This window comes from Eriocheir sinensis, unplaced genomic scaffold (assembly GCF_024679095.1).
Source record: "Eriocheir sinensis breed Jianghai 21 unplaced genomic scaffold, ASM2467909v1 Scaffold919, whole genome shotgun sequence".
Lineage (NCBI taxonomy): Eukaryota > Metazoa > Arthropoda > Malacostraca > Decapoda > Varunidae > Eriocheir > Eriocheir sinensis.
This window is the reverse complement of record NW_026112296.1, coordinates 1-67500: the sequence shown is the minus strand read 5'-3', so window position 1 is coordinate 67500 and position 67500 is coordinate 1. Positions and strand designations below refer to the sequence as shown.

The 67500-nt window shown below is 44.8% G+C and overlaps 1 protein-coding gene across 1 annotated transcript; it reads left to right on the top strand.

Moving 5' to 3' along the window:
• The first annotated feature begins 10248 nt into the window (after nucleotides 1–10248).
• Nucleotides 10249–52498, top strand: LOC126994913 (protocadherin Fat 1-like). Its single transcript, XM_050854184.1, has 9 exons — nucleotides 10249–10276; nucleotides 11389–11552; nucleotides 13189–13393; nucleotides 32751–32962; nucleotides 41078–41158; nucleotides 44282–44437; nucleotides 45628–45838; nucleotides 47814–47957; nucleotides 52425–52498. The coding sequence occupies exons 1-9, from the start codon at nucleotides 10249–10251 to the stop codon at nucleotides 52496–52498; spliced, it is 1275 nt and encodes a 424-aa protein (XP_050710141.1).
• Nucleotides 52499–67500: the final 15002 nt, after the last annotated feature.

Genomic DNA, 67500 nt, shown 5'->3' with positions numbered 1-67500 from the left:
TTTCCCTTTCATTTTTCTACCTTCCCCATTTTTTCCCCTTATTTTCCTCTCGCATTTTTTCCCTCCCTCACTTTCTTGCCCTCTCATTTTTCCCTCCCTCACTTTTTTCCCCTTATCTTCCCTCTCATTATTCCCTTCCTCATTTTTTACCCTTATATTTCCTCTCATTTTTTTCTCTTCCTCATATTTTTATTTATTTCCTCCCCTCATTTATTTTTCCTTTCTGACTTTTTTTACATTCTTTTACTAATCGTGTTTTGCTTTTTATTTGATTTTCATGCCCGAGAGAAATGATTTGGTGTTTTTTTTTCTATATTCTCACAAAAATCAATAAAAAGAAGAAAACGACAACAACAACAATGGCAGTGCGAAAATATCATGATAGAAAGAGAAGGAACTACGATAATGAGAACAGTAAAAAACGTAACAGGAAATAACAGCCTCGCATCGTTGCAAAACAAAAATCCACCGCCATCACTATAATAAAAAAAAAATAAAGGACTCCATAAAAGTTCAGTGTTGGTGGCTAATAATTATTCATTCAACTCTATTTTGATCACCTGCCTGGCTGCCTCCCATTGTTCACCTTCTGTTGCTTTCCTTTTACTGTTTTTTTTTTGTTGTTTGTTTTGAAAGAGCGACGAAGTGAAAAAAAGTTGTTATTTTCAAAACAAATTCCTACTCGTGTTTGTGAAATATTATGGTCTTGCAGCTGTGTATGTTAAAGGTGTGTGTGTGTTGGGGGGGGGTTGTGTGTGTGGGGGGGGGAGGGTGATTTTGTGTGTGTGTGTGTGTGTGTGTGTGTGCGGTCGGTTGGGTGTGTATAACTATATATTTGGGTGTGTATATATTTATCTATCTATCTATCTATCTGTGCGTATGTATGCTAAGTGTGTGTGTGTGTGTGTGTGTGTGTGTGTGTGTGTGTGTGTGTGTGTGTGTGTGTGTTATGCAGGCGGTGTGTCAGGCCGTAATGGCATACATTATAAACACATTGTCAGGCCTCGCCCTCGCCTCAGCCAGATTAGTCAGCCCTTTGTGGAGTGACAGGCAGCCCGCCCGATGTCGCCTGGCTCCTTCCCGCCTGCCGCTCTATGCGTTTCCTGTCGGGTGTCATTGTGTGTGTGTGTTTACAGTAAAGGAAGCAGCTCAAGGGCAAAATAAAAATAATGATAAAAAAAATCCTGCTCGTCACTGTCCCTATAAAAAATAGTTCAGAAGAGTTGCCAAAAGAGGTCAGTTTCGGGAGGAGAGGTGTCTCGGTACTCTCCTCTTGCTTGAACTATTTCGCTTTGCATGCATAAACTATACCTGTGTCAAGTTTACGAGCTGTCGACTTTACGCCATTAAGATATTCCTTTGTACAGTATTGGCGGAGAACGACTCGAGGGGGATAACTGTGCGGCCTTTCTTGCTTGAACTTAAAAATGTAACAGTCGTGCGTATGAAGTATAAAGTCAGCCTCAGAAGTCTTGCAGGCCAGAAGTTGTCTCAAGGTAATTTGTACGGAGCTGCTGATTGTACTGTGAAGGAGCTTATGTTCATTAGCAAGAGAGAGAGAGAGAGAGAGAGAGAGAGAGAGAGAGAGAGAGAGAGAGAGAGAGAGAGAGAGAGAGAGAGAGAGAGAGAGAGAGAGAGAGAGAGAGAGAGAGAGAGAGAGAGAGACTGGCAGACACACACACAAAGAGAGAGAGAGAGAGAGAGAGAGAGAGAGAGAGAGAGAGAGAGAGAGAGAGAGAGAGAGAGAGAGAGAGAGAGAGAGAGAGAGAGAGAGAGAGAGAGAGAGAGAGAGAGAGAGAGAGAGAGAGAGAGAGAGAGAGAGAGAGAGAGAGAGAGAGAGAGAGAGAGAGAGAGAGAGAGAGAGAGTGTGTGTGCTCGTGCGTGTGTGCGTGCGTGGGTGGCTTCTGTGTGCTTGGCTACTGCTTTTTGGGGGCAGGTGTTGTGGTGTGTTCGGGGCAGTGTCGCCTCAAGGTCTAGTGTTGAGAGTGTACAGCCAGCACGTGGGAACTTTCCGAACATTTTGGTTACAATGTTCATGTTTTTTTTTTCTTCAGAATTTAAAATTATTAGTATTAAAAAAAATAGTTGGTCCATGGTAAATTACATCATCTTATCTTTTCATTATCCTAAAACCACTTTCCTGGCCCCGTGTTATCAGCGAGGGCAAAATGCCGCGATGCCCCGAAATCCGAACATAAATTTCTGATTCCGCGGAACTGCCGACGGTCACTGCCATTACGACTTGTCTGGCGCGTGTATATAATGCAACACACACACACACACACACACACACACACACACACACACACACACACACACACACACACACACACACACACACACACACACACACACACACACACTTGGCATTCATACGCACAAATAGATAGATAGATAGATAGATAGATTAGATACCCTCAGATAGATAGCTACACACACACACACACACACACACACACACACACACACACACACACACACGTTCAGAAAATGATATGTTTTTGATATCTAACAAAGTAACTGAAGTGAAGAACATATCATTAAATAAGTACCGTAAGCCGGAAAAGATTAGTGACGTTATAAAAATTGAATTTGTTTTTCAGTTGTGTCGAAAGCGAGGATTTTTCTTTTCTTCTTCTCTTGTTGAAATTAATTAAGATAATGGCAAACACACACGTCTCATATTTAATCATTTCCCTAGTATGAATCTGATTAATTAGTACGTACAAAGTATGTATCCCTAATTAGATGAGTTGAGTAGAGTCTTCCCCGAGCGGTAAATATCCGAGCAGCGTCCGTCCTGGTTGAGTTGTAAATATAGTTGAGTTGTAAATTGATTTGAGTTGTAAATCGAATTGGGTTGTAAATTGAGTTGAGTTGTAAATTGAGTTCAGTGGTAAATACCAGCGCAGCGTCCGTCCTGGTTGAGTTGAGTGGAATCTTCCCCGAGCGGTAAATACCAGAGCAGCGTCCGTCCTGGTTGAGTTGAGTGGAATCTTCCCCGAGCGATAAATACCAGAGCAGCGTCCGTCCTGGTTGAGTTGAGTGGAATCTTCCTCGAGCGGTAAATACCAGAGCAGCGTCCGTCCTGGTTGAGTTGAGTGGAATCTTCCTCGAGCGGTAAATGCCAGAGCAGCGTCCGTCCTGGTTGAGTTGAGTGGAATCTTCCCCGAGCGATAAATACCAGAGCAGCGTCCGTCCTGGTGCTCAGTGCTCGAGAGGTTTGATCAGACTCGCGGCACTACTCGCCTGCACGGGAGGGTTGATTGTGGTCCCGAGGAGACGTGCCGCAGGACCAAGCTCTGTAGCAAGGTGTGAGCGCCGATACACAGTGTACCCGCGCCATCATCCTCAAGCCCATCCATCTGAATTACACCTCATATTAAAACTGAATAAAAAATAGATATTACTTATGAAGTTCCCATAGTTAGTCGCCGCTCCACCTCTTTACTACAATTGGCACCAACCTTTTTCCAAATATTATCGTTGCCACATGACATCTTAAACAACGCCTCATATCAAAAGCGAATAAAAGATTGATTTTCCTTTTCAAGTTATCAAATTGGTCGCCCTTCCTCCTCTTTACTACGATAGACACTAACTTTTAAGCTAGTATTAACTATACCAGATGACAAAAGTATAAATTTAATATCTTCCTTTGCCTAACCTGACAATCCTAATACCTCTGACATGTGTTTTTATTCTTCCGTTTTGTCTTGCCTTATTTGACAATCCCAGTACCTTTAACATGCTATTTTATTATCCTGTCTTGCCTTATCCGACAGTCCCATTACCTTTAGCATCCTCTTTTAATTTCCTGTCCTGCCTTGTCTCACCTGACAGTCCCAATACCTCTCTAACATGCTTTTTAATTATCCTCTTCCCTTGCCTAACCTGACAGGCCCATTACCTCTAACATGCTGTCTTATTATCCTGTCTTGCCTTGCCTAACCTGACAGTCCCATTACCTCTAACATGCTTTTCTCCTTCTTCTTCAGGTACGTCTCACGGGATGAACACCAAACCCCCAAACTCAGCGTACTGTAAGTTTGGAATTTTATCTCACAAACTTTTTTTCATTAAGTTTCGAAGCCAGATACTTTTATTTAGCAGTGAATTGTTTTTCATTCATCTTCAACATTTCGGCGCCCAAGCAAACATTTGACAAGGCTTCGTAGGGGTGGGGTGTGGGTGTTTCCAAGGCTAGTTTGATGAGGCTAGTAATAGTTTGACAAGGCTTCTTCCTAGGGGTTGTGGTGTGGGTATCTCCATGGGTAGTTTCATAATGCTTTTGTAGAGGTTGTGTTAGTATTTCCATGGGTAGTTTTTATAAGGCTTTGATAGAGGTTGTGTTAGTATTTTCATGGGTAGTTTTTATAAGGCTTTGATAGAGGTTGTGTTAGTATTTCCATGGGTAGTTTTTATAAGGCTTTGGTAAAGCTTGTGTAAGTATTTCCATGGGTAGTTTTATTAGGCTTTGGTAGAGGTTGTGTTAGTATTTCCATGGCTAGTTGTATAAGGCTTTCGTAGATGTTGTGTTAGTATTTCCATTGGTAGTTTCATAAGACTTTCGGAGAGGTTGTGTTAGTATCTCCATTTGGTAGTTTTATAAGGCTTTGGTTGAGGTTGTGTTAGTATTTCCGTGGGTAGTTTTATAAAGCTTTGGTAGAGGTTGTGTTAGTATTTCCATGGGTAGTTTTATAGGGCTTTGGTTGACGTTGTGTAGGTATCACCATGGGTTGTTTTATAAGGCTTTCATAGAGGTTGTGTTAGTATTTCCATGGGTAGTTTTATAAGGCTTTGGTAGAGGTTGCGTTAGTATTCCATGGGTAGTTTTATAAGGCTTTGGTAGAGGTTGCGTTAGTATTCCATGGGTAGTTTTATAAGGCTTTGGTAGAGTTTGTTAGTTTTTCCATGGGTAGTTTTATAAGGTTTTCGTAAAGGTTGTGTTAGTATCTCCATTGGTAGTTTTATAAGGCTTTCGTAGAGGTTGTGTTAGTATCTCCATGGGTAGTTTTATAAGGCTTTCGTAGAGGTTGTGTTAGTATTTCCATGGGTAGTTTTATTAGGCTTTGGTAGAGGTTGTGTTAGTATTTCCATGGGTAGTTTTATAAGGCTTTCGTAGAGGTTGTGTTAGTATTTCCATGGGTAGTTTTATAAGGCTTTGGTAGAGGTTGTGTTAGTATTTCCATGGGTAGTTTTATAAGGCTTTGGTAGAGGTTGTGTTAGTATTTCCATGGGTAGTTTTATAAGGCTTTCGTAGAGGTTGTGTTAGTATTTCCATGGGTAGTTTTATAAGGCTTTGGTAGAGGTTGTGTTAGTATTTCCATGGGTAGTTTTATAAGGCTTTCGTAGAGGTTGTGTTAGTATTTCCATGGGTAGTTTTATAAGGCTTTCGTAGAGGTTGTGTTAGTATTTCCATGGGTAGTTTTATAAGGCTTTGGTAGAGGTTGTGTTAGTATTTCCATGGGTAGTTTTATAAGGCTTTGGTAGAGGTTGTGTTAGTATTTCCATGGGTAGTTTTATAAGGCTTTCGTAGAGGTTGTGTTTGTATTTCCATGGGTACTTTTATAAGGCTTTCGTAGAAGTTGTGTTAGTATTTTCATGGGTAGTTTTATAAGGCTTTGCTTGAAGTTGTGTTAGTATTTCCATGGGTAGTTTTATAAGGCTTTGGTAGAGGTTGTGTTAGTATTTCCATGGGTAGTTTTATAAGGCTTTGGTTGAAGTTGTGTTAGTAATTCCATGGGTAGTTTTATAAGGCTTTGGTAGAGGTTGTGTTAGTATTTCCATGGGTAGTTTTATAAGGCTTTGGTTGAAGTTGTGTTAGTAATTCCACGGGTAGTTTTATAAGGCTTTGGTAGAGGTTGTGTGGGCATTTCCATGGGTAGTTTCATGAGCCTGGTGATAGTTTTACAAGGCTTCTGCACCATGAACGTGAAAAAAAACACCGACTCATATCCTTTGTGGCCTTGGGAAATAATTGTTGTGAGAGCCGAAAGTGTCTGAGAATAAAGGAGCTAAAATGTGTGTGTGTGTGTGTGTGTGTGTGTGTGTGTGTGTGTGTGTGTGTGTGTGTGTGTGTGTGTGTGTGTGTGTGCGCGCGCGTGTGAGAGAGAGAGGAGGAGTTCAAAGTTTCTAAGTGCATTGACCTTCCATCACTATTTCACAAAACAATAACAACATAAATCACGTTCAAAACTAAGTCTGTCCATCGCTTAATTAATTGTACGACACCTGCAAAAATAATTAACAGCGTTTTCATTGGAAATAAATTAATACAGAGAAAAAATATGACCTCCCGACTCGTGGGCTTAATATAGTTATTTTTTTTTCTTGATGTTTAATGATTAATTGTTCCTCTTATTCACCAGCTACAGTATTTACTCCGAGGTTTATCACCCGCATTATTGAACGTTTGCGGCTTTTGTTACGAACGTTTTTCAAGGCCAGAGAGGAGCTTAGTCTGGTTGCCATGAGTGTTTTCTTGTTCACGGAGCGGAAGCCTTGCACAACTACCGTCAGGCTCAGGAAACCACCCATGGAAACTCCTACGGCATATGCGAGAGCCTTTGTAAATAGATGGACTAAGGCTTCGAAGAGTTTGATAATATGGACCTAAGTATTAAACATCGGGTTTTCAAGAGTGTTTTCATTGCGCGGAAGCCTTGCAAAACTACCGCCAGGTCTTGGAAACCACCCATGGAAACTCCTACAACCCCTGCGACTTTTTACACTAGAGGTGCTAAGCCTTCCAAGAGTGTGATAATAGGGATATAAGTATTAAACGTTGGGTTGTCAAGAGTGTTTTGATGGCGCAGAAGCCTTGCCAAACTACCGCCAAGCCTTGGAAACTACCAACCTACAACCTCTGCGAGTTTTTACAATAGAGGGATTATGGCTTCGAAGAGTTTGATAACAGCGACCTAAGTATTAAACGTCGGGTTGTCAAGAGTATTTTGATGGCGCAGAAGCCTTGCAAAACTGGCGCCCAGCCTTGGAAACCACCCATGGAAACTCCTACAACCTCTGCGACTTTTTACAATAGAGGTACTATGCCTTCCAAGAGTGTGATAATAGGGATATAAGTATTAAACGTCGGGTTGTCAAGAGTGTTTTGATGGCCCAGAAGCCTTACAAAATTACCGACAGGCTCAGGAAAACACCCATGGAAACCCCGACAACCTCTGCTTCGAAGAGTTTGATAATATAGACTTCAGAATTAATCCACATGCCTTCCCGCCTCGCCCCGACCTACCTCTCAACCCCGCCCCGACCCCCTCTTGGCCCAACTCCCTCTCTACCCCTCTTGCCCCAACTCCCTCTCTACCCCTCCCCAACCCCCTCTCGCCCAACCCCCTTCGCCCCGACGTACCTCTCTACCCCATCCCAACACCCCCTCGCCCCAACTCCCTTTCTACCCCTCCCTAACCCCCTCTCGCCCCAACTCCCCTCACCCCGACACCCTCACGCCTCGACGCATTCCCTCGCCCTCGACACAACCCCCCTTTCGCTCCAACATCCCTTACCTCAGCCCCCTCTCCGCCCCCTGGTCCATTGAGCAAATAATAACTATCCCTCATTGACCAACACAGTAGTAAGCGCGTGAGTCATTATGTACTTGTTGTGGGCGTTCCTCTCCCCCTTGTTCCCACCAGTCCGAGAGGCATAATCAGGACAGCGAACTCATTATTGCGACGACGTGGCCCAAAATTAAAACATGTCAGCTGGATTCAATTAACGACCGCTCTGTTGTTTTTTATCATGCTTTTTTTTTGCGGTGTTTTGTGATGTAATTTTTTGTGGTGGATGTGATTTTTTGTATATTTCTTGAGGTTGAATTTTCGTTTTGGCGTTCTTTGTGTGTGTCGGGAGGGTGGGGGGTGGAGGGGTTGCGTGTGTGTGTGTGTGTGTGTGTGTGTGTGTGTGTGTGTGTGTGTGTGTGTGTGTGTCTGTCTGTCTGTCTGTCTGTCTGTCTGTCTGTCTGTCTGTCTGTCTCTCTCTCTCTCTCTCTCTCTCTCTCTCTCTCTCTCTCTCTCTCAGCGCACACACACACACACACACACACACACACACACACACACACACACACACACCGGCAGAAATTTATGAGAATATTGGATAAAAAAGAAAGAATAAAGAGTGTAAAATACGTTGTAGGAATTTTGACGTTTTCTTACTATTGCCTCACATAAGTTCCCCGGCCTGTCAATACCAGAGAGAGAGAGAGAGAGAGAGAGAGAGAGAGAGAGAGAGAGAGAGAGAGAGAGAGAGAGAAAATCAACATACTTAGGTGGAAAAGAAATGCAAATACCCACAAATCTCATCATCAAGTTATGCTATAAAGTTAGTAGTAGTTTTCATATCATTCGTAACCAATAAAAAAAATAACATCCGATAGATAAATGAAATTCGTTCCAATATCAATGTTAAGCTGAACAGGAGAATACGATTACGTGATAGCACGCGGCGCCGGAAATGAACGGAACGGGGAATACAGATTGTTGGTGGAGGGGGAAAAATACACCACACGAACGATACTTGTTTAACTCTCTCTATCTATCGATATATCTGTCTGTGTATCTATCTCTTTCTCTTTCTCTCTATCTATATCTATCTCTCTCTCTCTCTCTCTCTCTCACACACACACACACACACACACACACACACACACACACACACACACACACACACACACACACACACACACACACACACATTATATTCCAATGAATCTTGTATTTTTTCGGCGTTGATGGGTCCGCCTATCAGTGGTTGAATTAAACATGCCACCCGCTCTGATAATGTACAATGAAACAAAAATTAAATATATATAATGTGTGTTGGGAGGGAAGGGGGCAGAGTGTGTGTGTGTGTGTGTGTGTGTGTGTGTGTGTGTGTGTGAGAGAGAGAGAGAGAGAGAGAGAGAGAGAGAGAGAGAGAGAGAGAGAGAGAGAGAGAGAGAGAGAGAGAGAGAGAGAGAGAGAGAGAGAGAGAGAGATTTACATAGATTTACATAGAGAATCAGACCACACAGACCCCTTGGTCCACACTAGGTGATATGTCCTTAAACCTAAGTGATTTTACATTAATCAGATGTCTCCGTAACTTTGCATTTCTACTCGTTAATATTAAGTTGAAGGAAGTGACGGTCGAGCTTGTTTTTAAAGGAGTCAATCGTGTTACACTGGACCACTGATGGTGGGAGCCTATTCCATTCTCGCACTACAACGTTGTTGAAGAAAAATTTGGTGCCGTCTGAATTTACTTGTCTACATTTGAGTTTTACGCCATTGTTCCTCGTTCGCAAAGTGTCATCGATCATAAACTATTTTGATCTGTCCACATTCGTAAATCCATTAAGTATTTTAAAACGTTTGATCAGTTTTCCTCGGAGGCGACGTTTCTCAAGAGAGAACATGTTAAGGGTGGAAAGCCTTTCTTCGTAGGATTTGTAGCACAAGGAAGGGATCATTTTTGTTGCCCGACGCTGAACACCTTCTAATTTAGCAATGTCCTTTGCATGGTGGGGAGACCAAAACTGTACCGCATATTGCAAGTGGGGTCTGACTAAACAATTGTAGAGCGGAAGTATTACTTCTCTATTTTTTTAATAAAAAGTTGTTGTTTTTATGAAGCCCAACATTCTGTTCGCTTTATTTACTGCATCGATGCATTGCTGTGAAAATTTGAGGTCTGACGTGATTTTGACCCCCAAGTCCTTAACGCACTGAACGCTTTTGAGTTTGACGCCGCGCATTTCGTAATCGAACTTCTTATTTCTTCTTCCGACTTGAAGGACCTGGCACTTGTCTACATTATAGAGCATCTCCCATCTATCAGACCAAGCTGAAATTTTATACAAATCCTCTTGGAGTCTTTATCTGTTTTCGTCAGTGAGAACCGAGTTATCAATCTTTGTGTCGTCTGCAAATTTACTAATGAGATTATTGATTCCAACATCCACATCGTTGATGTAAATAATGAAGAGCACTGGGCCAAGAACCGAGCCCTGAGGAACGCCACTAGAGAGAGAGAGAGACAGACAGACAGACAGACACAGGGTGGCTGGCAGACAGACAGAGAGAGAGAGAGAGAGAGAGAGAGAGAGAGAGAGAGAGAGAGAGAGAGAGAGAGAGAGAGAGAGAGAGAGAGAGAGAGAGAGAGAGAGAGAGAGAGAGAGAGGGGGGGGGAGCTTACGTTCGACTCATTTCCTAATTATAAGTTTTGGTAAAGAGCTAATTTCCAAACATGTCTTCAGCGTGTTTTCGTTTCGCCGGTGACTTCCTTACAATTTCATTTCCTTCATCCCCGCAGCTTAAAGTTTGCATCAAGCTCGTGTCGTCTATCTGTGAATTAATATGGTGGTAGTATTATCCCAGGGTCGACAGATTTCTACGCTCGTATTCCTAAACGTCTGGGCGCCTCAGTTCGTCTGTTCGAAAAGCCTCTCGTAGAAGTTTTTTTTTTTTATGTCTCCGCCTATTGCGCCGGTAGGCTTGCTTGAGGGGCCTGAATGGTATTCGGCCCCAGCCCGTCATGGCGCAGGCAAGTGTTTATAGTGGCGCCATCTTCTCTTGGCTGGTTGCTGGGCCTTCCATGGACTGTTTTTGATGCCAGAGATAGTTTTACACGACTTCAGCTTCGTGAACGGTTAATCGTCTCTGTGGCCTTAGGAATTAGTCGTAGTTGCTGGGATTTTCATGGCTGTTTTGTGATGCCAGTGATAGTTGTACGTCCTCTGCACCTTGAACGGGAAAGTCACCCATGAAAACCCGGTTAATATTCTCTGTGGTCTTGGGAAATGGTCGTAATGGGAGCCCGATACGTTTAAGAAGTTGCTGGGCCTTTCATGGACTGTTTTGTGATCCCAGTGATAGTTTTACACGACTTATGCTTCTTGAACGGATAACGTCACTCATGAAAACCTGGTTAACCTTCTCTGTGGCCTCTGTGGCCTTAGGGATTAGTCGTAGTTGTTGATTTTCATGAGCTGTTTTGTGATGCTTGAAATAGTTTTACACGTCCTCTGCACCTTGAACGGGAAAGTCACTCATGAAAACCCGGTTAACCTTCTCTGTGTCCTTAGGAAACAGTCGTAATGGGAGCCCGACATGTTTAAAAATATGGAGCTTAATGCTTGAAGTGGTGGGGAGGGGAGGAGCGAGAGGAAGATAGAAGATCAAGTGGAGAGAAAGAATTGAGTGTATATCTCGTACAGGTCTGGTTTTGGTTCTTTCTTCTTCTCTGCCTTAATCCCTACTGGTGTCGGCCATCCTTGTATGTTGTCGCCAGTATCTTCTGTCCTCTGCATCCACTTCGTCCAGACCCAGCTGCCTCATATCTCTCCCAATCCCGTCCCTCCATCTAAATCTCTGTCCTCCTCTTGAGCTTCTCCCCTCCACCTGTTGTGTCTGTTCTGGTCCCTAACATACAGTCTTGTTCCAGGCGTGGTGCGGACGGTGGTGGCGCTGGACAGGGAGACGGCGCGCGGCTACTGGCTGTCCATCGTGGTGTCCGACGGGGGAGCGGCGCCCCTCACCGACACCTGCCACGTGAGTGACGCCTCCCGCTGTGTGTGTGTGTGTGTGTGTGTGTGTTTGAGAGAGAGAGAGAGAGAGAGAGAGAGAGAGAGAGAGAGAGAGAGAGAGAGAGAGAGAGAGAGAGAGAGAGAGAGAGAGAGAGAGAGAGAGAGAGAGAGAGAGAGAGAGAGAGAGAGAGAGAGAGAGAGAGAGAGAGAGAATGTCTGTGCGTGAGAATCCTTCATATTCTTGGTGTTCCTCATCATCAAAATTATTACAAATTACATTAAATATTTACATTTTTTTAGCATCTCATTACGCTAAGATTGCTTACTATAATGTGCATGTCAATATTAACTGTGACATTCAGCTGTCTGTTCATAATCAGTCAACCAAACCCTTGTCTGGTTAATAGAGCTGGAAATCCTGTAAACCACAAAACCACAACCAGTACGAAAAAATATCTAGCGGCTCTGACTGAAAAGAGAGACTCGGGACGGAAATACCTGTGCCGCTGTGTGTGTGTGTGTGTGTGTGTGTGTGTGTGTGTGTGTGTGTGTGTGTGTGTGTGTGTGTGTGTGTGTGTGTGTGTGTGTGTGTGTGTGTGTGTGTGTGTGTGTGTGTGTGTGCGCGCGCGCGTTCCAACCTTCACTTATGCCAACCTCTTGTCCAAGTCAAACATCTCTCATTTTAAACATTTCGTGGACTCAACTTCTAATGAGTTACCCAGTTTCTGAGTCCATGAATAATCTTTGCCATTCTAACCTGATATGTAGGAAAAATTTCTGCCCACTGTGCTTACGTGAAAATATAACCCGACCCTGCCTTGTGGAGAGCGTCGGGTCTGTCTGGGCGTTGTGTGATGCACCGCGGCAGAATGGTGGAAATGATATTCGCGCCCCAGAACCCTTTTGAGCCTGGACCTGATAAAAGCGACCCATTCAACCGGCTCCCATAGTTGAATCAAAAGGAGGGCGGAGGAGAGGAGTCAGCTGGATTTGTGGCTTTCATCGCCCCTCTGCCCACAACATTCTTTGCCTCTTGGGGACATGGAGCCTTAAGTAGACTGGCCTGGGGTTATCCTGTGTAGCATCCTGATTCTCAGCCTCTAAGGGACAGGAAACTTTAAAAAGACTCCCCTTGGGTTATCCTATGTATAAGTAGTCATACCCCATCTTGATCCTCAGCCCTAGGAGACGGGAGGCTTTAAGAAGACTGCCCTGGGGTTATCCTCTGTAGAGTTAGTCAGGCACTATCTTGAATGTGCCGCGCAGTTTATATTTTCACATAAGCACAGTGGGCATAGATTTTTTTTTCAGCTCAGGTTAGAATGGCAAAGGTTATTCATGGACTGAGAAATTGGGTCTCTCCATGAAATGTTAAAAATGAGAGAGATGTTTGACCTGGAGGAGAAGTTGACATGAGTGAAGGTTGGAACACACACACACACACACACACACACACACACACACACACACACACACACACACACACACACACACACACACAGCGTACTTTATTTTGTTGTTGTTTTTTGTTTTGTTTTGTTTTTTACTCTTGAACTGCCTCTCTTGCTGTAAACACACACACACACACACACACACACACACACACACACACACACACAGTACCCTCCCACCATCCTACCTTTAAACCAATCCTCCTTCAGGTCTTCGTGGAGGTCGAGGACGTGAACGACCACATGCCCCAGACGGAGGAGCCCGCCTACCACACCTACGTGGCCGAGAACCTGCCGCCGGACACCTCCGTCATAGCGCTGCGGGCCTCGGACGGCGACCTGGCGCCCTCCAACATCTCCTTCGCCATCACCAAAGGGAACCAACTGGCGCGCTTCAAGATACACCCGCAGACAGGTAAGGAAGGGGGAACTTGTTTATCTTTGTTTACATCCGTGGACGCAAAAGTCAAGTGCAAAGAAAAACAAAAACAGGGTGAAAAATAGCCCCCCAGACATCACCAAAGGGAACCAACCAGCACGCTTCAAGATCCGCCAGCGGACAGGTAAGGAAGGGAGCGGCCTGTTTTAATTTTATTAATATCCGAGAGAAACAAAGCGTTTTCAACTATTACAAATGCATTTTCACGTCGAATGAGATAAGGAAATATAGGTGTAAAGAAATTATTGAAGTAAGAACATTGCACTTCCAATGAATAGCTTATCAGTGTCAGCTCGGTGCGGAAGAAAAAAAACTTTTGCAGTGGAAACAGAAACAGGGGAAAGAAAAGACCGCAAAACGTCACCAAAGGGAACCAATTACTCCGCTTCAAGATACCCCCGCAAACAGGTTAGTAAGGGCCAGCCTGTTTATTCTTGTTTACATCCGAGGAAGCAATTTAAGGGCAAACAAAATATAAACAGGGGAAGAAAAGTCTGCAAAACATTACCAAAGTGAACCCATTAGCGCGCTTCAAGATACACCCGCAGACAGGCAAGGAAAGAGCAACCTGTCTATTTTTGTGAACACTCTTAACAAAAAGTTTTCGAACACCTTGGCACGATGGATGTGAAAATGAATCGATTGCAACTAGTCGCCTCGGAATGGTTGGCACCCCTGATTGTGATGACGCATCTGAATCCATTATTGTATATGATACGCCTCGATCCTGTGTTGATGGCCGCAGTAAGTCATGCGTTAGTTAGTTTCAGTGGAGACCCCACAAGACCGGCGCAATCATTATTATTCTTCACACTCAAGGCCTCAGTTATCTCCAAACAGCACGGCGGATTGGTGTGTCCATCTCTACTGTATAACTATGGGCCAACAGGTATGTGGAAACAGGCTCCACTAGTGACACGCCTCGAAGCTTCGAAGCAGACTTAACAGATAATCGGCGCAGGCGGTGCATACACTCATTATTATATCAGTGCCTCTCATCCTCATATATCTTACACTTAACCAAGGTGTCGCAGTATGTGGTTTAAGTAATGATTTTGGCAGATATTTTAATTTTACATACTTTTACTGGCAGTTATACTCAAACTACCACCTGGAATTATCATTCCCTCATTTGAATAGGAATGACGTCAGCCACAGCATTTAAACTGACTGATAACGTCCTGAAGCGGAATGGGTTACAATTGTTTTTTTTATCCTCACGACAGCCTCAAAAAAATTGTCTATGATTTCTGTAACGCAATGACGACCTAATGTCAGTGACCCGGTGCTAAATTAGTTAATACCAGAATGCCGTCATCCTACAGACGATAAAACGCACTGGTGGTGAGGAATTATCACCGCAACATATAACCAATTATAAAAATACGGTTAAGCTATAGTCACACTGACCCTGCGACCTGATAACGACCACCAGCGACCCCAAAATGCTGCGATTGACACCCACCGCTTCCCGACCACGCTGGTTGGCCGAGCAGTCGTGCTACCGAACGGCTACCGGCGGGCGTCCGGTGTAAGTTCAGAGGGTGGCCGGACGGCGACCATGGTAAAATTTGCACCTTGACCTGACACTTGGAGCCACGTCAAGACGCCCACCATGCACCGACCGGTTGCCGACAGGCCGCGTACCGGTCGCCGATGATCGGCGACCGCTAGGCGGTCTGTCGCAATGAAGACGGCGATCTCCCGTAACGACCGGTCGTATGTCGGTTGCCGTCCAGTAGACCACCGGTCACACGATCGACGCCGTCCGGTCTGTAGGGATCGGCAACAACAACACGGCGATGGCCTGCCACAAGACGCCACCCGGACGCCGACAGATACCACAGTGGTCGGCGTCCTGTATGTGTCGTATAAAAACCTGCACAGTCTGGGGCGGCGATCACACTTTTACCTATACGTTCACTGTACACACCGACGATGACAGCCCCACTTGCACCTCACTTGTCCCTGCCCGTGCTGCGCCTGACGCAACAAGTTCGTGATGACTTCACGACCTGCTAAAGCTACAGTCACACTGACTTTACGACCTGCTAAAGCTACAGTCACACTGACTTTACGACCTGCTAACGACCACCTGCGACCCCAAAAGGCTGCGAATCACACCCACCGCTCCCCGACCACATAGGTGGCAAAGTAGTCGTGCGACCGAACGGCTACCGGCGGTCGTTTAGTGTCCGTCCAGTGGGTGGCCGGACGGCGACCATGGTAAGATTCACACCTTGACCTCGCACCTTTAGTCAGGCCAAGACGCACCCCATACGCCGACCGGTGACCGACAGGCAAGGACCAGTACGCGTCCTGTCGCAATGAGGACGGCGACCTCCCTAAACCACCTGCTACTGACGTGTTACAGTATATTATATTATCACCCAGTTATATTACACATTTCTCATTCTTATTTCTAATGAAATAAATTAAAGTATTCTGTGCTTCACTGCAGCAAAGGACGGATATTTGTGAGGCGCCCCCCCCCGTCCCCTATATGCCGCAGACATGCAAAAAATGCTCCAAGCAATCTTGGTTTAACCTGTTGTTAGTATGTATGTTGCATTATATTCGTTCTAAAGCATTTCCATCACCCTGAGCAGAGCAGGAGATGAAATTAACAATTCTTTTTTAAATGGATAAAAGCCATTAGCTCTACAGACTCTCACTGTTACTGCCTTTCACATCAAATCCTGCAGTAATTTATTTTGGTTAGGCAGAGGTGACCCATACACATTTGGCCGTGTGCTTGACCCGTGGAGCAGGTTGAGTCGGGACGGAGCTTGGGCGGGCTGAGGGGCGTGGGACGTCACTGCTCAGGAATGTACCTCATTTCCGGGCAAGGGTGGTTTGATCTACCACCGGTCGCCGCACAACTCGCCGTGTGGTGGAAGGCCAGACGTCGACCACGGCCAGTGACAGATGAAAAGTGGACGGCGACCATCAGCGACCTCCTACTATCTGACGGCAACCAGGCGGCGTCCGCTTGCCATCCGGTCGTCGTTCAACAGTTAATGGTCACCTGTCGGCCACCGGTGGCAGTCCGCTTGCCGTCCAGACGCAGTCCATTCGGCCACCGGACGGCAACCTTTTTTACGACCGGTTCGACTCCACCCTTTATATTATCTCCATGGGAGAGAGGGAGGGAGTGGATTGAAGCAGGGAGTGGAGAAAGGTAAAGAATGCAGGGAGTGGACCTCTCCACTCCCTGCCTCCCTCCACCTCTCTCTCCAGATGGCAGTGCTCGGAAGTATTATCACGTCACACCAATACTAAATTAACTTAAACGTCTAAATATAAAGAAATAAATTACCGTGGACAAGTCAACAACAAAACATATATGTCCCCAAACTAATACTGTCGGGATCTAGAGCTACAAGTGAAGCAGCTCATGAAATAAATAATCAATCACCTCCTGACATCAAAGAAACGAAAAACGTACTCCATTTTAAATCAAAGTTTTTAAGAATATTACCTAATACATAATTAACCTCACGGTGTATTTGCAAAGTGTAGTTGAAGTGTGTGTGTGTGTGTGTGTGTGTGTGTGTGTGTGTGTGTGTGTGTGTGTGTGTGTGTGTGTGTGTGTGTGTGTGTGTGTGTGTGTATATATGTCTATATATATATATATATATATATATATATATATATATATATATATATATATATATATATATATAAATATATATATATATATATATATATATATATATATATATATATATATATATATATATATATATATATATATATATATATATATATATACATATATATATATATATATATATATATATATATATATATATGTATGTGTGTGTGTGTGTGTATGTGTGTGTGTGTGGGGGGGGGGGGGACAGTAACCACTCCTAGTCAACGGAAAGAATCCGGCTTAAGCGGGACTCTAACCGCCGCCTGTTTGGCCGTGAAGCCTTGCAGCACGGCGCTCTAACAGATTGAGCTACCGGAGTGTGTGTGTGTGTGTGTGTGTGTGTGTGTGTGTGTGTGTGTGTGTGTGTGTGTGTGTGTGTGTGTGTGTTATGGACCTCAAAATAAGGAGGATAGTGATGTGGGTGTTCGTTGATTGTCATTATATATAGACCGGCCAGGAGCCTTCAGGTGACATGACAACATAAGCTGCTTCCGCCGGAGACAGGTCAGTTGAATCTGGACAGGTCAGGAGTACTCAGGTAACAATACAGCATCAGATGAGGTCTCGGGAATCAGGTCATGTCATTATGTAGCTACAAATGCTGGGGTAGACTGTAATACTGGGGTAGACCGCACGCTAAAGTAGCACCTAATATTCTGTAGAACTATATATATGATTTTAATTACGTACCTTACAATATGTCCGAGTAATTGTAACAATAACCATGTTCAGTGGAAATAAATTATTGTTATTATTAGTAGTAGTAGTAGTAATAATAATACTATTATTATTCTCTCCCCATAATGATAATATGGGGCATATGAATACCTCACCTGTAAATTTCATACTGCAGAAACCCAGATGGATTGTGATCTGACGTGACAAACACCTGGCACATGACAGGTTAGGTTCGAGTGAGACAAGCAGGGAGTGGAGGGAGGCAGGGAATGGAGGGAGGCAGGGAGTGGAGGAAGTAGACCTCCCCATTCCCCCTCTCTCTCTCTCTCTCTCTCTCTCTCTCTCTCTCTCTCTCTCTCTCTCTCTCTCTCTCTCTCTCTTTAGGACGGCATACACCTGTCCCCCATCGGGGCAGCCAGATTCGGAAGGCTCCTCAACAACGCCGTACGTAACGCCCGAACAACAAAAAACGACTCCCAGCCACGTCCTTCCATCCCGCCCGTGTAAATAGACACCATACACCGCAACAGACTCGTAACATTGAACCCTCCAGTACCTCTATTACCAAGCTTCAAGATAACCTAAGAGTCCTTAGTTTCAATGCGCGTAGCCTAAGAAACAAATTTGATGAACTGCGATGTCTTGCTCTGACAGAAAACTTTAACGTAATTGCTATAACCGAAACATTTATCGACACCACTAATATTGATTTAAGTTCCGAATACAACATAGATGGCTACAGATTCTTCAACAATGATCGTGTAAACCGTAGAGGGGTGGTGTCGCCCTTTTTGTCAAAAGCTACTTGCAACCTACTGACAAAACACCAAGAAACAGTAACGTTGAACATTTGTGCGTGCGAGTAAACATTGCAAAAGTCAATTTAAATATATCTGTCACTTACAGGCCTCCGGGGCAATCACTTGATAGCGATCTTGAAATGTACAGCGTCTTAAGGCAGTCACTTAATAACAGCGACTCACTGATACTAGGAGACTTTAACCTCCCCCATATCGACTGGGCGACACTGTCGGGTACAGAAGGTGAGTCCCATAGAATGATCGAATTTCTAGAGGAAAATTATCTAAGCCAAATGGTTTCTGAACCAACTCGACAAAATAACATACTTGACCTTGTTATAGCGACCCAAGATAACCTAGTCAGTAATGTCACGGTAGGAGAACACCTCGGTTCCTGCGATCATAAACTAGTGCGCGTTGACATTAGAGCTCAAACATCGGTGACTGAAAATAAAGTTAAGGTGCCCAATTTCAAAAGAGCCAACTTCGTAGAAATCCGACGAAAACTAATAGATATGCAACTATCAGATGACGGCAATGTAGAGGACGCCTGGCTAAACTTTAAAAATCACTTACTCACTCAGCAGGACACATTTGTCCCCTTGTGCGAGAAGCGAATTAACACTAATAAAAGTCCACCTTGGTTTAATAGCGAAATTAAACACTCAGTCAAGGAGAGAAAATTGTCTTACAGGTTAAAGAATGACCAAAGCACGCCCGAAAACATTAGACTTTACAATGATGCAAGGCGACGAGTAAAAAGATTAGTGCATCAGGCAAAGCGTAGATATGAAGAAAATATTGCAGCCAACTGTAAAAATAATCCGAAATCCTTCTTCAGTTACATAAACAACAGAAAGGCGATCAGAAGTGGAATTGGACCTTTAACAAACAGCGACGGTGCACTAGTAACTGACAGCCAACACGTTGCAAACCTATTAAATAATTACTTTTCCTCGGTTTTTAATAATAACAGTCCTCCCACCACCACCATCAACACCAGTACTAATGTAAATCCCGAGCATGCATTGTCTAACTTTGAAATAAAACCCGATGAAGTCCTTAAAGCCCTCAAATCACTTAAAACAAATAAAAGTCCTGGACCTGATAAAGTATATCCAACCGTATTCAATATGTCCTTGCGACAAGGCATTGTCCCTTCAGATTGGAAAAAGGCTAACGTGACACCGATTTTTAAGAAAGGAGACAAAAAAGTACCAGGTAATTACAGGCCCATTAGTCTAACTTCGGTTGTAGGTAAGCTACTTGAGGGCATAATTAGAGACAAAATTGTGAGTTACCTTGAAAGCCACTCATTAATTGGGGACTCACAACATGGCTTCCGAAACAAAAGATCCTGCCTATCAAATCTATTAACCTTTTATAACGACCTCTTCACTGTTTATGACGTAACCAAATCACTGGACGTAGTCTATCTTGATTTCCAGAAAGCGTTTGATAAAGTCCCGCATCATAAATTACTTTACAAATTAAAGCAAATCGGTATTGACGGTCAGGTAAACCAATGGATCGCGAATTGGTTGAGCAACAGACAACAAAGAGTAGTGATTGACGGATTTAACTCAGAGTGGGCGCCTGTCACTAGTGGCGTCCCTCAGGGCTCGGTTCTTGGCCCAGTGCTCTTCATTATTTACATCAACGACGTGGATGTTGGACTCAATAACCGCATTAGTAAATTTGCAGACGACACAAAGATTGGTAACTCGGTTCTCACTGACGAAGACAGGCAGAGCCTCCAAGAGGATTTGCACAAAATTTCAGCTTGGTCGGATAGATGGGAGATGCCCTTTAACGTAGACAAGTGCCAGGTCCTTCAAGTTGGAACGAGGAATAAGAAGTTTGATTACGAAATGCGTGGCGTTAAACTCAAAAGCGTTCAATGCGTCAATGACTTGGTGTCAAAATCGCGTCAAACCCCAAATTCTCACAGCAATGCATCGATGCAGCAAATAAAGCGAACAGAATGCTGGGCTTCATTAAAAGAAACTTTTATTTAAGAATAAAGATGTAATACTGCTCTACAACAGTTTAGTCAGACCCCACTTGGAATATGCGGTACAGTTTTGGTCTCCCACCATGCAAAGGATATTGCTAAATTAGAAGGTGTTCAGCGTCGGCAACGAAAATTATCCTTCCTTGCGCAACAAATCCTACGAAGAAAGGCTTTCTACCCTTAACATGTTCTCTTGAGAAACGTCGCCTCCGAGGAAAACTGATCGAATGTTTTAAAATACTTAATGGTTTCACGAATGTAGACAGATCAACATTGTTTATGATCGATGACACTTTGCGCACGAGGAACAATGGCGTAAAACTCAGATGTAGACAAGTAAATTCAGACTGCACCAAATTTTTCTTCACCAACGTTGTAGTGCGAGAATGGAATAAGCTCCTATCATCAGTGGTCCAGTGTAACACGATTGACTCCTTCAAAAATAAGCTCGACCGTCACTTCCTTCAACTTAATATCAACTAGAGTAGAAATGCAACGTTTTGGAGTCTTCTGATTAATGTAAAATCACTTAGGTTTAAGGACAGACCACCAAGTCTGGACCATGGGGTCTGTGTGGTCTGATTTTCTATGTAAATCTATGTAAATCTCTCTCTCTTTTATTATTTAAACTGCCGAATCTATAGTACACAACATATTTGTATTTCGCCGACGACACTTTATGCGATCGTTCGAGTAGCATATGTTTCTCTATGCACTTTTTAGGGCTTAAAATGTCACTTTTTCTCGTGCATTATTTTAAAAGCCCTTTACACTTGCTCACTGTGTATTTACTATCACTAGTGGTGTGGGGCATGTTCTTCGCCACCTGTGAGCAGCCACTTTTACCTGCTGGGTGGACATTTCCCTCACTGTTGGCCCTGCTGCAGTGAATGTGTTCCACAGGCGGGACACCCTGGAGGTGAAGGTCCGTTGGTGCTGGCTGGCGTGACCTCGGCACCCGACCTGCTCGTGGCTGGAGAGTACCGTTCTCGTATCTCTCACAGCCTCTCGCGGGGGGAGCCTCAGTCTCGCCAGGTGTGGTACTCCTTGTACCTGGGCCTTGTGGAACACCACCAGCGCAGCGACGTCCCGGCGGTGCTCCAGAGTGTCTAGATGTATAATATCCTGAGGGGGCGGCTGGGGGTTGTTCTCCTGTAACAGTCGCTGCACCCGTCGCTCCACCTTGTCCAGTCTCTGCAGGTGTGTGGCAGCGCTGGACATCCAGGTCAGAGCCCCGTACTCCAGGTAGGATCTTACCTGGGCCTTGTAGAGGAGCATAATTCCTCGCTTGTCGAGGAAATTAGCCACTCTACGAAGGGCAGAGACACGTAGGGAGGCTTGGTGGGCGACGTGTTTCAGGTGGCGGTCGAAGCGCAGCTCGGTCCAAGTCCACCTGAGGATCCTGACGTAATCCTGGAGCGGGAGGGTGACGGAGCCAAACATCACCCTTCCTTCGACAGCTTGTGTGGCTGCCGGGGACCGAGAGATCACCATCGCCTGAGTCTTCTCAGGAGCAAAGTTCACCTGCCAGCGCTCCCCCCACTCCCGTATCAAGCGTAGTTGCTGGTTGACCTCAGCAACCGCTTGCTGGCTTTCTTGGTGAGGGTAGGAGAGGGAGAGCGTGCAGTCGTCAGCGTATGCAGAGACTGCTGGCAGACTCCTGAGAAGGTCGTCGATGTACAGATTCCAGAGGACAAGTCCCAGCACAGATCCCTGAGGGACTGAGGCACCCACTGGGAGGTCCTTGGACTGCTGGCCGCCGACGACGACGTAGAGGCTTCTTCCTTGAAGGTAGTCGCTCATCAGCATCAGCAGGTGTCCTTGGATGCCTTTGGCACGAAGCTTCTCCAGCAAGCCCGCGTGCCACACCCGGTCAAAAGGTACCCGCGATGTCGAGAGCGACGACAATGGTATCCAGGCCGGTGTCTAGCGAGTCCTGCCAATCCCTGGAGAGGAGCAGCAGGAGGTCTGAAGTGGAGCGGCCAGATCTGAACCCAAACTGCTGGTCAGTGATGAGGGCGTTGTTCTCGAGGTGGCGGGTGATGGCCTCCACCACTATTCTCTCGAAGATTTTTCCAACTACAGACAGGAGGGAGATAGGCCTGTAGTTGGCAGGGTCAGATCTGGCCCGCTTTTTGTGAACCGGCACCACGCGAGCCTCTTTCCATATAGAGGGCCAGGTGTTCTCCCGGACACAGGCCCCGAACACCTCCGAGAGGGGTCCTGCCAGCTCACTGGAGCAGTGACGCAGCACATGTGGGCTAACGTTGTCAGGACCAGTGGCCTTCCTGACGTCCACCGCTCTTAGAAGGCGCTCCACTTGCTCCCGGTGTACCGCAACCTCTGTCAGGGTCTGGTTGCATTCCGGTGGCAGTTGTGGTGGAGGTCTGGTGGGGTCGGCGACGGACATCTTGGCTGAGAAAAGGTCAGCCAGGAGCTCTGCCTTCTCCCTGCTGCTGGTGGCTGTGGTGCCGTCCTGCTTGGTGAGGGGAGGGATTGTTTCTTGGTGGCTGCTGCCTTGCTTTTCCTTAACAAGGGTCCACCAGGTCTTGCTGCCCACCCCTGGCCCGCACAGCTTGGCGCGGAGGTCTCTTTCCCACCTCCGTTTCGCCCATTTACTGGTGGCCACCATATTTTTGCACGCTGCTCGATGCAGGGCTTTGTTGCGGCGCGTTGGGCTCCTTTTGTAGCGGAGCCACGCAGAATATTTTCTTTCTGCAGCAAGGCGGCAGCGGTAACCAAACCAGGGCTGATCGGTGGGCTTGGAGGTGTACTGGCGGTGTGGTATGTGCTCTCGTTGGAGAGCTTTGAGACGTTCAGTAAAGGCCTTCGCCATGGGCTCTGCTCGCCCAGACAGAAGGGTGTGCCAGTCTGTCTGCTGCAGGTCTCTTTTAAGGGAGGGCCAGTCAGCTCTGTCCCACAGCCAGATAGTGTGGGAAGTGGCCTCATCCCGCGCCACGCCCACGTCTGCTCGGGTCAGGATGGCGTGGTGGTCAGAGCTGCCTACCGGCCCAAGCTGTTGGCACGTGACCCTGCCCTCTCCCAGGTCCGAGATAACGGGATCCAGCTTCCCGCCTCGCTCATGGGTCGGGAAGGTGACATGATCTGTCAGACCCTGCACCGTCAGGAGATTCTCGTAGGCGGCTCCCTCCATGTGCTGGTTTAAGTCGCCCACGATTAGGACATGCCTGCAGCGATGGCGAGTCAGCAGGTCGTCCATTTGCTCCGTCAGAAAATCCAGGGGGGCAGGCCCTTGCCTTGGGGGGCGGTACATGGCACACAGGAGGAGGGCAGTGCCATCTGCCAGAATTACTTTGAGAAACACCGCCTCTGTCGTGGGTGGTGTCTCTACTTCAAGTCTCTGGGCCTGCACACCTTCCTTGAGGCACACTGCCACACCGCCGCCTTGTCTTCCCTGCCGGTCTCTCCTGATCCAGTGGGTGTAGCCTGGAATCCTGCCGAAGGATAACTCCACCTCACTGTTGAGCCACGTTTCAGTCACCACAGCTATGTCCACGCGGTGCCTCAGGACAAAGCTGTGGGTCAGGTCCCCGATGTTGGTGCGGAGGCCTCGCACGTTGGCGGAGAGAAGCACCAGCTGGTGACGAGTCCTCGGCGTGTCTGCCATCCTACCTGAGTTGGTGATGGGTGCTGGAGCTACTCAGGTAGGAGGGAGGGGTCGACCACTGCCAGCCAGGTGTATGGCCCCAGGAAGGAGGCTGTGGCGCGATGTGTGAGGGTCCCGGTGGAGGGGGCAGGTGACTGGAGACAGGCTGCCTAACCTCAGCAATCACACGTCTGAGGAGGTGTTCTTGCCTCTCGTCTGCAGCCCTCGCGTGACACTCCTCTGCTGCGTGTCCCCGACGGGAGCAGTAGTCACACACCTTGTCGCGGCGTCGAGGAGCGGGTTGGTGTCCGTGGGCGGGTCGGCTGTGGTGGCCTTGTCTGGCCGGGTGACGACGAGGTGGGGGAGGAGTCTGTCGAGAGGAACCGCTGTGAGCAGCGTTTGATGGATGTCTCTCCGCCTCCTGCTGCTGCCTCCTGTTTGCTCCTCGCCACCTCTGCGGTTGTCGGTTGGAGTGTACTCCCCGGACGTTGTCTCGACTGTTCCCTCTTCTTGTTGCGCCGTCAGCGTCACCGTCACTAGGGCGGGAGCGAGGGGAGCCGCGGTTGTTGCTGCTGGCGTCTGTGTCCTCGCGCTCGCTGGCCTGAGCTGCGCCTCCGCTCGCGGTGCTGGTAGTGGTGGTGGTGTCGTCGGAGGTTGTGGAGGTGTTGCTGCTGTCCGAGCCAATGGCGACTTCGACGCTAGGTGAGGGAGGCAAGCAGTCCACGAGTTTGGCGAGTTTGCGTGGCCTGCCTGACGTCCACCAGTTTCGCCAGGAGAGGGATTCGGAGCACACTTCCCCCCAGTCTGTGTCAATCTTGCTGGGTAGTGCACTCGTGGCGATGTTGGCAATTTGTGGGTGATTCTGCTCCAACTCAGAGGTTTCGATCTGTTCAAGGAGACTTAGAGTTTTTGCTATTACGACTTTTTGATTCAGGACAAGCTTTTTTTCCTCCTTGTATCTTGTAATGATTAGTTTCTGCCTCTGAGTCTCTTGCTGGAGCTGAACGAGACGCCTTGCGAGCTCCTCCTTGCTGGAGGAAGCAATGAGATGCTGTACGATGTTTTCTGGCTCTTCCACCTGCACGTCTTGTTCGCCTTGTTCATCTACGTTCTCGTGGTTGGCTTCCTCGGGCTCCGAGATGGTGGTTGAGGTCACCTCGTGAGTCACCGGCCGGGAGAAGCAGCGGGCACGCCTTAGTTCAGTTGTCTGGGAGCAGCAGAACTCGGCGTCTGAGAAACACTCACGGCACACAGAGTTCGGGCAGTTTTCCCCGGTGCAGGGCGTTACAGGCTTGTCTCGTGTAGAGTAGCTGCAGATGCAGCAGTATCTGGCGCCAGGAAAGCCTGCTTGGCCGGCCCAGGCAATTTTGCTGTGTGGAGGGATAGAGCCAGCCATGTGCGTGCGAGATGGTAAGATGTGGGAGAGGTCAGGTCAGGGTGGGGCCACGTAGGAGGGTGGCCGCACTTAATCTCTTGTGGAACGCAGTGCAGCTGTGGAGGGGGTGGAGAGGACGTCCCAGGGGATTTAAATCCTCTGAGCGTATGGGGTCAGGCAACAAAGGCTGGGTCAAGGAGGCAGGACGCGCCACAGTGACCCCGCTGGCTGGCGTACACCTTGCTGTTATACACACTGTCCTTAAAAACACTCCACTGCACTGTTCACAGGGCACTACACACTTTTCACTACACAGAACACGTTGCAGTGGTGGTGATGAAGTGGTGTTGTAGGTGGTGAGGGCGTCTGGGAAGCCTGAGGTCACCTCAGGTGTGGCTACTCAGCGTCGATCGTACGTCCTCTCCCTGTGACTGCTGACTCTCTCTCTCTCTCTCTCTCTCTTGATTTAAGTTCCGAATACAACATAGATGGCTACAGACTCTTCAACAAAGATCGTGTAAACCGTAGAGGCGGTGGCGTCGCCCTTTATGTCAAAAGCTATTTGCAACCCACTGACAAAACACCGGGAAACAGTAACGTTGAACAATTGTGCGTGCGAGTAAACATTGCAAAAGTCAACTTAAATGTATCTGTCACCTACAGACCTCCCGGGCAATCACTCGATGACGACCTTGAAATGTACAGCGTCTTAAGGCAGTCACTTAATAACAGCGACTCACTGATATTAGGAGACTTTAACCTCCCCCATATCGACTGGGCGACACTGTCAGGTACAGAAGGCGAGTCACATAGAATGATCGAATTTCTAGAAGAAAATTATCTAAGCCAAATGGTTTCTGAGCCAACTCGACAAAATAATATACTCGACCTTGTTATAACGACCCAAGATAACCTAATCAGTAGTGTCACGGTAGGAGAACACCTCGGTTCTTGCGATCATAAATTAGTGCGCGTCGACATTAAAGCTCAATCATCAGTGACTGAAAATAAAGTAAAGGTGCCCAATTTCAAAAGAGCTAACTTCGTAGAAACTGACAAAACTAACAGAAATACAACTATCAGATGACGGCAACGTAGAGGAAGCCTGGCTAAGCCTTAAAAATCACTTACTCACTCAGCAGAACACATTCGAGAAGCGAATTAACACTAATAAAAGCCCACCGTGGTTTAATAGCGAAATTAAACAATCAGTCAATGAGAGAAAATTGTTTTACAGGTTAAAGAAAGAACAAAGCACGCCCGAAAACATTAGACTTTATAATGATGCCAGGCGACGAGTAAAAAGACTAGTAGGTCAGGCAAAGCGTAGATACGAAGAAAATATTGCAGCCAACTGTAAAATTAAGCCGAAATCTTTCGTCAGTTACATAAACAACAGACAGGCGCTCAAAAGTGGTCTTGGACCTGTAACAAACAGCGACGGTGCACTAGTGACTGACAGCCAACACATTGCAAACCTCTTAAACAATTACTTTTCCTCGGTGTTTAATACTAACAGTCTTCCTCTCGCTACCACCAACACCAGTACTATTGTAAATCTCGAGCATGCATTGCCTAATTTTGAAATAACAACCGATGAAGTCCTTAAAGCTCTCCATTCACTTAAAACAAATAAAAGTCCTGGACCTGACAAAGTATATCCAACTCTGCTGAAAGAAACAAAGAGCGAAATACTATCCTCCCTCACAACCGTATTCAATATGTCCTTGCGACAAGGCATCGTACCATCAGATTGGAAAAAGGCTAACGTGACACCGATTTTCAAGAAAGGAGACAAAAAAGTACCAGGTAATTACAGGCCCATTAGTCTAACTTCGGTTGTAGGTAAGCTACTTGAGGGCATAATTAGAGACAAAATTACCTTGAATTACCTTGAAAGCCACTCATTGATTGGGGACTCACAACATGGCTTCCGAAACAAAAGATCCTGCCTATCAAACCTATTAACATTTTATAACGACCTCTTCACTGTTTATGACGTAACCAAATCACTGGACGTAGTCTATCTTGATTTCCAGAAAGCGTTTGATAAAGTCCCGCATCATAAATTACTTTACAAATTAAAGCAAATAGGTATTGACGGTCAAGTAAACCAATGGATCGCGAATTGGTTGAGCAACAGACAACAAAGAGTAGTGATTGACGGATTTAACTCAGAGTGGGCGCCTGTCACTAGTGGCGTCCTCAGGGCTCGGTCCTTGGCCCAGTGCTCTTCATTATTTACATCAACGACGTGGATGTTGGACTCAATAACCGCATTAGTAAATTTGCAGACGACACAAAGATTGGCAACTCGGTTCTCACTGACGAAGACAGGCAAAGCCTCCAAGAGGATTTGCACAAAATTTCAGCTTGGTCGGATAGATAGGAGATGCCCTTTAACGTCGACAAGTGCCAGGTCCTTCATGTTGGAACGAGGAATAAGAAGGTCGACTACGACATGCGAGGAGTTAACCTCAACAGCGTTCAATGCGTCAAATACTTGGGGGTCAACCTCGCGTCAAACCTCAAATGCTAACAGCAATGCATCGATGCAGATACTAAATCGAACAGCATGTTGGGCTTCATTAAAAGAAACTTTTATTCAAGAATAAAGATGTAATACTCCCGCTCTACAACAGTTTAGTCAGACCCCACTTGGAATATGCGGTACAGTTTTGGTCTCCCCACCATGCAAAGGATATTGCTAAATTAGAAGGTGTTCAGCGTCGGGCAACGAAAATGATCCCTTCCTTGCGCAACAAATCCTACGAAGAAAGGCTTTCTACCCTTAACATGTTCTCTTGAGAAACGTCGCCTCGAGGAAATCTGATCGAATGTTTTAAAATACTTAATGGTTTCACGAATGTAGACAGATCAACATTGTTTATGATCGATGACACTTTGCACACGAGGAACAATGGCGTAAAACTCAGATGTAGACAAGTAAATTCAGACTGCACCAAATTTTTCTTCACCAACGTTGTAGTGCGAGAATGGAATAAGCTTCCACCGTCAGTGGTCCAGTGTAACACGATTGACTCCTTCAAAAATAAGCTCGACCGTCACTTCCTTCAACTTAATATCAACTAGAGTAGAAATGCAACGTTTTGGAGTCTTCTGATTAATGTAAAATCACTTAGGTTTAAGGACAGACCACCAAGTCTGGACCATGGGGTCTGTGTGGTCTGATTTTCTATGTAAATCTATGTAAATCTCTCTCTCGTTAATGACATTGAGGCAAAAACAAACTAAATAAATCACCGAGTTTGTATACTACAACAATGAAGGCAAGCAAGGTCTGAGTGTGTGTGTGTGTGTGTGTGTGTGTGTGTGTGTGTGTGTGTGTGTGTGTTGCATTTACCTTCAAACCAACTTGGACAGAGTATAATTGTTCAATTTTATGAGGTAAGCGAGGATAAAGGCTATTGAAGCAATGTAGATATTTAAAGGTTTAATACAATGAAAAAGAACATGTATACAAAACAATAAATGGAACATGACACATTTACATAGAACGACGGCTTGGGTGTTCGGGTGTGTTGAGCTCGCTGCTGTTCCTGTATTGGTTCCTGTGGTCGGGCTGCCGTAGCGATTGATGATCCATGATTTCTTTCAAACCAGACAGATTCAACCCCCCATAAGGGGTCGATGTAACTCCCTGCCAGGAAGTTGTAGGCCACCGTGGTTGTGGTGTTCCTGGGTAATACGTCGTCATAGGGGGGTGTTGTGGTCGTACTGGCGGATGTGGCTGCTACTGCTGCTGGGGTTAAGGCTGGACAGGTTGCTGTAGGACGTTCCTTTCGAAGCATTGCAGGAGAAGCGTCATGGCCTCCTTCATGGAAAGCCTCCACGATGTTTCACTCAGCCCTTTAGCCTCGATGCCCAACCAATGGCAAAAGGCTGCCCTGGAGTTGGCACTCAAGTTCAGGGCCGAGTCCAACGTGTGTGCCATGTCCGGGCTGGCGGACATTCTGGTTGCCACCTTGAGAAGGGCTTCGTCCAGACGCCTTGCAATACTCACTGACTGGAGCTGACGCATTCAAGAGCTGGTGGAAGCCGGGCTGGGGGGGCGTTCAACACCAGCACTGCAGTCACTGTCGCTGTCCTCCTCAGGTGGTTCCTCCGTCGATATAATCCTCCCAAGTTGGCGACTTTCCGCTCTCACGCCGATGTGAGACTCGTCGTCGTCAGGGTTGATTTCTTCGTGTTGGGAGACAATATGAACTTCTAAGTCCTCTTCCTCGTCCGCATCCATCTCCTGGGCACCATCTAGGAGTGAACAATCTTCCACTTCCTCCTGAGGCTGCAGTTGATGTACCCTTTTCATTGTTGACAGTAGGTATACGAGTGGCAGAAGCCGTTGCGGTGGGCAGATGGAGGCAGGAGGTGTTGAGAGAGGCTGGTCACTGGTAGTCGGATGCTGGGGCGAATGCTGAACTTCGACTGGAGCGCCATCCTTTTATTACGGTCGCTCCGCCCACAATGACCTGACTTCGTTTAGTCTCCTCCAGTCGTTGAGAGCGGTGGCGATCCGCCCTCAGCCCAGACGCAGGCAGCAGCCAATAGGTCGGGGAGGAGGCGCCAACCATGCGCCTATGAGACTGCCACTTATAGATAGCCACCGTGCGGCGATTGGACGGCGTCCATTTGCCGTCCAGCCTACCACCGGTCGCCGCACAACTCGCTGTCTTGTGGGAGACCGGACGCCGACCACGGCCAATGACAGATACAAAGTGGACGGCGAACATTGGCGACCACCTACTACCTGACGGCAACCAGACGGCGTCCTCTCGCCATTCGGTCGCCATTCACCAGTTAACCGCCATCTGTTGGCCACTGGTGGCAGTCCGCTTGCCGTCTAGACGCAGTCCATTCGGCCACCGGACGGCAACCTTTTTTTCACCTTACACCACAGCATATTAACAATACATTATCGAGATCAAGCGACAAGACATATCAGTGCGCATGTAATACTGAGCCATTGGCATCTCACTCCTTCACACAGAGCATGTGTACACAGGGCTACCACTCGTTAACACAGGGAGAGGTGTTTCTAAATTCTTCGTCCGTGTATCTCAGAATGCATGGTGCTTAAAGCGTTCGAGAACTTTTTGTGGAGAGTGTTCATCTCAGGAAGGAAAATTTAAGGGCAAACAAATATAAAACAAGGAAATAAAAAGCACGCAAAACATCACCGAAGGGAACCAATTACCTCGCTCCAAGATACACGCGCAGACAGGCAAGGAAGGATCAACCTCTTTATTTCTATGTATACCACACCTGAGGAAGGAAAAGTTAAGGGCAAACAAATATAAAACAAGGGAAAATGAAGACCGTAAAACCTCACCGAAGGAAACCAATTGCCTCGCTTCAAGATACTTCCCCAGACAGGTAAGGAAGGGCCAACCTGTCAATTTCTATGTAACCACACCGGAGGAAAGAAAAGTTAAGGGCAAACAAATAAAAAACAAGGGAAGATGAAGACCGCAAAACCTCACCGAAGGGAACCAACCACCTCGCTTCAAAGATACACCCGCAGACAGGCAAAGAAGTAGCAGAATGTTTATTTCTGTGTACATCTGAGGAAGAAAAAGTTAAGGGAAAATAAATATAAAACAAGGAAAAAAAAAAGCCCGCAAACCTACTGCTCCCAAGAATGTGATTGAGAGTTCCAAAAGGTTTCTCAGAAGGGGTTGAAGAGGTGTCTTGATACTCTCCTGTCAAAGAGTTAAGTCATTCTAGACACTCGTTTATTGCTGCTGAGTCTGTGTGTGTGTGTGTGTGTGTGTGTGTGTGTGTGTGTGTGTGTGTGTGTGTGTGTTATCTATAGGTGTTGACCGCTGCATTTTCTCTCATTATTAGTTCTTATGAGTGAAGTAATGAATAATGACTCGAATTGTGTTATAACCGTCAACTAATTATCTCTCAGAGTGCAAAGCCATCACAGTAAGTACCTTTCATGTAGTAATAATAATGTAATTTCTTGTGTAGTAGAGCGTGGACTCTCACAAACCTGCCGTGATAATGTCAGTAAGTGAGTAGTTTTTACCTCACTCGTACTAACATTCGCAGCGAGGGAAAAAAGCTTCAAAGGGATTCATAATTACCGCGGCATTCTCTTTGTAAACAAGGCCAATGTGTGCTGCTCGGCGGGGGTGAGACACAAAAACCTACAAGCGTATTAAAACAAAGAGCCACGAATTATATTATTGCATCACGCGCCGCTCTGAATAATGACAAAAAACTCTAAATACATACACGGTAAGTCAATCTTGTTGGCGGGAAAGAAAAACCTACTTCACAAAAACCTACACGCATATTATAAGAGCTAAGAATTTAGTATTGCATCTCGCGCCGCTCTGAATAGTGACAAAAAAAAAATACACATACGGTAAGTCTATTTTGATGGCGCCAGGCGGGAAACAAAAACCCACAAGCGTATTATGAAAAGAGCCAGGAATTGTAGTATTGCATCACGCGCCGCTCTGAATAACGACGAAAAGATCTAAATACTACCGCGGCATCTCTTTATGAACAAGGCTAATATGTGCTACGTGGTGTGTGCTGGGAAACCAAACCCTTCAACCCTATTTAAAAAGAGACACGAATTGTAGTACTGCACCACGCGACGCCCTGAATAACGACAAAAAGATCTAAATACTACCGCGGCATCTCTTTATGAACAAGGCTAATATGTGCTACGTGGTGTGTGCTGGGAAACCAAACCCTTCAACCCTATTTAAAAAGAGACAGGAATTGTAGTACTGCATCACGCGACGCTCTGAATAACGACATTATTATTATTATTATTATTATTATTATTATTATTATTATTATTATTATTATCCCACACACCATTTATTCTTATTATTGCCATTTGTAGTGGTAGTAGTAGTAGTAGTAGTAGTTGTAGTAGTAGTAGTAGTACTGTAGTAGTAGTAGTAGTAGCAGCAGCAGTAGTAGTAGTAGTAATAACAGTAATAGTAGTAATAGTTGTAGTAGTAGTGGTAGTAGTAGTAGTAGTAGTAGTAATAACAGTAATAGTAGTAGTAGTAGTAGTAGTAGTAGTAGTGGTATCATTACACACACACACACACACACACACACACACACACACACACACACACACACACACACACACACGAGAACTTGGCCCCTTTGCCTACCCCGCCGCCGACACTCACACCCTCTCCCCCAGGCGCCCTCACAACCTTGGTGCCGCTGGACAGGGAGGAACAGGCGGAGTACGAGCTGTGGGTGCGGGTGAGCGACGGCCAGCTGTCCTCCGTCACCCCGGTCTTCATCACCGTGAGCGACGTCAACGACAACCCGCCCGAGTTCCTGGAGCCGCTCTACCGCGTCACCGTCCCCGCCCGCAGCAAGACCAAGAAACGGGAGGCGCTCTTCAGGGTAAGTGGCCCCCTGCTTGAAGGCTTACACGCTCTTTATCTCTCATCACAAACAGTCTCAAAGTGAATGTGGGGAAGTATTTAGAGCCCGCATTCTTATACTCTCTCTTCTCTCATCTCAAACAGTTTCTCACGCCATTTTGGGAGTTTGAAAGTAAACGTAGGGAAGTATTTAGGTAAGTGGCCCCCTGCTTGAAGGCTTACACGCTCTTCTCTTATCATAATAGAGTCTCACCTCCGACTTCAGGAGTTTGAAAGTGAATATGGGGGCACCGTTGCCAGATTATCGTACTCAGGGCCTCGTGTTTACCGGTTTCTGAGCCATAGCTATTGCCAAAAAACACCAATATAATGAACCATTTTAACGATAATTATATATGAAGGCAGTTGTTGGGGTCGAGGAGGCAGTTTTGGGGTCGGAAATCGGCAAACATAGGAGGCTGAGTACGACAATCTGGCAACGTTGTACAGTGGGGGAAGTATTTAGGGCCCGGAAGGATTTCACTCTCTCTTTTCTCGTCATAAACAGTCTCAAAGTGAATGTGGGGAAGTATTTAGGGCCCGGAAGGCTTTCACTCTTATCTCGTCATAAACAGTCTCAAAGTGAATGTGGGCAAGTATTTAGGGCCCGGATTCTCACACGCTCTCTTATCTCATTTCAAACAGTCTCACCGCCATCTTTGGGAGTTTGAAATTGAATGTGAAGTATGTAAGGAAGGAGCCCCTGGTTGAATACACTCTCTTCTCTCACCATAATCAGTCTCAAAGTGAATGTGGGGAAGTATTTAGGGCCCGGATTCTCACACGCTCTTCTCTCATCTCAAATAATCTCACCGCCATCTTTGGGAGTTTGAAATTGAATGAAGTATGTAAGGAAGTAGCCCCTGGTTGAAGGCTTACACGCTCTTTCCTCTCACCATAAACAGTCTCAAAAGTGAATATGGGAAGTATTTTGGGTCCAGATTCTCACATGTTCTCTTTCTCTCGTTACAAACAGTCTCTTACGCCATCTTTGGGAGCCTGAAATTGACTGTGAAGTATGGAAGTAGCCCCTTGGTTGAAGGCTTACACGCTCTTTCCCTCTCACCATAAACAGTCTCAAAAGTGAATGTGAGGAAGTATTAGGGCCCAGATTATCACATGCTCTCTTCCTCTCATCACACACAGTCTCTTACGCCATCTTTGGGAGTTTGAAAGTGAAAGTGGAGAAATATTTAAGGACGCAGCCCCCTGGTTGAAGGTTTGCACTCTCTTCTCCCATCATAAACAGTCTCTCTGTCATCTTCGCGAGTTTGAAGGTGAATGTGGAGCCGTATTTGTGGCCCAGAAAATAGGTTCGATAAATTTTTTAAAGCATTGAATGGAAAAGGTTGGGGTGCTTTTTTTATAAGGGGTGCGAACGTAGCAGTTAATATAAATAAGAACAGAAACACAGAAACATTAAATACTTAGATACGAAAGAATAGAAACATACTTAGATAGATAGATAGATACGTAGAGAGAAAGATACAGAGACAGTTAGTTCTGAGTCTATATATCAGTCACATAACAAAACAATCAGATCAGTAGCTCCCAATCAACGTATGCTTAACAAAACCTGAGATTCACAAAGCCACGAACGACCTCAAGAAAAGACCACAGCTACAACACTATAGTCTGTTCACTTAAATCCGACCCAAGCTGACAACATAAACCTAAGCGTGTTTGCAAGCTGAGTGCTGATTGGCTACTGCTATGGCTTCTAAGTTTTCTTTAACCTCTATTTGTGTTTATCTCACGCAGCACTTTCTGCTAATCTGCACTGTGCTTACAAACACGCTTAGGTTTATGTTGTCAGCTTGGGTCAGACTTAAGTGAACAGACTATACTTGGCTGGCTACGAGGGCTCCGCTAGTTGAAGGTCCGTATTCTTAAACGTATCGGACTCCCATTGCCACTATTTCCCAAGGCCACAGAGAAGATTAACCGGGTTTTCATGGGTGTTTTTCGAGGTTTCCGGTTGTTAAAGGTCCAAATTCCTAAACGCATCGGGTTCCCATTGCTACTATTTCCCAAGGCCACAGAGAAGATTAACTGGGTTTTCATGAGTGTTTTTGGAGGTCTGGTAGTTAAAGGTCCAAACTCCTAAACGCAACGGGCCACCATTACCACTATTTCCCAAGGCCACAGAAAAGTATAGCCGGGTTTTCATGAGTGTTTTTGAAGGTCTCCGGTAGTTAAAGGTCCAAATCCACCTATCCACTATCCTATCCGCCTCGACACAATCTTCCAAACAACTATCCCCTATTCTTTGACAACACCCAGCTATCACCTTCTTCAACACTAAACATTCTCGGTCTATCCTTAACTCAAAATCTTAACTGGAAGCTTCATATCTCATCTCTTACTAAATCAGCTTCCTCTAGGCTGGGCGTTCTGTACCGTCTCCGCCAGTTCTTCTCCCCCACACAGTTGGTATCCATTTACAGGAGCCTTGTCCGCCCTCGTATGAAGTATGCATCTCATGTGTGTGTGTGTGGGGGGGGGGGGGGGGGGTCCACTCACACAGCTCTCCTTGACAGAGTGGAGTCAAAGGCTCTTCGTCTCATCAGCTCTCCTCCTCATACTGATAGTCTTCTACCTCTCAAATTCCGCCACCATGTTACCTCTCTTTCTATCTTCTATCGATATTTTCATGCTGACTGCTCTTCTGAACTTGCTAACTGCATGCCTCCCCCCCTACCGCGGCCCCGCTGCACACGACTTTCTACTCATGGTCATCCCTATACTGTCCAAACCCCTTATGCAAGAGTCAACCAGCATCTTCACTCTTTCATCCCTCACGCTGGTAAACTCTGGAACAATCTTCCTTCATCTGTATTTCCTCCTGCCTACGACTTGAACTCTTTCAAGAGGAGGGTATCAGGACACCTCTCCTCCCGAAATTGACCTCTCTTTTTGGACACTCCATTGACCACTATTCAGGAGCAGTGAGTAGCGGGCTTTTTTTCTTTTTCTTTGCGCCCTTGAGCTGTCTCGTTAGCTGTAAAAAAAAAAAAATCCTAAACGTATCGGGCTCCCATTGCCACTATTTCCCAAGGCCACAGAGAAGATTAACCGGGCTTTCATGAGTGAATTTCGAGGTTTCCGGTAGTTGAAGGTCCATATTCCTAAACGCATCGGGCTACCATTGCCACTATTTCCCAAGGCCACAGAGAAGATTAACCGGGTTTTCATGATGCGTTGCCAAATTATCGTACTCATTGCATTGTATTTTCGTAGTTTCGGGCCGATAACTACGGCAAAAAGGAAAAAAAAGAGCATCAATAAATAACAGCTTTAACGCAAGCTTTAATTTTCTATCTTTGCAGGTACGAGAGTTTGAGGCTTAAAAATGATAAATACAATGTGGTGAATACGATAATCTGGCAACGCTGTTTCCATGAGTGTTTCTCCCGTTCAAGGCACAGAAGGCGTGTCAAGCCATCACCGCCAGCACCAAAACAGTCCACGAAAAACCCAGCGTCGGTGTTCTCAGACGCTTCCGCCTCTCACATCAACTATTTCCAAGGGCCGAAAGGGAGATTAATCGCTATCCAATGAGTGTTTGTGTGGACTCACGGCACAAAAGAATGATCAACCTACCAGAAGGGTCATGAAACTACCTCTGCAAATTCCTTCAATACCTACGAAAGCTTTATCAAATCCGTGGACTTGGGCGCCGAAATGTGTTAGAATATGGCCCCTGGCAGCTTCTACGAGAGGCTTTTCAAACAGGCGATGTGAGCCGCCCATACGCTTAAGAATATTAAAGAAACATATCCGGGCTCGAGGGAACGGAGGAAGCACAAAAGAGGTTATCAAAGGCGAGGCACGGGAGGCCCACTCTTGAAGCTCTCCTCGCTGGCCTGATGTGTCTGTGGGGTGACTAGATTGCCTGTAGCGCTGCGCCTCAACCCAGGTACTCACTCCGCCCTACACAGCCTCGAGGGACCTGCCTGGCTTGGTCGGCTTGGACAGAGAGAGAGAGAGAGAGAGAGAGAGAGAGAGAGAGAGAGAGAGAGAGAGAGAGAGAGAGAGAGAGAGAGAGAGAGAGAGAGAGAGAGAGAGAGAGAGAGAGACACAGACAGAAACACACACACACACACACACACACACACACACACACACACACACACACACACACACACACACACACACACACAAAGAGAGAGAGAGAGAGAGAGAGAGAGAGAGAGAGAGAGAGAGAGAGAGAGAGAGAGAGAGAGAGAGAGAGAGAGAGAGAGAGAGAGAGAGAGAGAGAGAGAGAGAGAGAGAGAGAGAGAGAGAGAGAGAACTACTGCCACCATGCCTCACGAGCTCATATTCCTCTTTCGATGTTTCAGAAAAGAGAATGTATTACAGAGGGTGAATTATTAATGGCGAATGATGGAAGGGTTGAATGGAAAGTGCAGCGTGGCCCAGAGTGTGTTAGACGGGAACTGTTAATAGATTTTACACGAGAAAGCGTTCCTATCACCTCCTCCAACCCCCTCCAACACACACCCCGCCCTCCCCCTCACACCATACCACTCTCAGATTGCAACACTGAATGAGAATATCAGCTTAAATGAAGGTTTGGGATTTCGCATATAGGATTTTTTTTTATAGTGAAGGAAGCAGCTCAAGGGCGAAAAAAATATATAATAACAAATCATTAAGCACTGCCACTGAATGAGAATATCCGCTTAAATGTAGGTTCGGGATTTCGCATATAGGATTTTTTATAGTGAAGGAAGCAGCAGCTCAAGGGCGAAAAATATATATAAGGACAAATCCCGCTAAGCACTGCCACTGAATGAGAATATCCGCTTAAATGTTGGTTTGGGATTTCGCATATAGGATTTTTTTTTATATAGTAAAGGAAGCAGCTCAAGGGCGAAAAATATATGAAAATAAAAAAAATCCCTCCAAGCACTGCGTTTATAAAAGTAAAGAATGGTCGAAAGAGAGGTCAAAAGAGAGGTTAAAATGGAGGTTATGTTACATGCTTGCTTTTGTTTTAGTACATGTCTTTTTTTTCCAATATCTGAATCATGAGTGTTTGTCGAGGTGTCCGGGAGTTAAAGGTTCCCATTGCAACTATTTCCCAAGACCACAGAGAAGATAAGCCTGGCACCTGTTTGGGAGAGGATAGGGAGAGATGTCTGGACCCTTTTTTACAGTAAAGAAGCAGCACAAAGGAAAAAAAATTGTGGAAAAAAAAGCCCGCTAATCACCGCCCTTATGAAAGAGTGCATCGGTGAGTGGACAAAAGAGAGGTCAATATCGGGCGGAGGGATGTCTTGATACTCTCGCAAGCGTTCATAAATTCACAGAGTGGCAAGAAAAAAAAATAATTGAGGAAAAAAAGCCCGCTAATTACCGCCCTTATGAAAGAGTGCATCATCGTTTTTCTCATATAAGCAACGATAACACAGGAAAATATAGGTTCGTTTGGCTACAGAATCCATGAGTGTGTTAGCTACATCATCGGTTTAATTATATAAGTAATGATAACACGGGAAAATATAGGTTCGTGTGGCTACAGAATCCATGAGTGTGTTAGCTACATCATCGGTTTAATTATATAAGTAATGATAACACTGGAAAATATAGGTTCGTGTGGCTACAGAATCCATGAGTGTGTTAGCTACATCATCGGTTTAATTATATAAGTAATGATAACACGGGAAAATATAGGTTCGTGTGACCACAGAATCCATGAATAAAGAAGACAAAAAAGATGAATATAAAAATCTAAAAAAATAAACAGAAACGTCTTACCTAACCAAACCCCAGACAGAGTGCGTACATCGGAGAGTCAGTCATCTTGTGGAGCATTTGAGTATAATAATAAATCCAAGTTGGCGTGTGGCTACAAAATCCATGAGTGTTAATTATCTTTCACATCAGGGAAGAAAAGGAAACAAGAACTCCCAACCAAAGCACAGGCAGAGTGAGTCCATTGGAGAGTCACCTTGTGGGGCATTTGGCTTGAATTAATCCACGCCATCTCGGTACTCAAAGAACGGCGGCGGGGGACACTTGCACCGCCAAGGCGTGAACTAATTGCTCGCGAAGTGGCACGAGATGAGACTTAATTACGGGAGAGAGTGGCGTGCGGTGAGGGGAGGGGAGGGGAGATGAAGTAAAGTGAAGGAAAAGGAAGGGAAGGGAGGGGAAGGGAAGGGAAGGGAAGGGAGGGGAGGGGAGGCGAAGGGAAGGGAAGGGAAGGGACTGGAGGGGAGGGGAGAGGAAGGGAAGGGAGGAGAAAGTGAGATGAGATGAAGTGAGGTGAGGTGAGAGGACGTGAGAGGGAGTGAAGCGGAAATATGATAAATGGAAATAATAAGAAAATAAATGGAAAAAAAGTTAATTATGTCGTCAAGTGGATCAATGGGGAGGGTTGTGCCGAGGCTGTTCTGACGTCACGGCGATAATCATGTTTGTTTTATTCTATTTATTTATTTTATTTTTTTCACCAAGAGTGTTCTGTTACAACCTTAAGTCAGTGCTGTGTTGTGATCACATTCCTTTCTTAACACAAATTGCTAAACTCTATATAGTTAGCCTTCCTCTCGCCATGCATAACACTAACAATAAATAACATAATAATAATAATAATAATAATAATAATAATAATAATAATAATAATAATAATAATAATAATAATAGGTCGAATAAATCTTCACTCCACGCTTACTCATAACCCAATAATAATAATAATAATAATAATAATAATAATAATAATAATAATAATAATAATAATAATAATAATAATAATAATAATAATAATAATAATAATAATAATGATAATAATAATAATAATAATAATAATAATAATAATAATAATAATAATAATAATAATAATAATAATATGTCTAATAATTCTTCACTCGACGAATAATAATAATAATAATAATAATAATAATAATAATAATAATAATAATAATAATAATAATAATAATAATAATAATAATAATTGTCCATGCTGTTTGAGAGCACACCGTTATTAACAAAAATGCTAATAACACCTATAATAATAATAATAATAATAATAATAATAATGATGATGATGACTATTTTAAGATAAGTGTGTGTGTGTGTGTGTGTGTGTGTGTGTGTGTGTGTGTGTGTGTGTGTGTGTGTGTGTGTGTGTGTGTGTGTTTCTTCCAGACACGGTCACGGTAATGGCCGCCGCTGTTCACATCAAAGTCTTGTCTTAATGAAGTGTCGTTGTTTGCCGCTGACACACAAAGGCTCTTCATTTTTAGGCTTAAGGAAAGGTTCATTCATCCTTACCCTTAGACTAAGTCAACTATAAGCTATGACTTGATGAGAGAAGCAGAGAACTAAGGTAACACAAAAAGGCCCTTCATTTTTAGGCGTAAGGAAAGGTTCATTCATCCTTACCCTTAGACTAAGTAAACTATAAGCTATGACTTGATGAGAGAAGCAGAGAACTAAGGTAACACACAAAGGCCCTTCATCTTTAGGCTTAAGGAAAGGTTCATTCATCCTTACCCCTAGACTAAGTAAACTATAAGCTATGCCTTGATGAGAGAAGCAGAGAACTAAGGTAACACACAAAGGCCCTTCATTTTTAGGCTTAAGGAAAGGTTCATTCATCCTTACCTCTAGATTAAGTAAACTATAAGCTACGACTTGATGAGAGAACTATGATTACATTTAAGTACATACACACACTAGCTTCAATACTGTGGGGAGTGTAGAACGTCAGCTTTTGTATCAGGAAGCTATTTGAAACGAACTATATAGAGTGGAACCTTTCAAAACAGTGAGTAGAGTGCTGTGTGGTGGGGGCATTGCTCGGGGTGTAAGTGGTGAGGGCATTGCTCGGGGTGTAAGTCTTGAGCATAACACTTGTTGGCCACACTGTCCATGTCCGTAACTGGCTGAGGTGTGTAACTGTTCCTGATGACATGTCTTTAACCTCTGCGCCTGGTGCTGTGCCGCACTGCTTCCCCTACCACACCACACCTTGGTCAGACCACCTCCGTTAGCTTGTCCGCCTTCTGTAAATACACCTTAGCTTTCCTGTCCTCGGCGCTGTGAATGTGGTGGTGGTGGTGGTGATGGTGGTGCCGTGGTGCAGCCCGAGCCAGAGGACGCGTGGGGGGACTGGGTCACTTTCTCGCCCTCACAGATCACCGCCCACGACGACGCCTTGTTCAGGGTAAGAAGGGCACGCGCGTCACGGGAACCTGTGAGATGGTTTCCGTGTGCACGCTCAGCATGGGAGGCATCGCTACCTTTGTGCTACTCACGTACTTGACTGTAAAAAGACATTGATTGACGTATTTGCAAGTCCGTTATAACTAGCCGCTGCAGCGTGGCGAGGTGGGGGTGTCTCCCAGCCACGCTCCTCCACGCTGCACGCACCGCATTGCAAGTGTAAAGTCTGCAGTGACGTGATTGGCACAGGTACACAGTTTTTAGTGGCTTCGTATTTCACCATTAGCTTGAGTACTTCACCGATTGGTTCATTTTACGTTTCGTCAGTATTTTCAGTTGGCATGTCTGACTAGCCTGGCCCAGCGACCGAACTGACAACAGCCTCAAAGCGACGAGGCGGGTTTTGATCTGTCGTGGTGGGGGAGCGTCTCAGAGCATCTCAACGCGCGTGTTTCCCCCGGCCAGTGACCTAAAATAAAGTACCGCCCAGCTGTCAACATAACCCAGGGGTGTAGAAACCCATTCATAGGAGCCTCAAGAGTGTTCAAGCCCGCGCCGCACAGGGACCACCACACAGCTTCCTCGCGCCACATCGGACATCTGAGTGTCTCGTGGCCAGGCATGAACAGCTAGCACACAAGGCTCCACGCGTCCCTTTACCGCATTGTCGGCCCCGAAGACTGTGGCGTGGTATTCTTAGCTTCCGAGGAAACACGCAATGCTGAGACACGTTCATGCTTCCCTAATGCATATAGTAAAGAGGGACACGTAATATATCTGCGTTCCTATCTATATCAGTGCAGGACTCACGAGCTGGAAGTCAACTTGTCCTGACGGCCGCCTCTTTGTCGTGTTCCGAGTCTTCGTTGTCCAGCGAAATTTATTGTTACTAAATATTGACTTTGTTGTGGCCAGTGAGTGCCCTGTTTTCTGCTGGACTTTCTGTAACTGCAACGTTTGTTATTAGATATATATGTGATGGGTGATACAATCCTAATAATTAGCTCACCAACGCCACTGCAGCCAAGCTTTTCCCGTTAATGGAAGCGGTAAAGGCTGAATAATCGTTCTCAATCGTAAACGGTTAGTCTGCGGTTGTTCAACGACCATGTATAACGACGGGCTGATAAATCTGACAAAGAAGAAGAAGAAGAAGAAGAAGAAGAAAAAGAAGATGAAAAAAAAGGTCTGCGGGTGTTCATCTACGTGTTTACCGCCGTACTAACCTATCACAGCCACCTTTAGTACTGATAATGGTTACGTAGACGAGTGGCGGCGCTGTTTACTAATAATGGTTTCGTAGACGAGTGGCGGCGCTGTTTACTAATAATGGTTACGTAGACGAGTGGCGGCGCTGTTTACTAATAATGGTTGTATAGACGAGTGGCGGCGGTGTTTACTAATAATGGTTACGTAGACGAGTGACGGCGCTGTTTACTAATAATGGTTACGTAGACGAGTGGCGGCGCTGTTTACTAATAATGGTTGTATAGACGAGTGGCGGCGGTGTTTACTAATAATGGTTACGTAGACGAGTGGCGGCGCTGTTTACTAATAATGGTTGTATAGACGAGTGGCGGCGTTGTTTACTAATAATGGTTACGTAGACGAGTGGCGGCGCTGTTTACTAATAATGGTTACGTAGACGAGTGGCGGCGCTGTCTACTAATAATGGTTACGTAGACGAGTGGCGGCGCTGTTTGCTAATAATGGTTACGTAGACGAGTGGCGGCGCTGTTTGCTAATAATGGTTACGTAGACGAGTGGCGGCGCTGTTTGCTAATAATGGTTACGTAGACGAGTGGCGGCGCTGTTCACCCCGCGGGGCGCACCACACCGGCGGCGGCAGAGGACCCGTGTCAGTGTCATCGTCGGCATGGCTCGGCTCCCTGTGGTGTCACGTCGGCGCGTGCAGGCGGTGTAAATTGCAAGTGTGTCTAGATGTACTTTTGTTTTACTTTTATGATTTGGTTCCGCGTCTCTGTCACTGGCGGTGTCCAGAGGGCATGTTGAACCCCCTTGTGACTGTTTTGTTTTACTTTTATGACTTGGTTCCGCGTCTCCGTCACTGGCTGTGTTCAGAGGGCATGTTGAACCCCCTTGTGACTGTTTTGTTTTACTTTTATGACTTGGTTCCGCGTCTCCGTCACTGGCGGTGTTCAGAGGGCATGTTGAACCCCCTTGTGACTGTTTTGTTTTACTTTTATGACTTGGTTCCGCGTCTCCGTCACTGGCGGTGTTCAGAGGGCATGTTGAACCCCCTTGTGACTGTTTTGTTTTACTTTTATGATTTGGTTCCGCGTCTCCGTCACTGGCGGTGTCCAGAGGGCATGTTGAACCCCCTTGTGACTGTTTTGTTTTACTTTTATGATTTGGTTCCGCGTCTCCGTCACTGGCTGTGTTCAGAGGGCATGTTGAACCCCCTTGTGACTGTTTTGTTTCATAGCAGGACACGGAGCAGGTGTTCTCTGGGACGGACGCCTCCTGATGTCCTAGAAGATGTGCCCCTGACAGTTTGTGCTGCACGCATTGTGTTATAATATTTATGTTCTGTTCTGTGTTAGCCCGGGAACACGAGCCACGGGGCAGGACACACACACGCCCCCTGAGGCCGTCTGTGCATGTGCGCGGCGTTGTCGTGGCTCAGTGTTCCGTTCATCCTTCTGTTCCGTGTAGTCTTGGGGTGCATGGTGACAGTATCTTGTTGTTCGTACTGCAGTAGACGTAATGACTTCGTTTTCTGGAATGTGTATGTTAGCATTAACTCAATAACATCACCAACATGTTTATTTGTAAGTCATTTCAAACTCCACTCACTAAACCTCTCTCTGGGAAAGGAGACTAAAATTTATGATCACATATAAAACCTATTTACTTCTTAAACATACTTGGGGTTTTGATCCTATATCTGCATGTTTTTGACGTCCATACAAAGCCGTGAGATACATTCCTTTAGGGGAAGTTGACTTAAATGATCACCAACACTCGAGTAACGTTCCTCTATAACACATCGGTTGTCCCAAGGTAGTGCAAGCAGACGGAGCATTGCCTTCACGGGCCTTGTAGCCACGCGGACCTCCCTGCTCGGTGCCGCCTCTCAGTACCTTCCCCTATTCCCCTGAAGGTGTTCGCCAGAGATGCGGACGTGGGCATGAACGGTGACCTGGACTACAGCATCAGGACCGGCATGGGCAAGAAGGGCCGCTTCAAGATCCACCCGAAGACTGGCCAAGTGTACAGCAACAAGGCCTTTCCCCCGAGCAAGACCTTCGATTTGATGGTGAGTGCTGACATGCCTTTTTTTACAGCTAAAGAAACAGCTCAAGGGCAACAAAAAAAGGTGTAAAAAAAAGCCCGCTAATTGCTGCTCCTACAGAGACAAAAGTGATGAGCGGCCAAAAGAGAGGTCAATTTCAGGAGGAGAGGTGTCTTGATACACTCCTCTTGAAAGAATTCAAGTCAGAGGCAGGAAGAAATATAGAAGAAAGAAAGGCTGTTCCAGAGTTTACCAGGGTAAGGGATGAAAGAATGAAGATGCTGGTTAACTCTTGCATAAGGGGTTTGGACAGTAGAATATTCGTGTAAAAATTGATCTCATGTTAAGGTTGCTTCCCCTTACCTAGGCTATGATAACAGTAATTGGCTGAGACAAGTTAAACCCCCTAGAAAACAGTATACCCCAAACTGTTCCCCATATTCCCAAACATTTCGGGGCTCAGGTCGGTATTTTGAGAAGTTTCCGCCGCTCACACCAACCATTTCCAAAGGCCGAAGAGAAGGTTCATCGGGTTCTAATGAGTGTTTTTAGTTCCATAGTACAGATGATGGGTCAGACTACCACCAGGCTCATAAAACTACCCCTGGAAATGACCAAAACTCCTGCGAAAGCCTTGTCAAATACATGTGTCAGGTCGCCGGAATATGTAAGAATATGGCCCTCCCTGAGTTACACACCTACATTTGATAAGGATTTTGTAGAGGTTGCTATTGGTATTCCCATGGGTAGTTTTATGAGCCTAGTAATAGTTTGACAAGGCTTCTGCACCATGAACCAAAAGCCAACTCTTTAGAACACAATTAATCTCCTTTTCGGCTCTTGGAAATACTTGTGAGAACTGAAATCGTGTGAGAATACTGACGTGAATCTGTTTGTCTCACTCACACACCTTCCCTTCCTCCTCTTCCTCCCCTTCAGAGCCTGGAAATACTTGTGTGAGAGCTTAAATCGTGTGAGAGTATACGGACGGCAACTTGCTTGCCTCCCTAACACCTCCCCCTCCTCTTCCTCTTCCCCCTTAGAGCCTGGAAATACTTGTGAGAGATTGCATCGCCTGAAAATACGGGTGGAATTTTGTTTATTTCTTCCCCGTCTGAGCCTGGAAATACTTGTTGTTAAAGTTGAAATCGTGTGAGAGTGCTGACGACAACTTGCTTGCCTCCCTAACACCTCCTCTTCCTCCTCCTCCTCAGATCCAAGTGAAGGACAACGGGGCGCCGCAGCTGACGGCCACCACGCGGGTCCTCGTGCGTGTGATGGACGTGCCCGTGGAGTCTCCCAACCCGCCGGTCCTGCAGCCGCCGCCCCCCGCCCACGTGATGGAGACGGACGCGCCGGGCCACCTGGTGTCCTTCATCAACGCTCAGGACCCGGATAACGACACCTTGTGGTACTACATCACAGGTGAGGGACATATAGGGTCGCATTCTTAACCCGGTAGCAGCGACGGGCCAAATTTGTGCCATGATATAAACCCCCAAAACAGATGATACATAATCTGATCACAAATGCATTGATATATATTATGAAATGGTGTGTGAGGGGTGATTTTTTCTATTTTTTCTCGCTTGGAGGGACCATTAAGAAACTTGATCCCCGCTGCTACCGGGTTAAACATTTCGGAGCCCAAGCATATCTATTTGACAAAACTTTCGTAGGAGTTGTGGGCATTTCCAGTAGTGTTATGACCCTGGTGTTACGTTGACCCTTCTTCTGTAACTTGATCCTAAAAAAAACCGCTCATTAGAACCTGACTGATCTCCTTTTTGGCCTTTGGAAATTGTTGATGTGAGAAGCGAAAGCGTCAAACAATACCGGTCGGGGACCCTTGTTGACTTTGCTGCATTCCTATTCATACGGAGATGTGCACCGCCGCCACGCGCAGCTATTGCCTGTGCTCCCAACTGTACCTTTAGTCACCGCTTTTCCTCGTCTTGGTAGCCGGTACGAGTACAGGAACAGTTACCAGACTAACTGTTTACACTGGTCACAGAATGGCTGACTTTTTTTTTTTGTTGTTGTTGTTAGATCAGTATTTTTTTTAAAGGGAAATACCTTAGAAGAGTGACGTTTAGTTCTTGGTTATGATTTTCTCACTTTGTTTCCTTTGATAACGTGTTTTCTCTAATGGCCAGAATAACTTTTTTTTTTTCGCCTCTTTTTTTTCGCTACAGAATGGCGACCGTAAGTTTTGGGTGTGTCAGTAACTGGGGGAAAAATTATACCTAGGACATGTCTCGCTCGCTTCTTTGCTAACGTATTTTTCCACCGGTCAGAGTAACCGTTTTTTACGCTACAGAATAGCGAACTCAGTCAAGTTTTGGAGTGAATCAGTAATTTTTGGGAAGAATAATACGTAGGATATGTTTCTCTGGCTTTGTTTTCTTTTTTAACATGTTTTCTACCGGTCAGAGTAACTGTTTTTTACGCTACAGGATGGCTACCTCAGTCAAGTTTTGGGATGAATCCGTAATTTTTGAGGAAGAATTATACCTAGAATGTGTTTCGCTCGCTTACTTTCCTTTGTTAACGTAATTTTCTACCGGTCAGAGTAACTGTTTTTTCACGCTACAGAATGGCGAACTCAAGTTTTGGATTGAATCATTAATTTGGGGGAAGAATAATGCCAAGGATATGTTTTGCTCGCTTCATTTCCTTTGCTAACGTGTTTTCTACTGGTCAGAATATCCGTTCATACGCAACAGAATGGCTAACTCATCTTTGGGGGTTGAATCAGTAAACTGGGTGAGGAAAATAATGCCCTAGAGTTGGTAACGTTTATCTCTTTGATGATCTGTTTTGTTCGCTTCGTTTCCTTCGATTACGGTTGTGTCCCGTCTCCTGGGATCTGTTCCCTTCTCCTATAATTCCTTCCCCTTCTGTCTCTCTCCGGCATATGACCACAGATGTTGCGCCGACTAAACGAAACTTTCCAACTTTTCCTTCGATTACACGTTTTGCTACCGGTCAGCATAACTTTTTACCTTACAGAATGGCGAACTACGTCAAGTTTTGGGTACCTCAGAACTGGGGGGAAAATATGTTACCTAGGATATGTGTTGCTCGCTTCATTTCCTTTCCTAACGTATCTTTTTCGTGAGCAGAGTAACTTTTTTTTCTTTACGCTACAGAATGGCGAACTCAGTCGAGTTTTGGGAATATCAGAACTGGGGGGAAAGTAATACCTAGGATCTGTTCTGCTCGCTTCATTTCCTTTGCTAACGTATCTTTCTCGTAGGCAGATTAACTTTTTTTTCTTTACCCTACAGAATGGCGAACTAAGTCAAGTTTTGAGTATATCAGAACTGGGGGAAAATAATACCTTGGATATATTTTGCTCGCCAAATTTTCTTTGTTAATGTATCTTTCTCATGGTCAGAGGGTGACGAGAGCGGCCGGTTCAGCATGGCCGTGGACTCTGGCCTGGTGAGCCTGGCGCGCCGCCTGGACCACAAGGAGCAGCACCACTACGCCCTCACCGTCACGGCCACAGACGGCGTCCACACCGCCGCCACCAAGGTCAGTGTGCGAGAGAGAGAGAGAGAGAGAGAGAGAGAGAGAGAGAGAGAGAGAGAGAGAGAGAGAGTGAGTCAGTGAGTCAGTGAGTCAGTGAATGAGCGAGAGAGAGAGAGAGAGAGAGAGAGAGAGAGAGAGAGAGAGAGAGTCAGTGAGTCAGTGAGTCAGTGAGAGAGAGAGAGAGAGAGAGAGAGAGAGAGAGAGAGAGAGAGAGGGGGTGTTTATATAATTATGTGAGTATCATTTTTGTTTATATAATCTCTCTCTCTCTCTCTCTCTCTCTCTCTCTCTCTCTCTCGCTAACTGTTAACTCTTGCCCCACCGTGTCCATTGTTCCAGCGTCGGTATTTACGGCACAGAGCACACAAACAACGTGACTCACTCCCGCCCGTAAACTTTTTTTTTTATGCCGTCAAAATTATAGTCTCATGATGTCATCGGCCGGCGAGCTGAATGCGGTGCGGCCTCTCTCTCCCTCTCTTTCTGTTTCCCCCGGCGCCGTAACACAGTGAATTTAAAGTACAATATTTTTCATGGCAGCTAATATTGTTTGTAAATTGTTAAAGCACTTTGTGACATATGCAAATTCGGGGGCGACGGATGCTCTTTTGTTTTTCGAAAGCGACACAAAGGCAAAATGCACTGCCCAGCCTGCGGTGAACTGCGATTAACGACGAAGTGTTGAGTTTTTGCCTTATAAACTAACTCTCCCTCCAAACTGAGTGCTGATGTATAGGGGCTTTTACCCTAACCAGCATGCCTCCAAGGTTGGCATTATCAGACGCTTCCTCTTCTCACATCAGCAATTTCCAAAGGCCAAAAGGGAGAGTAGTCGGGTTCTAATGAGTGTTCTTTTAAGCTCAATTAAGGTACAGAGGAAGGGTCAGACTAGCACCAGCCACCGTGCGTCCAAGGTTGGTGTTCTCAGTCGTTTCCGCTTCTCACATCAGCATTTCCAAAGGCCAAAAGGGAGAGTAATCGGGTTCTAATGAATGTTCTTTTAGGTTCATGTTACAGAGGAAGGGTCAGACTACCACCAGGGTCACAAAACTACCCCTGGATATGCTCAAAACTCCTGCGAAAGCCTTGTCAAATATGTGAGCTTTGGTGCCATAATATTTAAGAGATCAGTTGTGTTCTAATAAGTGTTTTTAGGTTCATGGTACAAAGGAAGGACCAAACTATCACCAGGGTCATTTCGCTTCGATCCTGTGGCGGTGTATTAGCTCGAAGGTCTTGTGATACTTTACCTTTATGACTCGCGAATATGTCCTCCAAGTCACGGGCGGGCGCGGTGTTCTCCCCACGGAGCGATATGTCTCGATGGTGAGTAGTGTGTTTACCCTAAGTCTATATACACCTAGTCAAGTCAGACGCAGGTTTGTGGGAGGAGACACGGCCGAGGCGTAGTTTATGCGTGACACTGCTTAGAGCCAAACTACTAAAGGTTTCAGGGGCCGTGTTCGCAAATAAAACTTTAACAAAGCGTCGGACAAGGATGTTATTTTGGCAGTGGATGTTTGAGACCCCGACCTAATGGGCAAAATTATGATTTCGTGTCACATGTGGTTAATGAAGCACTTATAAGAGTAAATTTAGGGTAAACTTGGCTAAAAGTTAAAGGAACTGTGAGCGAGGCTAGCCCCGCCAACGACAAAGGTGTTGTTGGGTAGTTGGGTGGGGATGATTGTGTGAGGAAGGAAAGGTTGGGTATGGGGGAGGTTGGTGAACCAACGAGGGATGAAACCAAAAACTACTGCTCGCTTACATACATGCAGCATGTACTACCAAGAGTCACATTTTCCATGCAACGGATAAGTAATTTCCTTCGAGTAAAACTTTCTCCCCAACTGATAGTCCATATATGGAACATCCATATTTACAGTAGATTAAATATTGCTACGGTGTGTGTGTGTGTGTGTGTGTGTGTGTGTGTGTGTGTGTGTGTGAAGCAGTAAGACATAATTACTGGTTGGATGGATGATTACTCATACGTCAGAGCTAAACGTCACATCGACGTCACGAGATGAGCGGGGCGGGGCTAGCCTCGCTCACAGTTCCTTTAACTTTTAGACAAGTTTACCCTAAATTTACTCTTATAAGTGCTTCATTATCCACATGTGACACCAAATCATATTTTTGCCCATTAGGTCGGGGTCTCAAACATCCACTGCCAATATAACATCCTTGTCTGACGCTTTGTTAAAGTTTTATTTGCGAAAAACAGAACACGGCCCCTGAAACCGTTAGTAGAGAATGTAGAAACAGGGATTTAGAGAAAACTAAGAAAGGCGGACTAATTTAAATCAATCACTTCATCATGCCCTCCCTCACACCCCACACCGCCGTTTGTAGGCAATGGAATTACAGTCACGCAATAGCACAATAAAAAGACATATTTTTTCGTCAGTGGCTTGCCTGAACGCGCTGTGAAAGGAGGCGAGAATGCACATCCAGAGTGCACATACGGCCCCAACTTTAGTCACCCCTGAACTGGCGGGTATATATATATATATATATATATATATATATATATATATATATATATATATATATATATATATTTTTTTTTTAGCTCCAAGTGACGTCATCCCGCTGCTCCGCCCCAAAACCGCCTCCTGCGCGTACCGGTCGCAGTTGTGAAGCAGAGTGACTTGACTTGGTATATATCAAAGAGACTATACACGAAGAGATAGTGGTATGTGGTAATTCCTCGGGCGTGCGGAAGTAGCGCCATCTATTGCAGCCCACCAAAAACGTCACTTTTCAGGGGTAGCTTAACTATTTTTGAAGTACCTGCCACAGCACCCTATCCAGCCTTTACTTATTTTTTCTCATTGTAAAATGATTTACTAATGGGGTAAAGAAAAATATATTTGTTCTTATGTTTTATTAGGTATTATCTACACTATATCAATTTGTTTTTTTAGGAAAAAATATGATGTTGAAAGCATTTGCTAATATATATATATATATATATATATATATATATATATATATATATATATATATATATATATATATATATATATATATATATGTGTGTGTGTGTGTGTGTGTGTGTGTAGCAAACATATCCAGTGCTTTAAATACAAGCAAAGCATACAACATTCTATGCATGCTAAATTACTATAATGCCTTTGCAACTGTGGTAACCCGGATGTCACACTGGTCCTGTGTCCCAGGGTAATGGGTTCCCTAACACCACAGGCTCATGGGCTAATGTTACAGAGATGAGCACCGAGGCCACATGCTGTTACAGCGTATGCCCCCAGCCTTACCTTTACCTTTTGCAAAATGCTCTTAGCTGAGTAAAAATATCATACTAACTGTACAAGTGCCAGATAATGGCAAGCATTGCATACTGCTTGACAGGGCAGAGAACAAAAGCTTCTAAGCATTACAACTGAAATAAACAATGGGAGACACTCAAAGCTTGTTAACTGAACATGACCCAATTTATAACAGGCAAAACCAACAATGGTGCTTTATATACAATGAAAACTGTATAAAAATGTTGCAAGGCACATCAGTATAAGAGCAAAGCATCATAAAACATGCTGAAATACATGATGGAGGACATTAAGAAGGTAACACATGAGTTGTCTTAAGGGGGGCGACTACCCCCCCCCCCTACAGCTCTTTTGGTAGGTCCAATAGCCTTGAAATTTTATTATGTTGTTTGTTGGTGTTAATGAGGAGTGTATAGTGAATTTCATGGAGATTGGATGAATGATAGGGGGCACTGAGGTAAAACGCGTTTTTTTTCAATTTGTTTCACAGGCTTTATTTTTAAGTCAATCACTTTGAAAAAATTACCAATGAAACTTCGATTATATATCTACATTTTGTCGGGAACAGATTTTTGATTTTTGATTTTATCTTTGAGAGAAAATTTTTAAATTTTATTTTCACACTTGATTTTCTCCGCTCTGTATCCCGTTTTCTATGGCCATATTGAAAAATCTATTCCAATAAAAAAATCGGCCTTTGATTGAAGTTTTTATTGATACCTAACAATTGTCAGTGAGATGATTTACTGATTTTTTGAAATTTTTTGAAGTGTAAAAAACCAACTTTTGAGAAATCGGCTCCTATTTTTTTTTTTTTTTTGCATTTACCCCTGTCATGCCCTTCATAATTGTCCGATTGAGATGAAATTTTCACACATGATTGTGCAAACCTTGCTGATTGACTGGAGATATTGATGAGGCATCTGGTCCCCCTTTCTCAGTGTTGAGAAAGTATTATTCACTGGTATGTGAGGGTGTCAAAAGGCGCCACCTTTCTCATTGTCGCCAGATTTTATCAATATTCTCCAGGCTGGTATTCTTCATCCTTCTTCTGCTGTTTTCTTTTCTTTTTGGACTTGGGTGTTGCATGTCTGGCTCTTTCAAGGTCTTGCCAGTGAAGAGATTCTTGTAATCTTTCTTGAGAACCAAACATATGTAATATTATGTTCCCATCCTCATAGCCAAAGTTGTGACGCGTGATCTACAGTCCTCTCGGCCCTCGGGCAGCATGACTCACTCCATCCACCCTCTCTGAGATGCCAAGTGATGCAGATTCATAAAGAAGAAATCATTTTTTATTGAAAATTTACGCGTATATAAGCATTGAATGACACCACGTGTGTAACCGCGTGACTCAGGCCTCTGACGCAACCGCGCGGGGTATTTAAACATGGCTTCCCGGCCGTAAGGGATTTAATTTGACCAAAACAAACCTTACCACATGATAATTTAGGCTATCTCGGCCACAGTGAGCGAAGAAAAAGAATTTCTCAGATTTCAAAAATATTCGGCCAAAAATACCCCGTAGCCGCCCCCCTTAAATGGAATGCAATAACTTGGTGGTCCTGGGAGACAGGCGAGCCTGGAGGTGAAAATGGAATGTAGGACACGGTATGATCTCACAAGCTCTGACTTTGGTGTTAGGGTCATGAAGATATTAAGCTCAGCAGGCACAACTATGCAGCGGAGGCACATATGATAAAAGCAAATGAGACAAAATAAGGCAACTCATAATGTAAGAAAATAGCAGGAAAGTTATGCTGCAGTATGTGACACACCAAATTACAGGGCAGAGAGTGATATGTATTTCATAGGCTACATCAGTAAACATGTAGCATTTATTGCAGGAAGCACACATTAAAGTTGGATGTAATAAAATATATGTTTCTAGCACACATTAAAGTTGGATGTAATAAAATATATGTTTTAGCACAGTAAAGTTGGATGTAATAAAATCATTTGATATGAAACTCCTTGAACTGGCCAACCAAACCAACCACTCTCTGTACACCCCCCTCAAAGAGCATTATTTTTCACAAGGTTTATGAGGCATTAGTCAAGAATATCAACTGCCATTACATTTTGTAAATCATACCTATGTGATTATGTATATCATATAAAGCTGAAAAAAAATCGCAAGCTGTAATACAAACAAGATTACTCCTGGAAGCCACATTAATGATGCCAGACACGTGATGATAGACACTTAGTGTGATGAAATTACATGCTGTATTTCACATTATGAAACCAAGCCAAGTGTCACTGCAGGACATATTAGGTAAGGCAGACACCAAAAGCTTGTTACCTGAACAAGATTAAATATAACAGGTAAAATCCACAACAAAGCATTGCATACTGTTGGGTAGGGAAGAGAACAAATGCTTCCAAGCATTACACCTGAAATAAACAATGGCAGATATTCAAAGCTTGTGAACTGAACAAGATCTGATTTATAATAGGCAAAACCAACAATGGTGCATTACATGCGATATCTGGCAGGGGATTCCTTGCATTACAATTGGAAAGTGGCAGACACCTAAAGCTTTTTAACTGAACAAGATCTGATTTATAACAGGCAAAACCAACAATGGTGCATTACGTGTGATATCTAGCAGGGAAGATAAATGATTCCTTGCATTACAACTGGAAAGTGGCAGACACCCAAAGCTTGTTAATTGAACAAGATCTGATTTATAACAAGCAAGCCCAACAATGGTGCATTACTTGGAATATTTGGCAAAGTATATGGAAAAAAATTCTTGGCGTAACAAGAGTAATACTAAATAATGGCAAATCCCACGAAGTTTATCTTCTTTTGACAAAGCCTGTGCTCTTTGCTGCAGGGCTGTCAGAGTCTGTTTGCTCCAGCCAACATGTACTGAAATACCCCTGAGTCATGAGTGAAGTGTTGAAACTGAAGGCAAGTGAAATACTGTGCTCATAAATCTATTAGCGTTTGGACTTTGATAGTATAAGGCCAGAGCAAACCTCCTCTCTTGTAACCCATATCTTCTACTAGGCTTAGATCTTGGCATCTTGCAGTATGTTGAACCTGACATCAGAAAAAATCCATTCCTATTGGATCTAAAAAATTGCTGGCTCTGGGCAAAAACTGCCCAGGAGTTGTAACAGCCTGGGCTTTGAGCTGCCTTGCCTCCCGGTGCAGACGGCAGACTGTTGTGTGCAGCAATTTTCACTTTTCATGTCTGAAAATACATGAAAAAATATTTAATCACAATTAATCACAATTCTAAATAATAAAATACGTGCATGTAATTGCATTATTTTCAGTGCTATAAGGACAGTGAATCTAAGCATTGACATTATGTCTGCACGCCAGCTTCGATGGAAGGCTTCACTTAGATTGCCTGACAAGAGTAATATTTTCAGGAGATGGGGGAGAGGATACAACTGGAGACTCTTGACAGATATAATGTCAAGATCTACAAGCACCCATTTACCATATATATCTTTGATGTTCAGTCCATACTAAAACATTTGTCAATGTGTTGCCACACTAAAAATATAAAAATTCCCTGATTCTGCAATGTTAGTCATACCTAAGCCCTGCTAAACCATCCAAGTGAATCAAGAATGAGTTCTGGGCGGCAGCATGAGCCAATACTAAATGGCAAAAAAAAAAAAAAAAAGCCTGCATCATGACGGGCTGGGCCGACCGCCAGGCGCCTGAAGAAAACCTACTGGCGCTATACTATGGGCAGGTGGAAAAAAAAAAAAAAAAAAAAAAAAAAAAAGATCACATCAGAAGAATGGACAAAGGTTTGTTAGTGGCACTTGAAGGTTATGCTACCTCTTCAAAGATTGGCCAGTCATGGTTTAAAGTGGAACAGGATAAACAAGAAACAGGTAGATATCTGTGGACACTACTGTTACTATCAATTGCCAGCCTATGGCAAAATTTGAACCTATGCTATCAAAAACATAAGACCCATATGCTGATCACTCGACTAATCGTAACGGTACTACACCCATAGAAACATAATAAAGAGTTTAAATATATCATTCAAAATGTCAACCTTTTTACATACTTTTTTTTTGAGATATGAAGCCTACTGGTGTAGCAGTTAAATATTGAACTCAATTTGTATGCAGAGATGTGAGGTATGTTATTAAGCTGTAATGTTTCCAACACATTAGTTGTGATTAAAGCAACATGGAATAGTAACTAAAGAGGATAAATTATCACTGAGAACAAGAGATTCCTTACTATATTGTGGTGAGCTTGATGGCTGAGTCGAGTTTCCTCCAACCCCATCAAGTTCACACCCTGTTGAGAGGCAATTTTTTAATCAAAGTGAAAAATGGATGCAAATGGTCACTAAAACTAGTTATTATACTTGGTGTCACAAATTTGGACAAATAATTTAGGGAAGGACTTGGCATCACTGATGAGGTAAATGATCTCGTGCACTCACTGGGCTATAATATATACATTGTTATAATGTGTATTATTGTCTTGTTACTATATATTACCTACTGATAATGGAAATACATGTCAGGATTAATCATCAAATACAAGGAAAAAAGAATCATGTATGGAAATTGTGAACTTTTAAGTTCATGTAACAAACAAGGTTTATTATACACAAAAAGGTTAGATACTTCAGATGTAAAAGATTTTTGGATATAACATCACCCCCTTCCTCCATATTGGTTTTTTAAAGCAAGGGTTGACTACAGCTGATTATTATTTGCGGCAGGTTACACGATACTTTTTTTAGTGCAAACCATCTGGAAATCAATTATCATTATAAGGAATACTTCTCATGAGTAGCTACTAAAACTTGACAACCTAGAAGGAGGCACCATCAGACTGTAAAGGAGAGATATATTATAAGACATAGCTACATTGGTGGATCCAAAGGGGGGCCTAGGCCCCCCCAATGTTCCTGAATGATACAGGAAAACTAGCTCAAAAGCGCGCTGCGGCTAAAACAATGCTTTGGCACAAAGTCCAGGCCGTTATACCTATTGATTTAGGTCACTCCACCAGTTTTTCAAGACCAGGACTGCCTAGAATGGCTAATCGGTAATGCTAATGCAAAAGTCTGACGTCCTCCCAAAAACTCATTTCCTGGATCTGCACCCAAAGACATACCGTAACATGGTTCAATGATCATGGACAAAAAAAAATGTTAAGACAATCAATATTCAATCATTTCAGGATACATAAATCAGCATCCATATGAAGGAATTCTACAACTTAAAAGTGATGTTGAGCAGGGCATGTGTTAAGTGACTTGCACAGACTATTTTGTGAAGTCATAATTAGATTAATAACACAACAATCAACAAACACTAGATGAAGTATCCATACCAAAATCAGTACATGGAGCTGGTGCACTGCAATGGGAAGCACATTCCTGTAGCTCACCAAGAAGGTTGAATGCTGCCATGTACTTCAGGGGGGGTGGCTAAATGTCTTCACCCTTGGCTTCTTTCTTGGCCTCTCCCCCTTCAGCTGCCACATTCTCTTGGATGATATCGGACGTGTTCGGGTCTGTTGGGATGAGGTTGTGTTAGATGTGGAATAACATTTGACAGTGGAACATGGAAGGAAAGAGTATGTCCACACGGTAAAATACAGAGATGAGGATTGCACTGCATTAGTTGAGTGATTACAAGATGTAAATTGAAATTCTTTGGATACTGAAAGGATGTACGGGGACAACTGGGTGAGAAGAGAGAGAGATGCAGATTTTTATGTTATATAGCTAGTTACACCAATGAAGACTTAGGGCATACACATTGAGAAAGACCACAATTTTGGCTGCTAGATGGAAAAGCACTAGATGTCAAAGTGCCAGGACATTGAAGGAAGTAATAATAAGAAACGCAATAATAATTAATGAGTGTAAATATATTTCTGATATTTTTGTTTATCTTAATATTAGTATTGGAATTTTCAAACACTAAGAATATAATAAATAAATAGATAAATTAATTAAAATAAATACATTAATTGTACTAATACTACCACTAACAATATTAACAGCACTGCATCTAATAGACTGAGCAATAAACTGAGTCTGATATGTAACCATAATTAAACTGTCTCTGTCTGAGTGTTATGTGAAGCTTGCTCCATGCACCATGATAGGAATGGCATAGATGCATGCAGGTTGCTGAGATACTTATGGTCACCAGCCACTTGTAGATATGGCACCAAAATGTGTTGGAAGCATTGGCGGCCAACTTCCATTTATTTAATTATTATTTTCTTTAAACAAGGGAGACAGCTCAAGGGCAACAAAGCATTGGCGGCCAACTTCCATTTATTTAATTATTATTTTCTTTAAACAAGGGAGACAGCTCAAGGGCAACAAAGCGTACTAGAAAAAAAAGCCCCACTACTCACCACTCCCAAACAGAAAAAAGTAGAGTCTTGATACACTCTTCTTGAAGGTCAAATTATAGGCAGGAGGAAATGCAGACAATGGAAGGCTGTTCCAGTTTATCAGTGTAAGGGATGAAAGAGTGAAGATGCTGGCTAACCTTTGCATAAGATGTTTGGCAAGATAGAACATGCAGTAATTGACTTAAATTAGAAAAGTATAGATTTAGGAGGGAAATGGGCAGGCATTGGTTTAGTAATAGGGTGGTGGGGGAATGGAATAGACTCAGCAATCACATAGTGAGTGCAGGGACGATAGCTTGTTTTAAGAGTAGACTGGATAGCTACATGGACGAGGCTGACAGGTGGTAATGGGAAGGAATCTGGAGCTGTCGTGTGTAGGCCATTCGGCCTCTTGCCGCGGGAGGAGGGAAGGCATGCAGTTAGCAAGTTCAGAACAGCTGTCAGCGTGAAAATGATTAGAATTTCCACATTATCATTATTTATATATATCACTTACCCCGGCTGGCATCCTTCCGTAATAAATGTAGCTTCACACCAGGCTGTGTCCTCTTTATCACCACAAAGGGACATGATTTGAGGCTCTGGCTGGTAAACGTGGCGGCCGCGGCGGTGTTATGATTTTTGAACGAGGCAGCGTTGCAATCAGAGCAGAGAAAGATATTGCTGCGAATAGCGATATAATAAACAGTATAAGTTAGACCAAGATAATTATATTCACCCACTCTTTCCCCCTACAAACCAATGACTCAATGTATATATATCATCATTACTGATGGAAGTCAGCGTGCGTGCTAAAACAATGAGTTTGGAAGAAAAACATGATCACATAGTTTTTAAAGAACGGCAGTAGGGCTACAATTCCTTGGTTCATTCCAGTATGTATACAGAAAGGTTAAACACATAAAACACATCTACCCACACATGCAGAGAAAGTAATATAATTGCGGTATAATAATATAACAATAATAGCATTACTCATGACATGCAGTCAGGCTATATCTACCTAGTAAATATATACAGTATATATAGTTCCTACTGTTTATTTTAATATTTTTCTACCTTTATTTTTTATTTAAAATGGGAAATAACCAGACTGAAGAAAAAAAGTAACATATGCTGCTTGATCCCATGTAGCAACACTGCTGATTGGTTCTGGGGGTTGGGGTGGGTCTGGAGGGGGGGAGGCGTCTGGATGTAAACAAAGCTGCTCCTGCGCCATCTGTTGCAACCGACATACACCAACACCCGCCCACGGTCTCCCATTGAGGCCCCCTCTCCTGTTCTATAGTCTCCTTGGTATATATAGACTTAGTGTTTACCGATGAGCGGAGGGGAGCGCGGGCCGGGCCGTTGCATCGTAAAGCAGACTAATACCGCTGCAAGTTGTTATCACCTGGCCGTTTGCTGCCTCACGCTACTAGCGGCGGTATTCTCAGACGCTTCCGCCTCTCACATCAGTCACTGCCAAAGGCCGAAAGGGAATTTCATCTGGCTCCAATGAGTGTTTTTAGGGTCATGGTGCATTGGAAGGGCTCAAACTACCACCAGGGACATAAAACTACGGAGGGAAATGCTCACAACTCCTACGAAAGCCTTGTCAATTGTGTGTGCTTAGGCGCCGAAATTTTTAAGTATAGGGCCCAGGGTCGATGTACTCAGAAGCTTCCGCCTTCACATCAGTCATTTTCCAAGGCCGAAAAGGAGATTTATATTGTTCTAATGAGTTTCTTTTTAGGCTCATGGTGCAGAGGAAGGGTTAACCCGTCCGCTGCGACTGGCACGGAATTGGACTTCACTGGTTGCCTGGTAACATACACTCCCAGGTCTTTCTCTGCCTCTGTGGTGGATAGTGGAGTGTTTCCCATGTGGTATTGGTGTGCTAGATATCCCCTCCCAATGTGCAGGACTTTACATTTTTCTTCATTGAATTGTAGCAGCGACTTTTTGTCCCATTCCTGTAGCTTGGTGAGGTCTTCTGGTAGGTTAACCGCAGTCAAAGGGTTAAACTCCCACCGGTTCATAAAAGTATCCTTTCAAATGCTCAGACTACCACCAGGTTCATAAGAGTACCCCTGGAAATGCCCGCAGCTCCTCCGAAAGCCTTGCCTGATACATGTGCTGGGTCGCCGGAATGTTTAAGAGTAAGGCCCCAGAGATGTTCGTGACTGAAAGCGTCGCCAACTTTTAGTGATATCGAAAAAGTGGCTTATTGATCCGTAGGTTTCTTCATATTCTCTCGAGGGTGCTGTATTAGATGGAAACGGTGGTGTTTTGTTTGTTTGTTTGTTTGTTTACAGCAAGGGAGGCAGCTCAAGGGCAAAACAAAAAAGCAACAAAAGAAGCCCGCTAGGCGCTGCTCCAACAAGACGAGGCTGAGTAAGAGGCCAAAAGAGAGGTCAAAACGTGTGGAAGAGTTTCATCGCATCAGACACTCATCAGCCGCCTGTCAGATGAGCCAAATAATTATAAGCTGCGGATGACCAAGACTGTGGCTGCTATTGTTTGTACGCCTCGTTACGCTCGCATTGTGCCACCCTATATATATATATATATATATATATATATATATATATATATATATATATATATATATATATATATATATATATATATATATATATATATATATATAGTTATATATATATATATTTATATATATATATATATATATATATATACATATATATATATATATATATATATATATATATATATATATATATATATATATATATATATATATATATATATATATATATATATATATATATATATATATATATATATATATATATATATATATATATATATATATATATATATATATATATATATATATATATATATATATATATATATATATATATATATATATATATATATATATATATATATATATATATATATATATATATATATATATATATATATATATATATATATATATATATATATATATATATATATATATATATATATATATAGTTATAGTTATAGTTATAGTTATAGTTATAGTTATAGTTATCTCTCCAACATTCCTTTCCACACAACACACCCTTCCCGTCAGCTGTCCGTCATTTCCCCTTTGGCTAACGTAACCACTTGGTGCCTCCCTCGCTGCAGCTCGTGGTGGAGGTGATGGACGCCAATAATCACCGGCCGGTGTTCAGCGCCAGGACCTACGAGGGTGCCGTGAGCGAGGACGTGGCGCCGGGGTCCACCGTGGTCACCCTGCAGTGCCGAGACAGGGACCAGTCACCCACGGCGTCCTCCGCGGTGTACTTCACGCTGCACCACGCCCAAGCCTTGGCGTCCCAGGGCCTCTTCACCGTGGACTCGTTCACTGGTGACCTCATCGTGGCCGAGCCCCTGGACAGGTCAGACGAGCAGCTGGCGTGTCAAGCTGCAAGAAACAAAGATGAATAGTCTTGCTGTCTGAGTATACTGAATGCAGTTACTGAACATGTGATAACCTTGAGGCTCATCTCCACGTAGGGAGGTGTCCAGCGTCCACGAGCTGACCGTGAGCTGCAGGGACCGCGGCCGACAGGAGAACGCAGACTTTGCCCGCGTGTCCGTGACGGTGGAGGACGACAACGACCACGAGCCCGTCTTCCTGGAGCCCATGATCACCGCCAAGGTGAGTACACCAGCCTGCGGCGGCTCGTGCACCGCCGCCTCAACCAACACCAGTTACCTGACCTGTGAAATATCGCCGGAGTTGAAGAATACTTTTCGTGAGTATTATAGGAAGTTAATTAAAGCAACTACATCACTATTATACACAGAAAACGTATAAATAGGCGATTCATATCTAATCCAGAGAAAAAAGTTTGTATATGACGAACGTTCCATCATAATATTTGTACACTGGAACAATCTGATGAACTAAAGTCAAATGTATAGTTATTGTATGACGAGTCTCGTCCCGGCGCGTGCCTCACCGTGCCGTGGGGTGCGGGTCCATAAACAGCCGTTGTCAATAGTCGTGTTTCACCTCCCGCCCAAATAACACAAGTCCAGCAAACAGAGGCCGCGCCAGGGGATGTATCGTTGCTCTCCCTTTGGACCGAATCCTCTAGACTTACGACGCTCCTCTGGCCAGAACCGAACAATGATGAGTGTGTGTGTGTGTGTGTGTGTGTGTGTGTGTGTGTGTTAGAGAGAGAGAGAGAGAGAGAGAGAGAGAGAGAGAGAGAGAGAGAGAGAGAGAGAGAGAGAGAGAGAGAGAGAGAGAGAGAGAGAGAGAGAGACCCTAAATCAGTACCTTTCAGCTCCTTTCGAGACCTTTAAAAACGTAACCCATCTTCTTTTCTGAGTCATAACAACGAGTCAATATCCCGGCGGCTTAAATCACGGGAAACTGCGGGAAACAAATAAGGGTTTAACCTCCCAAAGTTCGACGGCGGGGAAAGGGGATTTGCAACGCCGCTTAACTCCCTTGTAAACTTCACGAGCTGGCGGGGAAAAAGGACGAGGCGAGAGGCGGCCTTAAACAGCGGGGCGGCCTGAGAGGAGTAGCCATAAAGTTAGGAGCACGGTAAGAAAGCCATAAAAGTAGCGGCGAAAGACAGAGGAGCGGCAGGGCGGGGAGGAGGAGAGATCAAAGGCAGGAGCTTGAAATGGGCGCTTCAGACGAACACCCTCTTACCCTACGAGGCTGAAGGGGGTGTGAGATGCAGTCCCGACGCCCTACACGTACGGGGACGCTCCATAAAGGCGTGAACGAGGCTCTTTGCGGGGTAAAGGAGGAGAGGAAAAGAGTAGGAGGAGAAGGAGGAGGTGGAAGAGGCACGTGAGATAGTTAGTGACGTTAAATTAGTGGACGTTTACGGAGCGATTAACTTCGTATAAATTGTTTAGTCCGTGATGAAAATACGTCAGAAAGAACGATGTGTTATGATGTGCTTTGGGCGTGATTTACCTGTAATGGTAAGGAAGGAAAGTTTTATTATTATTATTATTATTATTATTATTATTATTATTATTATTATTATTATTATTATTATTATTATTATTCCACCGAGTGACCTGAAGGGACTGAGACTGGCAGGATGTCACCAACCACCGAATCCAGTTATATACGAAAGGATAACAGGAGAGATGGTGTGGAAGAAGGCCCTCCAGACTCGTGGCAGCGCGGGGCCCTCAGGACTTGATGCACGGGGATGGCGAAGCTTGCTGAGCAGCACCAATTTTGGCAATGCAGCTGGTGACTTGCGCAACACCATTGCAGCACTGGCAAGAAAACTCGCCTCCTCCAGCTGCCACTATGTGAACGCCCTGACTGCATGCCGCCTCATTCCCCGGGACAAGAGGCCGGGATGCAGGCCTATAGGAGTCGGAGAAGTCCTGCGGCGCATCGTAGGCAAATGCATCATGGCTGTCGTCAAAGAAGATGTGAGAATGGCAGCAGGGAACCTCCAAGTTTGTGCGGGGCAGCAGGCAGGAGGAGAAGCAGCAGTCCATGCCATGCGGGAGATATTTGACCACGTGGAGTGCGAAGCAGTGCTTCTTGTTGACGCCAAAAATGCCTTCAACACAATAAATAGAAAGACTATGATACACAACATTAAAACCGAGTGCCCTAGCTTAGCTATGTATGTCGAAAATACCTATACATACCCGACCGACTTATACATAAATAGCCACAGTGGAAAAGTGAAAGTGTTAAAGTCATCTGAGGGAACAACACAAGGTGACCCAATTGCCATGGCTATGTACGCCCTGGGCCTATCAGTCCTCCAAAATGAAATCGCGTTCGCAGTAACACGGGTGAAACAGGTGGCTTATGCGGATGACCTCTCAGGTGCTGGTAAAATCTCAGACTTAAAAAGGTGGTGGGACACTATGAACACCGCCGGCCCTGAGATAGGATACATCCCTAACGCCACCAAGTCTGTCCTTATTGTCAAACCTGAACATTATGACCATGCCGCAGAAACCTTTAGAGGAAGTGGCGTCATTTTGACAAAAGACGGACAACGACACTTAGGTGCAGTGATCGGGACAGAGGTATATAAGAAGGAGTACGTAGGAGACAAAGTAGCTGAATGGGTGAAGGAAATAGAAGCTTTGTCTGCCATTGCCAAGACTGAGCCACACGCTGCCTATTCAGCGTACACCCACGGCATCCAACATCGGTGGACGTTCCTGATGCGTACCATCCCCGGCATCAGTCCACTCCTCGGACCACTGGAAAATGCCGTCAAGAATGTATTCTTGCCGGCGCTAGTGAAATCTTATGCTTTGGGGGAGGAGGAGAGGGATATGCTAGCACTTCCCCCAAGACTGGGTGGGATGGGGATCACCAACCCTGAGAAGCTGGCTGATAAGGAGAACCAAACTCCATCAGCCTTACCAGGTCACTCATCAACAGGATCATCGCTCAGGAGGCAGAGGGCGAGATAGACCAAACAGAAATAAGAGATATTAAAAGAAAAATCTCAGAAGAAAGGCAACAGGCCCAAAAAGACGAGCTGGACCGTCTTACACACCACCTGTCCACAGAAATGGGTAGAAAAATACACACAGCACAGGAGGCAGGCGCCTCTAACTGGCTAACGTCATTACCAATCAGAGCAAAGGGCTTCAGCCTCAACAAACAAGAATTTGTCGACGCCATTGCTCTGAGATATGGCTGGCCGATTGAGGGACTGCCTGATCTCTGTGCATGTGGATCACCAAATGATGTCACCCACACCATGACATGTAAAAAGGAGGCTTCGTCTGTATTCGACACGATGAAGTGAGGGATCTGACAGCCAGCATGCTCGGGGAGGTATGCCAAGACGTCACTACCGAGCCGGCACTGCTTCCCCTGGACGGCGAACACCTTCGGTACAGGACGGCCAATTCCTCACAGGAGGCACGGGTTGATGTAAGTGTCCGCGGATTCTGGGTGCGCGGACAGCGGGCGTTCATGGACATCCGCATATTCGACCCGATGGCTGCCTGTCACCGTGAGCTGCCCCTGCAAGCCGCCCACCACAGGAACGAGCAGGAGAAGACAAGGGCATACGGTGAAAGAATCCAAAATGTGGATCAGGGCAGCTTCACCCCCCTCGTCTTCACCACATCCGGCGGGATGGGTCCCAGGGCCCAATGCTTCTACGCACGCCTCGCGGAACTAATCTCAGAAAAGAAGCAACAGCCAAGGAGCCACATTGTCGCCTGGATGAGGTGTCGCCTCTCGTTCTCCCTGCTCAGGTCGGCCATCCTATGTCTCAGGGGCACCAGACACACTTGCCCAAAAGCCACCAACATCTCCAATATGGACTATGAAGCCACAGTGGTGGAGAGTGACATTAGGGTGGGTCGGGAGTGACTTGAGTAGGGAAGGAAAGGGGGATCTGGACGTAATAGATGATAGGTGATTTAGTGCTAGGTAGTATTAGTGATATGGTTGGATGCCACAGTCATTAGCGAACAGAGTTGGGGTTAATGACCTCCAAGCTATGGAGCCCTCCATGATTATGTGTCGGGAAAATAAACATGGGTGGAGGTATCATTTATGTAGTAGTAGTAGTAGTAGTAGTAGTAGTAGTAGTAGTAGTAGTAGTAGTAGTAGTAGTAGTAGTAGTAGTAGTAGTAGTAGTAGTAGTAGTAGTAGTAGTAGTAGTAGTAGCAGCTTATTCACCTTACACACCACCCCCTCGCCTGTCCCTCCGCCTCTGCCCCTCACTGGTCGCCGCTTCCTTGCCCCAGGTGAGCGTGGGGACCGCGGCGGGCACGGCGGTGGTGCGGGCGATGGCGCTGGACCACGACAAGGGCGACAACGGCAGGATATCCTACTCCATCTTCGAGGGTGAGTGTGGGTGGGTGAGTGAGAGTGAGGCGGCCATCAAGACTCCTCTCCTCCCAGACTTGACCTCTCTTTTGGCCTCTCGTTCTTTTTTTCTTTTGCCGGTGCAGCGTTTAGCGGCCTTTTTTTTATGATTTTGTTTTTTGTTGCTGATTTTGTTTTTTGTTGCTGATTTTGTTTTTTGTTGCTGATTTTGATTTTTGTTGCTGATTTTGATTTTTTGTTGCTGATTTTGATATTTGTTGCTGATTTTGATTTTTTGTTGCTGATTTTGATTTTTGTTGCTGATTTTGATTTTTTGTTGCAGATTTTGTTTTTGTTGCAGATTTTGTTTTTTGTTGCTGATTTTGTTTTTTGTTGCTGATTTTGATTTTTTGTTGCTGATTTTGTTTTTTAGCCCTGACCTGCCTCCCTTGCCGTGAAAAAAAACAAAACGGCAGGATATCGTACTTCATCTTAAGCGTGAGCTTTTCAAGGGACTGACAGGCGTTCATTCTAACCCATAATACAGAACAGCGGCAGGATATCGTACCTTTGGGCGTTCCACTAGGCGTTCATTCTAACCCATAAATACAGAAAAATGACACGATATCGTACCTTTGAGCGTTCCTCTGGGCGTTCATTCTAACCCTTAAGTGCAGAACAGCGGCAGGATATCGTACCCCATCTCCGAGGGTGACTAACAAAAGGATATTCATCACTTTACGTCTTCATAGTGTTCTGCGAGTTGAAATTGACCTTTATACGTTACCTTAGAGGTGCTGAGAATATCCAACCCAAGGAATTAGTTTCGCATCACTATTTTTTGAGATACTAGGCCATATTACATGTCAAACCCGAGAGGTTTCGGGTCCCTACAGAGTTATTCATCCCGAGCTTTGTAGGACCTGAAACTTCGGATTGGACTTGTAGTACAGCCCTAAACCGACCTTTGTAGGGACCCGAAACTTCTCGGGTTTGACTTGTAATGCGGGCCACTGTTTGATGGAATTAGGCCTCTTTCACACGAGCCCACCGGTGGCCGTCACCGGTGACCGCCACTGGTTACCCCAGTGTGAAAGGTCCGGGTAACTGCAACCAACCAGTGACCACCATCGACCCTACATCTCCCTCAACCATTCCTTGCTGTTCCTCCTTCCCTTCCTTTCCCTTCACACCTATCCCTCTACACGCGGTGGCTGAGTATATGCCATAGCTCAACTCATAGACGAGCTAGCCAGTTTTGCTTGACACCATCAGACTCAGCACTGACTGTAGAATCAAGATGTATTTTAAAAACTCGACAAAACAAATAAGAAAATGGTATTACGATGAGTTGAACCGTGAAGATGTTAAAAAATGTTTATAACATGTTTTACTTATACTCACTGTTTTCAACAGTTGTTCATTGACTGCAGAAATATATTATTACATGACGTAGGAAAATCTCTCATGAACACGATAGTGTGATCAGAATGCAGATGAAGCTCCACATATTGAAAACACAGAGTTATTTATAGCAACATGTCACTCGCCCCAACCATCATGGCGCGTGCGACACTCATTTTTTTAACATCATCATACAGGGTGTCTCGAGCGCCGTGATGGTTGGGGCGAGTGAAATGTTGCTATAAATAACCCTGTGTTTTCAATACGTAGAGCTTTAACTGCATTCTGATCACACTATCGTGTTCACGAGAAATTTTCCTACGTCATGTAATAATATATTTCTGCAGTCAATGAACAACTGTTGAAAACAGTGAGTATAAGTAAAACATGTTATAAACATTTTTTTAACATCTTCACGGTTCAACTCATCGTAATACCATTTTCGTATTTGTTTTGTCGAGTTTTTAAAATACATCTTGATTCTACAGTCACAGCTGAGTCTGATGGTGTCAAGCAAAACTGGCTAGCTCGTCTATGAGTTGAGCTATGGCATATAATAAAGAAACATGTCTCACTCGAGCATGCAAGATGTGGTCCGACATGAGTGTTAGCGGGAGAGCGGAGCACCCAATCAGCTGCAAGCTTACTAACCTGCCTAGGCGCCAGGAATCTGGCTTAAGTGAACAGACTATAGTACCGGTTGAAT

Coding starts and splice junctions, on each gene's coding strand:
- LOC126994913 (XM_050854184.1), top strand. CDS start 10,249: ATGTCTTCAGCGTGTTTTCGTTTCGCCG. Junction 11,553..13,188: donor CCCTCACCGACACCTGCCAC/GTGAGTGACGCC, acceptor ATCCTCCTTCAG/GTCTTCGTGGAGGTCGAGGA. Junction 44,438..45,627: donor GCAAGACCTTCGATTTGATG/GTGAGTGCTGAC, acceptor CCTCCTCCTCAG/ATCCAAGTGAAGGACAACGG.